Source organism: Polyodon spathula, chromosome 7 (assembly GCF_017654505.1).
Source record: "Polyodon spathula isolate WHYD16114869_AA chromosome 7, ASM1765450v1, whole genome shotgun sequence".
NCBI lineage: Eukaryota > Metazoa > Chordata > Actinopteri > Acipenseriformes > Polyodontidae > Polyodon > Polyodon spathula.
Window position 1 is genome coordinate 439,000 of NC_054540.1, and position 72,089 is coordinate 511,088.

General features: G+C 45.5%; 1 protein-coding gene and 2 long non-coding RNA genes across 3 annotated transcripts in view; 2 read left to right on the plus strand and 1 right to left on the minus strand.

Annotated features, from left to right (window-relative positions):
- LOC121317953 (pseudouridylate synthase 7 homolog) overlaps positions 1-11,140 on the minus strand; it is a 14,639-nt gene extending 3,499 nt beyond the window's left edge. Inside the window, 13 exon segments of the mRNA XM_041254046.1 lie at positions 212-273; positions 971-1,096; positions 3,100-3,228; positions 3,536-3,613; positions 4,377-4,488; positions 4,916-4,936; positions 5,082-5,088; positions 7,040-7,081; positions 7,084-7,179; positions 7,962-8,063; positions 8,475-8,559; positions 9,265-9,717; positions 11,059-11,140. Coding sequence (XP_041109980.1) covers positions 212-273; positions 971-1,096; positions 3,100-3,228; positions 3,536-3,613; positions 4,377-4,488; positions 4,916-4,936; positions 5,082-5,088; positions 7,040-7,081; positions 7,084-7,179; positions 7,962-8,063; positions 8,475-8,559; positions 9,265-9,578 — 1,174 coding nt within the window. The 5' untranslated portion in view covers positions 9,579-9,717; positions 11,059-11,140.
- Positions 11,141-31,742: 20,602 nt separating this feature from the next.
- LOC121317954 lies at positions 31,743-50,877 on the plus strand. Its single transcript, XR_005950558.1, has 3 exons — positions 31,743-31,849; positions 32,030-32,093; positions 48,608-50,877. It is a non-coding gene; the product is annotated as an uncharacterized LOC121317954 (long non-coding RNA).
- Positions 34,480-38,891, plus strand: LOC121317955. Its single transcript, XR_005950559.1, has 3 exons — positions 34,480-35,239; positions 35,878-36,225; positions 36,881-38,891. It is a non-coding gene; the product is annotated as an uncharacterized LOC121317955 (long non-coding RNA).
- Positions 50,878-72,089: the final 21,212 nt, after the last annotated feature.

Here is a 72,089-nt window from a genome sequence, read left to right on the forward strand (position 1 = left end):
GTTCAGTATGTATGAGGAGGGTACTGTGTATGTGTGTTCTGTACTCTTATCTGTTAGAAAGCACCCAGAAGATGCATGCACTCAATGAAGATGTAATATTATGAATGAGTCCATGTCAGAAAGCTGAGTCCAGGCAATGCTAAACCAGACTACACTGCTGAGCCGGGGGCAGTGGGGCCACTCGCAGAGCGGCATGATGACAGCACTTTACCTCCAGGTCGGGGCTTCAGGATTAAATCAATCACCTCCTTCCAATTGCCCTGCAGGATGGCCCTGATTGAGAGGAATGCAGAAACTCAGGATTACATTTAAAAGAAAAACAGCCAACCATTCTTTGATTTCACAATGAACTGCCTCACTGATCGTTTCAATATTTTAATGGAAACACAGCTTTCTTTATGAATTTCACAAATGAGCTTTTAGCTAATTTCCCTCCATGGTCATTCCAGCTCAAGTGCATTTCTAATGTCAACAGAAAAACAATACAAATGTTCCCTAGCATGCAACACACTACTACTTCCTGTATCTTTTTACTCCTACAGGGATCCTTAGTCATGGTTTATTAGTTTTTATTGCTCTTACTTGAAATCGTTCTCTGCTATCTATCATACTTATTACAAGCTCTTACTGGACTTTACTCGTGTAAGAATTTATTTTTCTGTAAAGTTAACTGCAGAGTCAAACTCTCCCCGACACACAATCATCTACTGTACTCTACCTCGTGCTTATTTGAATTTAATGTTATGTAACTTTATTGTACTTTACAGCTAACTTCACAGCTAGCTTTACTGTACTTTATAACTCTTATCTGCAAGGTGATATTTTGTAACAACTGTAAGTCGCCCTAGACAAGGGCATCTACTAAGAAATAAACAACAACAGCACTTGCTACAATAACACTGACATTAGCAAACCCATTTAATCCAGACTCAGTTTGAAGTCAGACACAGGGGCGATTATGGCAGCTCACCTCCCGACCTGGTAGGTTGGCACCGCAGTGGTCCCGAAGCGCTGCATGCCGTAGTAATTGATGAATCCCGTCTCCCGCAGTGAGACCATAGCTAGCTCCACCTGCTCATTCGACCCGGAGATATTCCTGACAACAAGACAGCCTTAACTTAAACAGCTGTTAGTGCAGTTCATTCCTCCCAGCCCCTCCGCTCTCACCACTACACCACACCGCCTCCCTCCCAGCCCCTCCGCTCTCACCACTACACCACACCGCCTCCCTCCCAGCCCCTCCGCTCTCACCACTACACCACACCGCCTCCCTCCCAGCCCCTCCGCTCTCACCACTACACCACACCGCCTCCCTCCCAGCCCCTCCGCTCTCACCACTACACCACACTGCCTCCCTCCCAGCCCCTCCGCTCTCACCACTACACCACACTGCCTCCCTCCCAGCCCCTCCGCTCTCACCACTACACCACACTGCCTCCCTCCCAGTCCCTCCGCTCTCACCACTACACCACACTGCCTCCCTCCCAGCCCCTCCGCTCTCACCACTACACCACACTGCCTCCCTCCCAGCCCCTCCGCTCTCTCCACTACACCACACCGCCTCCCTCCCAGCCCCTCCGCTCTCACCACTACACCACACCGCCTCCCTCCCAGCCCCTCCGCTCTCTCCACTACACCACACTGCCTCCCTCCCAGCCCCTCCGCTCTAGCCCCTCACCTCTATCCACTACACCGTGGTTTTGAACCTTTTCATCCAAGTACCAGTGCTTCCAAGAGGGAGTACCAGGTGTATCAGTAACAGTGCAATCTTAAACTGCTGTTGTAAAACCGAGACCAGGTCACACAACACAAACAGCTCTCACAATTACATGTTATGGTTTATCTTTCAGTAAAAACTAATTTAAATTGAGAGCTACATTGTGAATGGTGTTTTATTATTTATTTTATTTGTTCACTGCAATCAAGTGCGCGCAGTACTTCTCATTTGAATTCCCTTTATTTTAGTTTATTTTTTTCTCAGCAATATTTCTGGGTGTTCTGCTCTGATTTTCCTGAAATGTTCACTTTCAGAAATAAACGTTTTTCCCCTGCAACAGGTAACCCTGCTTTAGTACAAACCTCAGCTACATACTGTTACACGAAGGGAACGGTACTCTGAAATGACCGTTCTCTGGCTGAAGAGATATCAGCTCATCATCGAACTGGGGAAGCTGCTGCACAATTAAATCATCCTTAAACTCCTGATGGTAAACATTGTAACTACATCTATTATATCTGGGATGCAAGACGCAACAGACGAAAACAAATCCATTCGTGTTGCTTGAAAGCTGTACTGAGACACTCTACAATTTGACTGGTGAAAGCATGCTGGGCTACTCGAGTTCAGATCATTTTCCAGCTTGGCACCCTTTTCACTTCCTTTGTTGTTTAATTGTTCAGATTTTTGCTGCATTACATCCCTTCATTAAAATAATTATCTTCGTTTTCATGGCATTGTGTTAACGGCACAAACCCTAAGTGTTTTATTATTATTTTCATTTTTCGCTGTCCTCGTTCTACATTTCTTAAATTCAATTGTTCGTTCAAGGTTACATTTTTACAAACCAACTCACACACGCTTGGTCTCCATCACATCTGTTGCAAGAAACTGGGGTTCTTGTATTCTGCAGGTGTCACATCACCTCTCAGGACTTAAAAGCATTTGTATTTGATGAAATTGTTACCATCCTTCTCACACTTCAGTTTATTAAAACATGTAAGCTATGTTTTTTTTTATATACAGACCAATATCACTTTGCATTCCTAAACAGTGACACATGCTTTCAAAAGGGAGAGGCAGCATTTTTGTGCCTAACCCCGAAAAACAGCGAATCAAAACATTGTTGTCGCATTTCACCCACTTCAGTGACAGTCTGGTCTGCAGTCCTGCATCATGCTTTCTCATCTCTCTGTGATTCAGTGGTACAGACAGATTGATACGATGGTGTGACTGAGCCAGTGTGTACCAGGGGCAAGCCTGTCACATTCCAGCACTGGTACAGATACCACAGGCTGAAAACCAGTGCACTACACCACACTGCCTCCCTCCCAGCTCCAACATCTAGACCCGGGCAGTCCCACACAGAAGCCTGGTCTCACCTGATCACCACAGTGAAGTGGTTTCCCTGCAGCTCCCCCAGTTTCAAGGGGTGTTTCTGGTAGGAGAAGTTCCCTAGCTTGAAGTTCATCAGGCACGTGTTGAGGTGAGAAAGTCTCTGAGCAGTGATCCTGGAGGGGGGGGACGGGGGACAGGGAGAGACAGACGCAATGAGACTACATGTTTCCTAGATTAAAAATCCTGAAAAAAGTAGGACCATCAAATTGAGTTTATTTTAACTATTAAAATACCAAATATTATATACCAGGTTCCATAATTTTGAATTTTCAGCCACACCTATTGATTTGTACTGAATGCAAAAGCACTGGTCACAACTGAAAAGCAACCTGAAAGCTAGTCCCCTGCAGACTGATCTGCAACTGGAGAAAATGAAGAAATCCAAAGTGCAAGGAGAATGAACTGAAGGGATGCACTTACTTTTGCACAGCAATCCTCTGGACGGTGATCGCTCTTTTGTCTTTGGTTCCCATGTAGGAAATGAGGTTCGGCTTTATTCTGCAGGATGCAAAACGATTGTCATTAGAAGCGGATCTCTGCATCCACACAGACATTATGCTGCTGTGCATCTCCGCCCTCAACAAGGCAAGCATGGCTCCAACTTCTTACTCCCTTTGTAACCACACATTGACAGAATCCCTGATCACCAGCAGAGGTACTGCAGCTGTGCATCTCTGCCCTCAACAACACGGCTCCAACTTCTTACTCCCTTTGTCAAGGAATTAAATGCATTTATTTTCTCCCCAATTACTTCAGAAACAAAACATAAAAAAAGGCTTGTTTGAATGACTGGTATGTAATAATAAAGGGTGTGTGTTGTTGTGGGATGTCGACACGCCTTCTTGTCTTCTACTGCCCGAGAAGTGACGACATCCCACAACCACACATACTGGAGTTCCAAACTGCATCATGGCTAGGAGGTCAGCTCAAATTATAAACCACAACAATGGGAAGACTCCTTGCAAAGCAGTCTGATCCATCCTGGTTTTACTAGGAGTTTAATAAGACACACCTGTTATCTATACACACTGGGGCTGATCAAGCTCCTATGTCTTATTTCCATCCCTGAAATGAACCGTGGCAATGTCCTGAGATATCGCCATGGCTATGCCATTGAAATGCACAGGAGGGCAATCTTCATCATTGTGCAACAGGGGAATTACAACACTGACAAATCCCATACGAGACAAACTCAGTGGATTGCTCTCAGCAGGCCAGCGTGTCGACCTTGCAATACACGAATGAAGCCGGGCAGCCTTGCCTGAGGAACTTGGAGAGCACGTTGATGGCCTCCATGGTGTCCTTGTTCTCCTTGTAGAGGGTGCAGTGGCAGAAATTCCCTCTGCTCTTGGGCCACGAGTGCTTCCTGGGGGCTTTAGTCAGAGAGAGACACGAAGGGGCATTCTTTACTCATTCTGCACTCAAACTCAGCCCTAGAGACCTCCCTTACAGCCCTCTACTGCAAGCACTACACACTACCCAGAACCTGACCTCTGTGTGTGTGAGTGAGAGTCTGTACACCTCACATCAAGTGTCTCGCTTCAACCTGCTTGATAATTCAACTATTTAATTATAAATTAAATATGATCAGCAGCTAAAAATCAATCTGGTGTGTTTAGGGATACCTTCTCTCACAGGATACCCTTAGACACGCCTCAATGGGAACATGGTGTTTGGAGGTCTCTACTTCCCCTCCCAGCAGGGTACATGCCTCCCTGCCTCCACCCTCCCCACTCCCGTTCCCCAGCCCGGCCTGGTGCCATCTCATTACTCACAGAGCGGAGGGCAGGCGATTCTTACCTGGTGCAGTTCGGAGCTCTGTCCAACCAGAGAACAGCAAAAGGAGCACAAAACAGTGTTACTGAGGTTAATTATAATTCACTGAGAGTCAGTGTGCCACAAGGAAAGTGAAAACAATTATAAAAGGGAAGGTTCTGGTAGCATGCGATGAGGAGTCAGGAAATGTCGAGTGCCAACTTTTCTGTGCAGCAGAGAGGGAAGCTGCACTGGAATGCAAACGTTTTTATTTGAACAGCCACGCGAGTTGTGTAGCGTCTGGGATACTCCTGCTCATACAGTAGTTATGTGAGGGCAATTTCCCAAATTCACTAACTATAACCGCATTTAACATTCACTTATATTACTGCTGAAAGAGAATAAGCTGATGTGGTTGCTGACTGCTGCGATTGTGTGCAAGTGGAAGTTTCTCCTTCCCCAGGATATATCAGGGGCCGATCACATGAACGCCAGAGGAGAAAGTCTGAGTGCAGCATGTATCTGACTTCATCTACAGTGAAAGAGTCAGTCTGCTTGGGAGAGCTCAGCCAGAGGAATGTGCGTTACAGAAAGGTTAAGATCCACAGAAATGATTTTAGGGAGGCATTTGTGGATCTGCGGGTTGGGGATCTAGTCTGAATCTATCCCAAAAACAACGTGCAATGCATTTGAGACCGGCTTCCACATGCACGGGACATGCAGCGAACTCTCAGCTTCCCCGAAGCTCCCTCCCAGCCCATCGAGATGGGAGAGGAGACCACATGCAGGGAGTGGACACTGGGTACAACAGAATATACAGCATGCACCAAACAACGAGCATACTGACATCATGGCAATAAAATACATGAACTAGAATTACCTGGAAGCAAACCCAACCAATATATACAAGCAGATATTGAATATCTTTATCTGTCTGCCAAACACACATTTGATTCTGTTAAGAACCGCATTAGAGAACTGAATAAGAACAAAAGCCTCCACAGGCAAGCCTTGACAAACGCTTCATTTCACCTTCAAGTAGCCTTGCGTCGAGACAAGGTCAGAACAGAGAGAGCGTTAGAACAGAGACAGCACAGTGAACAGAACACACAGACACCGTACAGCACAGAATCAGAGGCAGAGAGCGCTAGAGAGATAGCACATTGAACAGAACACACAGACACCGTACAGCACAGAATCAGAGGCAGAGAGCGCTAGAGAGATAGCACATTGAACAGAACACACAGACACCGTACAGCACAGAATCAGAGAGCGCTAGAGAGATAGCACATTGAACAGAACACACAGACACCGTACAGCACAGAATCAGAGGCAGAGAGCGCTAGAGAGATAGCACATTGAACAGAACACACAGACACCGTACAGCACAGAATCAGAGAGCGCTAGAGAGATAGCACATTGAACAGAACACACAGACACCGTACAGCACAGAATCAGAGAGCGCTAGAGAGATAGCACATTGAACAGAACACACAGACACCGTACAGCACAGAATCAGAGGCAGAGCGCTAGAGAGATAGCACATTGAACAGAACACACAGACACCGTACAGCACAGAATCAGAGAGCGCTAGAGAGATAGCACATTGAACAGAACACACAGACACCGTACAGCACAGAATCAGAGAGCGCTAGAGAGATAGCACATTGAACAGAACACACAGACACCGTACAGCACAGAATCAGAGAGCGCTAGAGAGATAGCACATTGAACAGAACACACAGACACCGTACAGCACAGAATCAGACAGCGCTAGAGAGATAGCACATTGAACAGAACACACAGACACCGTACAGCACAGAATCAGAGAGCGCTAGAGAGATAGCACATTGAACAGAACACACAGACACCGTACAGCACAGAATCAGAGAGCGCTAGAGAGATAGCACATTGAACAGAACACACAGACACCGTACAGCACAGAATCAGAGGCAGAGAGCGCTAGAGAGATAGCACATTGAACAGAACACACAGACACCGTACAGCACAGAATCAGAGCCAGAGAGCGCTAGAGATATAGCACATTGAACAGAACACACAGTTTTGGTACAGCACAGAATGAGCGTAGAGAGATAGCACATTGAACAGACACAGAGTGAAAAGGTGTTTGGCTCACTACAAGTACCGCTAGTACCTAGCACAGTGAACTTTCTTCCCGGCAGCATGGTAGGCCACAATGAACCTGCGTCCCTAGAGAGCTCCACTGTCTTCAGAACACACAGCCCAGGGAACAGAGACTTCACTGCCTGATGCAGCAGAGTGCGCTTCTCTTTAGTGTCCTCCAAGACCTGAGGGGACAGGGACAGGGCTATAGACACACTACACAGCCTGGAGCAGTAGGGTGTGCTTCTCTTTACTGTCCTCCAAGACCTGAGGGGACAGGGACAGGGCTATAGACACACTACACAGCCTGGAGCAGTAGGGTGTGCTTCTCTTTACTGTCCTCCAAGACCTGAGGGGACAGGGACAGGGCTATAGACACACTACACAGCCTGGAGCAGTAGGGTGTGCTTCTCTTTACTGTCCTCCAAGACCTGAGGGGACAGGGACAGGGCTATAGACACACTACACAGCCTGGAGCAGTAGGGTGTGCTTCTCTTTACTGTCCTCCAAGACCTGAGGGGACAGGGACAGGGCTATAGACACACTACACAGCCTGGAGCAGTAGGGTGTGCTTCTCTTTACTGTCCTCCAAGACCTGAGGGGACAGGGACAGGGCTATAGACACACTACACAGCCTGGAGCAGTAGGGTGTGCTTCTCTTTACTGTCCTCCAAGACCTGAGGGGACAGGGACAGGGCTATAGACACACTACACAGCCTGGAGCAGTAGGGTGTGCTTCTCTTTACTGTCCTCCAAGACCTGAGGGGACAGGGACAGGGCTATAGACACACTACACAGCCTGGAGCAGTAGGGTGTGCTTCTCTTCCCAGAAGGGGATGTTTAAATTCCAAATAATAATGCTTACAAGACTTCACCCAGTAAAAGCAGTGCATCGGAGTGAAGGCCCCCCTGCTCTGTCACTGCCTGCTCCTCCTCCTCCTCTCCCCTGTAGGCTGAGACCCCTCACCTCCAGGGACACAGTGCCCTCCTTATTCTTGAACTGCTGCAGATCCTCCAGCTGCTTTTTCTGCTCCTCAGTCAGCACCTCTGACACATCCAGAGGAGGGTCCTGGGGAGACGACAGCAGTGTCACAGCATGCATGCTCTCTGCAAACACGCACAGTAGGGTAAAAGCATACACTGTGCACTCCAAAACTAAACCAGCTTCCTGGCCGCATTGAAACCCTTACATTATCCCAGGATATTACAGTGTATTATTAATCCCCTATTCATTTCACCAATAAGCTCTACTACTGCACCTACTGTTCTCCAACAGCACTGGCTTTCACTGCATAAACAGTCCTTCCCTTCGCCTTCACAAACCTGTCAGCTCTGTGTACTGCTTTACAAACAGATCCTCCTGTCGCAGGTGGGGAGATCAGGCCAGCACAGTGGCCATGCTTCCTTGATCTTATGCAACCCTTTCCATTCCAGTGCTGTCCCACATTACCCAGCCTGACATTAGCTAGCAAAGGCTCACCTCTGAATCCACAGGCACAGACAGGTCGTCCAGATGCAAAACTGTGCCTTCTTTACTGATCTCATGGACCACAAAGTCTGAGTACCTGAGAACACAAACGTGACAAACAGTTACAGACTGACAGGGCCCCCTGAGACAGCATTACCGATGCATTCCAGAGGATCACCACAGAGGGAGCTCACTTTGCATTCTAGAGGATCACCACAGAGGGAGCTCACTTTGCATTCTAGAGGATCACCACACTTTGCATTCTAGAGGAGCTCACTTTGCATTCTAGAGGATCACCACAGAGGAGAGCTCACTTTGCATTCTAGAGGATCACCACAGAGGGAGCTCACTTTGCATTCTAGAGGATCACCACAGAGGGAGCTCACTTTGCATTCTAGAGGATCACCACAGAGGAACCTCACTTGTCTGCATCATCATCAGAAGCAATGCACCTTTTGGCACTACAACAAACAGCCAAAACTGGTGAAGTGTGGTGATTTAGTCTAGAGCGGAAATCCTGACGGTTGAGAGCGTCTGTTGAAGCTGTTCATCAGCGCTCAGGAGAGCGTCTGTTGAAGCTGTTCATCAGCGCTCAGGAGAGCGTCTGTTGAAGCTGTTCATCAGCGCTCAGGAGAGCGTCTGTTGAAGCTGTTCATCAGCGCTCAGTATTCTTTTGTTTTTAAATTAACAAAACAAATTCCCAGGTTTGACAACCATAACATCTGAAAAGCCCAAATCAAATTAAGAGAATTAAAACCTCCACCAGCCAAGGAGAGCCCTTCCAGCTGTCGGACACACCCACCTCTCCTTCAGGATCCCAGAGAAGCCCTCATGTTTGCTGACGAACTTCAGTATCCCAACGTCCTTCTCTGTGAGTCCGTGCTTCATCATGTCAGCAAAGCTTTCTCCTCCCTGTCCTTGCCCTGCCAGCTCATCTTCCTCACTCTCCTCCTCCACAGGCATCTCCTCCTCCTCCTTTCTCTTCTCACTCCCCCCATTCTCAGACTCCTGCAGTTTGGGTTTTTTGGCGCTCCCTGGGCAGGGGTTCTCCTCCTCTGGACAGGGGCGCTTCTCCACTACCCTGGCCGGGGAGCCTTCAGGCTCCATCCCTTCCATTGTCTGGAGCAGCAAAGGGGGCTTTGTGAAGGAAATCACGGCACGACCCGCCAAAGAGAAGCAGTCAGTGCAGGTGGGTCTCCAACGGATCAGAGCAGCAGAGTGCAGCAAACTTCCAGCAGACACACCAATCACAACTCTGGAACACAACACAGGAAGAGGGAAAGGATCAGCCAGAGGACTGCCTGCAAGTACACTTGTAGAACCCAAGAGATGAACTACTCATTGCTGAATAGTTGAGATAAAAACAGTCAAACAGGACAACTAGTCGACACTTAAAATAAAATATTAATAAAAGGATTTGAATAAAAGTCTGGTGCGCTATTTGGGAAGTACTGTTTTGGAACACTCTGCTGTTTTTCTATTTATTTGAGATGCATCCCAATGAATCTGTACAAAATGGAAACTACTAGGAGCATGAAAAAGTCCCAGTAAACCCTATAAGCACTAGCACATGTAACAATGCAAGACTGCGCCACTGCCCTGCGAGCACATGTAACAATGCAAGACTGCCCCACTGCCCTGCGAGCACATGTAACAATGCAAGACTGCGCCACTGCCCTGCGAGCACATGTAACAATGCAAAACTGCGCCACTGCCCTGCGAGCACATGTAACAATGCAAGACTGCGCCACTGCCCTGCGAGCACATGTAACAATGCAAGACTGCGCCACTGCCCTGCGAGCACATGTAACAATGCAAGACTGCGCCACTGCCCTGCGAGCACATGTAACAATGCAAGACTGCGCCACTGCCCTGCGAGCACATGTAACAATGCAAGACTGCGCCACTGCCCTGCGAGCACATGTAACAATGCAAGACTGCGCCACTGCCCTGCGAGCACATGTAACAATGCAAGACTGCGCCACTGCCCTGCGAGCACATGTAACAATGCAAGACTGCGCCACTGCCCTGCGAGCACATGTAACAATGCAAAACTGCGCCACTGCCCTGCGAGCACATGTAACAAGACTGCGCCACTGCCCTGCGAGCACATGTAACAATGCAAGACTGCGCCACTGCCCTGCGAGCACATGTAACAATGCAAGACTGCGCCACTGCCCTGCGAGCACATGTAACAATGCAAGACTGCGCCACTGCCCTGCGAGCACATGTAACAATGCAAGACGGAATTAATAATACCATGGACGGCATTAACAATACCATGGAGGCAAATGTAGAAAATAGTGCAATGACGCAGTACAAATGCCACACTGTACTTAAACTCCTGAACCACTGTAATCATCACCTTCCGTGTTTCTACAGGCTACGTGTCCAACAACAAAGGCTCCAAATGCGATGTCATAATAATAATAACAACAACGATGTACTTCCGACAAGGCCTCCGTGACACACTGCAGCACTCCCTTTCCAAAGACACGGCGTTTCCAGAGCCACGTTCAAACACTGGCTCTTAACCCGCTCTGCTTGGGAAATAAACGACGTTATAAAAACGAGAAGCCGAAGTGCCTCTGCCTACCTCGAGCTCCCAGCCAGCACTCTGTGCACTGCACGCGCCGCCAGCTTCTTTCTGCAACAAGAGGAAGCACGTGCGCGCCTAACCCCGGACACACACCGCGAAACCTGCTCTCATTCGCCAGCGCCGCCGTCTGTCAGCGACTCGGACACGCCTTGTTAACCCTTAATACTCGCGGAACAAGAGTGGGACTTTCCTAGTACTGCAGCACCGCTGTCTAGTGCTCGAGGGTCCAGGTCGCTTCAGACTCAGGGACACATGGATAACAGCACTGCAACATCTGGAACTGAGCTGGAGTTCCTGTCTCTAGAATCACACGAGTTTGGTTTCTCCTCCCTTTAGTCAAAAAGCAGTCAGTGTCAAGCATTCTTCTTGCAGTTTTAATCGAATATCTTTCACATTGTTGGACAGTTCTTCACCCTGCACCCTTTAGTAATGCCACCAGTCTGTATGTTATGGAATTGAAAGTAAATACCTGGGTCTGTCTTATCTCCTCTTTTAAATATCGACTCATCATTGAAGAATTTCCAGCTTCAACCTGGTGTTTCCTAATTACAGTAAGGGAGCTACATTGTTTTCTCATACACCCTCCACTTGGTTTAATGCACACACTGTATCCTCCAATGAGTTTGATGCACACACTGTATTCTCCAATGAGTTTGATGCACACACTGTATCCTCCAATGGGTTTGATGCACACTCACTGTATCCTCCAATGGGGTTGATGCACACTCACTGTATCCTCCAATGGGTTTGATGCACTCACTGTATCCTCCAATGAGTTTGATGCACTCACTGTATCCTCCAATGAGTTTGATGCACTCACTGTATCCTCCAATGAGTTTGATGCACACATTGTATTCTCCAATGAGTTTGATGCACTCACTGTATCCTCCAATGGGTTTGAGGCACACTCACTGTATCCTCCAATGAGTTTGAGGCACACTCACTGTATCCTTCAATGGGTTTGATGCACTCACTGTATCCTCCAATGAGTTTGATGCACACTCACTGTATCCTCCAATGGGTTTGAGGCACACTCACTGTATCCTCCAATGGGTTTGATGCACACTCACTGTATCCTCCAATGGGTTTGATGCACTCACTGTATTCTCCAATGGGTTTGAGGCACACTCACTGTATCCTCCAATGGGGTTGATGCACACTCACTGTATCCTCCAATGGGTTTGAGGCACACTCACTGTATCCTCCAATGGGTTTGATGCACACACTGTATTCTCCAATGAGTTTGATGCACTCACTGTATCCTCCAATGAGTTTGATGCACACTCATTGTATCCTCCAATGGGTTTGAGGCACACTCATTGTATCCTCCAATGGGTTTGAGGCACACTCACTGTATCCTCCAATGAGTTTGATGCACTCTCACTGTATCCTCCAATGGGTTTGATGCACACTCTGTATTCTCCAATGAGTTTGATGCACACTCACTGTATCCTCCAATGGGTTTGATGCACACTCACTGTATCCTCCAATGGGGTTGATGCACACTCACTGTATCCTCCAATGGGTTTGATGCACTCACTGTATCCTCCAATGAGTTTGAGGCACACTCACTGTATCCTCCAATGAGTTTGATGCACTCACTGTATCCTCCAATGAGTTTGATGCACACATTGTATTCTCCAATGAGTTTGATGCACTCACTGTATCCTCCAATGAGTTTGATGCACACTCATTGTATCCTCCAATGGGTTTGAGGCACACTCACTGTATCCTCCAATGAGTTTGAGGCACACTCACTGTATCCTTCAATGGGTTTGATGCACTCACTGTATCCTCCAATGAGTTTGATGCACACTCACTGTATCCTCCAATGGGTTTGAGGCACACTCACTGTATCCTCCAATGGGTTTGATGCACACTCACTGTATCCTCCAATGGGTTTGATGCACTCACTGTATTCTCCAATGGGTTTGAGGCACACTCACTGTATCCTCCAATGGGGTTGATGCACACTCACTGTATCCTCCAATGGGTTTGAGGCACACTCACTGTATCCTCCAATGGGTTTGATGCACACACTGTATTCTCCAATGAGTTTGATGCACTCACTGTATCCTCCAATGAGTTTGATGCACACTCATTGTATCCTCCAATGGGTTTGAGGCACACTCATTGTATCCTCCAATGGGTTTGTGGCACACTCACTGTATCCTCCAATGAGTTTGATGCACTCACTGTATCCTCCAATGAGTTTGATGCACACACTGTATCCTCCAATGGGTTTGATGCACACTCACTGTATCCTCCAATGGGTTTGATGCACACTCACTGTATCCTCCAATGGGTTTGATGCACACTCATTGTATCCTCCAGTGGGTTTGAGGCACACTCACTGTATCCTCCAATGGGTTTGAGGCACACACTGTATTCTCCAGTGAGTTTGATGCATTCACTGTATCCTCCAATGAGTTTTATGCACACTCACTGTATCCTCCAATGGGTTTGATGCACACTCACTGTATCCTCCAATGGGTTTGATGCACACTCACTGTATCCTCCAGTGGGTTTGATGCACACTCACTGTATCCTCCAATGAGTTTGATGCACACTCACTGTATCCTCCAGTGGGTTTGATGCACACTCACTGTATCCTCCAATGAGTTTGATGCACTCACTGTATCCTCCAATGAGTTTGATGCACTCACTGTATCCTCCAATGAGTTTGATGCACACACTGTATCCTCGAATGAGTTTGATGCACTCACTGTATCCTCCAATGGGTTTGATGCACACTCACTGTATCCTCCAGTGGGTTTTATGCACACTCACTGTATCCTCCAATGGGTTTGAGGCACACTCACTGTATCCTCCAATGAGTTTGATGCACTCACTGTATCCTCCAATGAGTTTGATGCACTCACTGTATCCTCCAATGAGTTTGATGCACACTCACTGTATCCTCCAATGGGTTTGATGCACACTCACTGTATCCTCCAATGGGTTTGAGGCACACTCACTGTATCCTTCAATGGGTTTGATGCACTCATTGTATCCTCCAATGAGTTTGATGCACACTCATTGTATCCTCCAATGGGTTTTATGCACACTCACTGTATCCTCCAATGGGTTTGAGGCACTCACTGTATCCTCCAATGAGTTTGATGCACTCACTGTATCCTCCAATGAGTTTGATGCACTCACTGTATCCTCCAATGAGTTTGATGCACACACTGTATCCTCCAATGAGTTTGATGCACACTCACTGTATCCTCCAATGAGTTTGATGCACACTCACTGTATCCTCCAATGGGTTTGATGCACACTCATTGTATCCTCCAATGGGTTTGATGCACACACTGTATCCTCCAATGGGTTTGATGCACACTGGGTTGTGTTGTGTGGGGTGTGTGGGTTGTGTGGGTTGTGTGGGGTGTGTGGGGTGTGTGGGGTGTGGGGGGGTGTGTGGGTGTGTGTGGGTTGTGTGGGTGTGTGTGGGGTGTGTGGGTGTGTGGGTTGTGTGGGGTGTGTGGGTTGTGTGGGGTGTGGGGTTGTGTGGGTTGTGAGGGGTGTGTGGGGTGTGTGTGTTGTGTGAGTTGTGTGGGGTGTGTGGGTTGTGTGGGTTGTGTGGGGTGTGTGGGTTGTGTGGGTTGTGTGGGGTGTGTGGGTTGTGTGGGGTGTGTGGGGTGTGTGGGTTGTGTGAGTTGTGTGGGGTGTGTGGGTTGTGTGGGGTGTGTGGGTTGTGTGGGTTGTGTGGGGTGTGTGGGGTGTGTGGGTTGTGTGGGGTGTGGGGTTGTGTGGGTTGTGAGGGGTGTGTGGGGTGTGTGTGTTGTGTGAGTTGTGTGGGGTGTGTGGGTTGTGTGGGGTGTGTGGGGTGTGTGGGGGGTGTGTGGGGTGTGTGGGGTGTGTGGGTGTGTGTGGGTTGTGTGGGGTGTGTGGGGTGTGTGGGTTGTGTGGGGTGTGTGGGGTTGTGTGGGTTGTGAGGGGTGTGTGGGGTGTGTGTGTGTGTGTGGGTTGTGTGGGGTGTGTGGGTTGTGTGGGTTGTGTGGGGTGTGTGGGTTGTGTGGGTTGTGTGGGTTGTGTGGGTTGTGTGGGGTGTGTGGGGTGTGTGGGTTGTGTGGGTTGTGTGGGGGGTGTGTGTGGGTGTGTGGGGTGTGTGGGGTGTGTGGGGTGTGTGGTTGTGTGGGGTGTGTGGGGTTGTGTGGGGTGTGTGGGGTGTGTGGGGTGTGTGGGGTGTGTGGGTTGTGTGTGTTGTGTGTGGGGTGTGTGGGGTGTGTGGGGTGTGTGGGGTGTGTGGGGTGTGTGGGTTGTGTGGGGTGTGTGGGTGTGTGTGGGTTGTGTGGGTTGTGTGGGGTGTGTGGGGTGTGTGGGGTGTGTGGGGTGTGTGGGTTGTGTGGGTTGTGTGGGGTGTGTGGGTTGTGTGGGGTGTGTGGGGTGTGTGGGTTGTGTGAGTTGTGTGGGGTGTGTGGGTTGTGTGGGATGTGTTTGTGTCAGTGATTTTCCATTTACACTGACACGACAAGCAGCCCTGCCAGGACACTCTGACACGACAAGCAGCCCTGCCAGGACACTTTGACATGATAAGTAGCCCTGCCAGGACACTTTGACATGACAAGCAGCCCTGCCAGGACACTTTGACACGACAAGCAGCCCTGCCAGGACACTTTGACAGGATAAGTAGCCCTGCCAGGACACTTTGACACGACAAGCAGCCCTGCCAGGACACTTTGACACGACAAGCAGCCCTGCCAGGACACTTTGACACGACAAGCAGCCCTGCCAGGACACTTTGACACGACAAGCAGCCCTGCCAGGACACTCTGACACGACAAGCAGCCCTGCCAGGACACTTTGACATGATAAGTAGCCCTGCCAGGACACTTTGACACGACAAGCAGCCCTGCCAGGACACTTTGACACGACAAGCAGCCCTGCCAGGACACTTTGACACGACAAGCAGCCCTGCCAGGACACTCTGACACGACAAGCAGCCCTGCCAGGACACTCTGACACGACAAGCAGCCCTGCCAGGACACTCTGACACGACAAGCAGCCCTGCCAGGACACTTTGACACGATAAGTAGCCCTGCCAGGACACTTTGACATGACAAGCAGCCCTGCCAGGACACTTTGACACGACAAGCAGCCCTGCCAGGACACTTTGACATGATAAGTAGCCCTGCCAGGACACTTTGACATGACAAGCAGCCCTGCCAGGACACTTTGACACGACAAGCAGCCCTGCCAGGACACTTTGACATGATAAGTAGCCCTGCCAGGACACTTTGACATGATAAGTAGCCCTGCCAGGACACTTTGACATGACAAGCAGCCCTGCCAGGACACTTTGACACGACAAGCAGCCCTGCCAGGACACTTTGACATGATAAGTAGCCCTGCCAGGACACTTTGACATGACAAGCAGCCCTGCCAGGACACTTTGACACGATAAGTAGCCCTGCCAGGACACTTTGACACGACAAGCAGCCCTGCCAGGACACTTTGACATGACAAGCAGCCCTGCCAGGACACTCTGACATGACAAGCAGCCCTGCCAGGACACTTTGACATGACAAGCAGCCCTGCCAGGACACTTTGACATGACAAACAGCCCTGCCAGGACACTTTGACATGACAAGCAGCCCTAACAGGACACTCTGACATGACAAGCAGCCCTGCCAAGACACTTTGATTTGTACACTGACATAACAAGCAGTCCTGCCAGGACACTTTGACATGACAGCAGCCCTGCCAGGACACTTCCTGGTCACATGTATAAAAGCACCTGGCTCAGTCTGAGGTTCAGTCTGGGGACAGATCTCCTGCTAAAAGCACAGCAGCCTGTGGTCTAATGGTGTTTATTTCCTTGTCAAGAAAGACCTGCTAAAATGTGACTGTTTTGTATTTTGTTTATTTGATTTTCTTTGTTAATTATCAATATAAATGCTCAACCCTGCAGTGCAAATGAATTCTCCTGTCCCTGTGAATCTGCATACCTGCGTGACCTTCTGCTGGTATTTAAAGGTGCATCACATTCATGTTGGCATTACAGAATTGACAGTGCAGTATTCTACAGACTGAGGGACTGTGTGCAATCACACAGTGTTTACAACACAATGTATATTCTCAAAAAGGGTTTACAGTAATCCGCTCTCTGGGACTTCAGTGTGACTCTGAATCACAGCACAGGAGAGCAATAGGGCTGCAGCCTGCCTGGATTTATTAGAGGGTGCAAATCTCTAGTGTACACAGCATACCAGAATCTGAAATAAGAACAATGGCATTCCTCAAAAAATACAGGAAGACAGCCCTGCAGCTGAGCCCTCAGCACCTCCTCCAGCACCTTGGCAGAAATGAGTGGCTGGAAATGAAACAATGCTGCTTGAAGAAGGCTGGATGAACAGTTTGGCTTTCTGACTGATGGGAAGTTATAGTTTTGAATAGGAACAATGTTGTAGAGGATATCTGTGACAGCACCAGGAACTGCATGTTTGAAAGGGTAATGTGACTCCAGCTGTAATCTCTGTGTTTCCTGCATGTTTGAAAGGGTAATGTGACTCCAGCAATAATCGCTGTGTTTCCTGCATGTTTCAAAGGGTAATGTGACTCCAGCTGTAATCGCTGTGTTTCCTGCATGTTTCAAAGGGTAATGTGACTCCAGCTGTAATCGCTGTGTTTCCTGCATGTTTGAAAGGGTAATGTGACTCCAGCTGTAATCGCTGTGTTTCCTGCATGTTTGAAAGGGTAATGTGACTCCAGCTGTAATCGCTGTGTTTCCTGCATGTTTGAAAGGGTAATGTGACTCCAGCTGTAATCGCTGTGTTTCCTGCATGTTTGAAAGGGTAATGTGACTCCAGCTGTAATCGCTGTGTTTCCTGCATGTTTGAAAGGGTAATGTGACTCCAGCTGTAATCGCTGTGTTTCCTGCATGTTTGAAAGGGTAATGTGACTCCAGCTGTAATCGCTGTGTTTCCTGCATGTTTCAAAGGGTAATGTGACTCCAGCTGTAATCGCTGTGTTTCCTGCATGTTTGAAAGGGTAATGTGACTCCAGCTGTAATCGCTGTGTTTCCTGCATGTTTGAAAGGGTAATGTGACTCCAGCTGTAATCGCTGTGTTTCCTGCATGTTTCAAAGGGTAATGTGACTCCAGCTGTAATCGCTGTGTTTCCTGCATGTTTGAAAGGGTAATGTGACTCCAGCTGTAATCGCTGTGTTTCCTGCATGTTTGAAAGGGTAATGTGACTCCAGCTGTAATCGCTGTGTTTCCTGCATGTTTGAAAGGGTAATGTGACTCCAGCTGTAATCGCTGTGTTTCCTGCATGTTTGAAAGGGTAATGTGACTCCAGCTGTAATCGCTGTGTTTCCTGCATGTTTCAAAGGGTAATGTGACTCCAGCTGTAATCGCTGTGTTTCCTGCATGTTTCAAAGGGTAATGTGACTCCAGCTGTAATCGCTGTGTTTCCTGCATGTTTGAAAGGGTAATGTGACTCCAGCTGTAATCGCTGTGTTTCCTGCATGTTTCAAAGGGTAATGTGACTCCAGCTGTAATCGCTGTGTTTCCTGCATGTTTGAAAGGGTAATGTGACTCCAGCTGTAATCGCTGTGTTTCCTGCATGTTTCAAAGGGTAATGTGACTCCAGCTGTAATCGCTGTGTTTCCTGCATGTTTCAAAGGGTAATGTGACTCCAGCTGTAATCGCTGTGTTTCCTGCATGTTTGAAAGGGTAATGTGACTCCAGCTGTAATCGCTGTGTTTCCTGCATGTTTCAAAGGGTAATGTGACTCCAGCTGTAATCGCTGTGTTTCCTGCATGTTTGAAAGGGTAATGTGACTCCAGCTGTAATCGCTGTGTTTCCTGCATGTTTGAAAGGGTAATGTGACTCCAGCTGTAATCGCTGTGTTTCCTGCATGTTTGAAAGGGTAATGTGACTCCAGCTGTAATCGCTGTGTTTCCTGCATGTTTGAAAGGGTAATGTGACTCCAGCTGTAATCGCTGTGTTTCCTGCATGTTTGAAAGGGTAATGTGACTCCAGCTGTAATCGCTGTGTTTCCTGCATGTTTGAAAGGGTAATGTGACTCCAGCTGTAATCGCTGTGTTTCCTGCATGTTTGAAAGGGTAATGTGACTCCAGCTGTAATCGCTGTGTTTCCTGCATGTTTCAAAGGGTAATGTGACTCCAGCTGTAATCGCTGTGTTTCCTGCATGTTTGAAAGGGTAATGTGACTCCAGCTGCTGTGACTCCAGCAGTAATCGCTGTGTTTCCTGCATGTTTGAAAGGGTAATGTGACTCCAGCTGTAATCGCTGTGTTTCCTGCATGTTTGAAAGGGTAATGTGACTCCAGCTGTAATCACTGTGTTTCCTGCATGTTTGAAAGGGTAATGTGACTCCAGCTGTAATCGCTGTGTTTCCTGCATGTTTCAAAGGGTAATGTGACTCCAGCTGTAATCGCTGTGTTTCCTGCATGTTTCAAAGGGTAATGTGACTCCAGCTGTAATCGCTGTGTTTCCTGCATGTTTCAAAGGGTAATGTGACTCCAGCTGTAATCGCTGTGTTTCCTGCATGTTTCAAAGGGTAATATGACTCCAGCTGTAATCGCTGTGTTTCCTGCATGTTTCAAAGGGTAATGTGACTCCAGCTGTAATCGCTGTGTTTCCTGCATGTTTGAAAGGGTAATGTGACTCCAGCTGTAATCGCTGTGTTTCCTGCATGTTTGAAAGGGTAATGTGACTCCAGCTGTAATCGCTGTGTTTCCTGCATGTTTGAAAGGGTAATGTGACTCCAGCTGTAATCGCTGTGTTTCCTGCATGTTTGAAAGGGTAATGTGACTCCAGCTGTAATCGCTGTGTTTCCTGCATGTTTGAAAGGGTAATGTGACTCCAGCTGTAATCGCTGTGTTTCCTGCATGTTTCAAAGGGTAATGTGACTCCAGCTGTAATCGCTGTGTTTCCTGCATGTTTGAAAGGGTAATGTGACTCCAGCTGTAATCGCTGTGTTTCCTGCATGTTTGAAAGGGTAATGTGACTCCAGCAGTAATCGCTGTGTTTCCTGCATGTTTGAAAGGGTAATGTGACTCCAGCAGTAATCGCTGTGTTTCCTGCATGTTTGAAAGGGTAATGTGACTCCAGCTGTAATCGCTGTGTTTCCTGCATGTTTGAAAGGGTGATGTGACTCCAGCTGTAATTGTTGTGTTTCCTGCATGTTTGAAAGGGTAATGTGACTCCAGCTGTAATCACTGTGTTTCCTGCATGTTTCAAAGGGTAATGTGACTCCAGCTGTAATCACTGTGTTTCCTGCATGTTTGAAAGGGTAATGTGACTCCAGCAGTAATCGCTGTGTTTCTTGCATGTTTGAAAGGGTAATGTGACTCCAGCTGTAATCGCTGTGTTTCCTGCATGTTTGAAAGGGTAATGTGACTCCAGCTGTAATCGCTGTGTTTCCTGCATGTTTGAAAGGGTAATGTGACTCCAGCTGTAATCGCTGTGTTTCCTGCATGTTTGAAAGGGTAATGTGACTCCAGCTGTAATCGCTGTGTTTCCTGCATGTTTGAAAGGGTAATGTGACTCCAGCTGTAATCGCTGTGTTTCCTGCATGTTTGAAAGGGTAATGTGACTCCAGCTGTAATCGCTGTGTTTCCTGCATGTTTGAAAGGGTAATGTGACTCCAGCTGTAATCGCTGTGTTTCCTGCATGTTTGAAAGGGTAATGTGACTCCAGCTGTAATCGCTGTGTTTCCTGCATGTTTCAAAGGGTAATGTGACTCCAGCTGTAATCGCTGTGTTTCCTGCATGTTTGAAAGGGTAATGTGACTCCAGCTGTAATCGCTGTGTTTCCTGCATGTTTGAAAGGGTAATGTGACTCCAGCTGTAATCGCTGTGTTTCCTGCATGTTTCAAAGGGTAATGTGACTCCAGCTGTAATCGCTGTGTTTCCTGCATGTTTCAAAGGGTAATGTGACTCCAGCTGTAATCGCTGTGTTTCCTGCATGTTTCAAAGGGTAATGTGACTCCAGCTGTAATCGCTGTGTTTCCTGCATGTTTGAAAGGGTAATGTGACTCCAGCTGTAATCGCTGTGTTTCCTGCATGTTTGAAAGGGTAATGTGACTCCAGCTGTAATCGCTGTGTTTCCTGCATGTTTCAAAGGGTAATGTGACTCCAGCTGTAATCGCTGTGTTTCCTGCATGTTTGAAAGGGTAATGTGACTCCAGCTGTAATCGCTGTGTTTCCTGCATGTTTCAAAGGGTAATGTGACTCCAGCTGTAATCGCTGTGTTTCCTGCATGTTTGAAAGGGTAATGTGACTCCAGCTGTAATCGCTGTGTTTCCTGCATGTTTGAAAGGGTAATGTGACTCCAGCTGTAATCGCTGTGTTTCCTGCATGTTTGAAAGGGTAATGTGACTCCAGCTGTAATCGCTGTGTTTCCTGCATGTTTGAAAGGGTAATGTGACTCCAGCTGTAATCGCTGTGTTTCCTGCATGTTTGAAAGGGTAATGTGACTCCAGCTGTAATCGCTGTGTTTCCTGCATGTTTGAAAGGGTAATGTGACTCCAGCTGTAATCGCTGTGTTTCCTGCATGTTTGAAAGGGTAATGTGACTCCAGCAGTAATCGCTGTGTTTCCTGCATGTTTGAAAGGGTAATGTGACTCCAGCTGTAATCGCTGTGTTTCCTGCATGTTTGAAAGGGTAATGTGACTCCAGCTGTAATTGTTGTGTTTCCTGCATGTTTGAAAGGGTAATGTGACTCCAGCAGTAATCGCTGTGTTTCTTGCATGTTTGAAAGGGTAATGTGACTCCAGCTGTAATCACTGTGTTTCCTGCATGTTTCAAAGGGTAATGTGACTCCAGCTGTAATCACTGTGTTTCCTGCATGTTTCAAAGGGTAATGTGACTCCAGCTGTAATCGCTGTGTTTCCTGCATGTTTGAAAGGGTAATGTGACTCCAGCTGTAATTGTTGTGTTTCATGCATGTTTCAAAGGGTAATGTGACTCCAGCAGTAATCGCTGTGTTTCCTGCATGTTTGAAAGGGTAATGTGACTCCAGCTGTAATCGCTGTGTTTCCTGCATGTTTCAAAGGGTAATGTGACTCCAGCTGTAATCGCTGTGTTTCCTGCATGTTTCAAAGGGTAATGTGACTCCAGCTGTAATCGCTGTGTTTCCTGCATGTTTGAAAGGGTAATGTGACTCCAGCTGTAATCGCTGTGTTTCCTGCATGTTTCAAAGGGTAATGTGACTCCAGCTGTAATCGCTGTGTTTCCTGCATGTTTGAAAGGGTAATGTGACTCCAGCTGTAATCGCTGTGTTTCCTGCATGTTTGAAAGGGTAATGTGACTCCAGCTGTAATCGCTGTGTTTCCTGCATGTTTCAAAGGGTAATGTGACTCCAGCTGTAATCGCTGTGTTTCCTGCATGTTTGAAAGGGTAATGTGACTCCAGCTGTAATCGCTGTGTTTCCTGCATGTTTCAAAGGGTAATGTGACTCCAGCTGTAATCGCTGTGTTTCCTGCATGTTTGAAAGGGTAATGTGACTCCAGCTGTAATCGCTGTGTTTCCTGCATGTTTGAAAGGGTAATGTGACTCCAGCTGTAATCGCTGTGTTTCCTGCATGTTTCAAAGGGTAATGTGACTCCAGCTGTAATCGCTGTGTTTCCTGCATGTTTGAAAGGGTAATGTGACTCAATGTGACTCCAGCAGTAATCGCTGTGTTTCCTGCATGTTTGAAAGGGTAATGTGACTCCAGCAGTAATCGCTGTGTTTCCTGCATGTTTGAAAGGGTAATGTGACTCCAGCTGTAATCGCTGTGTTTCCTGCATGTTTGAAAGGGTAATGTGACTCCAGCTGTAATCGCTGTGTTTCCTGCATGTTTGAAAGGGTAATGTGACTCCAGCTGTAATCGCTGTGTTTCCTGCATGTTTCAAAGGGTAATATGACTCCAGCTGTAATCGCTGTGTTTCCTGCATGTTTCAAAGGGTAATATGACTCCAGCTGTAATCGCTGTGTTTCCTGCATGTTTCAAAGGGTAATATGACTCCAGCTGTAATCGCTGTGTTTCCTGCATGTTTCAAAGGGTAATGTGACTCCAGCTGTAATCGCTGTGTTTCCTGCATGTTTCAAAGGGTAATGTGACTCCAGCTGTAATCGCTGTGTTTCCTGCATGTTTGAAAGGGTAATATGTAATCAAAGGGTAATATGACTCCAGCTGTAATCGCTGTGTTTCCTGCATGTTTCAAAGGGTAATATGACTCCAGCTGTAATCGCTGTGTTTCCTGCATGTTTCAAAGGGTAAACTCCAGCTGTAATCGCTGTGTTTCCTGCATGTTTGAAAGGGTAATGTGACTCAATGTGACTCCAGCAGTAATCGCTGTGTTTCCTGCATGTTTGAAAGGGTAATGTGACTCCAGCAGTAATTGCTGTGTTTCCTGCATGTTTGAAAGGGTAATGTGACTCCAGCTGTAATCGCTGTGTTTCCTGCATGTTTGAAAGGGTAATGTGACTCAATGTGACTCCAGCAGTAATCGCTGTGTTTCCTGCATGTTTGAAAGGGAAAGACTCCAGCTGTAATCACTGTGTTTCCTGCATGTTTCAAAGGGTAATGTGACTCCAGCAGTAATCGCTGTGTTTCCTGCATGTTTGAAAGAGAAATCAGAAGCATTTAAACTAGAAAGGAAGGGGGGAGAAATCAACAAAAAAACAGAAGGGAGACCGCATCAAAACAAGAACAACAACTCAGGTAAGACAACCATTAAATATATTTATCTAAATGCTAGAAGTATCAGAAACAAAATTCTAGAACTTGAAGCTACTGCACTAACAAGTAACTATGATGTGATAGGTTTTACAGAAACTTGGTTGTCTGAGAGTGATGGGGACGAATATAATATTTGTGGGTATACACTGTATAGGAAAGACAGGCAGGACAGAAGAGGAGGAGGGGTAGCACTATACATAAGAAACAGTCTTGAAGCCCAGGTGTTAAACCTGGACAAAGAAAACAAAGCTGAATCAATATGGGTCAGAATAACGGACAAAAATTCAAAGGGCATAATAATAGGAGCATGCTATAGACCGCCAGATTCAGACGGTGAGCAAAATAATCTGTTATACAATGACATTAGAAATGTGTGTAGCAAAGGAGAAGCCATACTAATGGGGGATTTCAACTTCCCCCAAATAAAATGGGAAAACCCGGTGGGTAGCGCGAAGGATGAAATTGAAATGGTGGAAATGACAAATGACTGCTTCCTAACACAATTTGTGAAGGCACCGGCTAGAGGGGAGGCATGCCTTGATTTAGTCTTTTCAAATGGTGAAGACAGAATAACTAAAACAGAGGTCAGAAAACCCTGTAACAGGGAGAGATCTGTGCTGACTCTGCTGGCGTGTTGACGGGCTGCAGGAAGAGGGCGGCAGTCGCCCAACAGCCGCCTGTGAGTCATGGCAGTGACACGGGGAGGTGGGGAAGTGGGTGTGTGGACTTTCCCCCTCTCTGAATGGCTGAGAGGCGGGTCTTGGGTGATTGTTGGTCCTATAAAATAACGCTCTGTTGTTTCCTCAGGTCTGCTCACTTAGACACGCCAAGAGTGCGGAAGCTTTGATTCAGGACCGGGAATCAGCCGGGAGAAAAATAAAGATTCACAGCGAGACAGAGAGAGACAGAGAGAGAGAGCGGGGAACCCTTGGACAGACCCCGGCGTATTGTAAAAGAGCAGGCTAGTTAGCCAACAGAGTAGGACGGTGATCCGGGTCGTGCGGGTAGCGGCGACCGGGATAACGCTGCCGAGTGCAGCACCTTTTATTTGTAGTTTTGTTACTGTTTTATTTTCCCTTGTTCTTTTCGCCTTCTGTTTTCATTATTATTTCTTTGAGCACCTGCGAGTGCACTTGCTGTTTGTGTACCAGCTGTGGTATTTCCGTGGTGCTGTCTATCATCGTTGATAGGCAGCCCACGGTCAACAGTGCCCTCTGCCGGAGAGAAATAAGAACCGGTCCAAAATAAAACTGGGCACCTGTGTGGTGTTTCCAAATACACCTGTCTCTCTCCTGGTCAGTGAATTACCCACACCCCTTCCACAAACCCCAAAAGTAATGACTAAAGCTAAGGTTTACAATTTTAGAAAAGCAAATTATGAAGGTATGAAACAGAGACTAACAGAAGTAGATTGGAGTAAAATAGAGAAAACACCCACAGAAGAAGGATGGTTGTTCTTCAAAAATGTAGTACTAGAGGCGCAAAACAATTATATCCCTAAAGTAGACAAATCTAAATGTAAAACTAAATTGCCAAAATGGTTTAATAGATCAATTAAAAAAAATATTCAGCGAAAAAAGGCACTTTACAGAGCATTAAAAAAGGACCAAAAAGAAAGTACGCAGAAAGAGTACACAGAACTGCAAACACAAGTCAAAAGTCAAAAAGGAAGTTAGAAAGGCCAAGAGAGAAATAGAAATAAACATTGCTAAGGGAGCTAAAACCAATTCCAAAATGTTTTTCCAATATTACAACAGCAAGAGAACATTCAAAGAGGAGATTAAATGTTTAAGAGATACAAATGGCAAAATCGTAGAGGAAGAAAAAAAAATAGCAAATATATTAAATGATTACTTTTCACAAGTTTTTACAAAGGAAGATACTGACAACATGCCCCACATGTCATCCAGTTCCTGTCCAGTTTTAAATAACTTTAGCATAACTGAGGCAGAAGTGTTAAAGGGACTAGGAGCTCTTAAAATAAACAAATCCCCTGGGCCGGATGAGATCCTCCCAGTAGTACTCAAAGAAATGAAAGAAGTAATTTACAAACCGCTAACCAAGATCATGCAGCAGTCTCTTGACACAGGGGTGGTAACGACAGACTGGAAAATTGCAAACGTAATACCGATCCACAAAAAGGGAAACAAAACTGAACCAGGTAACTACAGACCAGTAAGCCTGACTTCTATTATATGCAAACTTATGGAAACTATAATAAGATCCAAAATGGAAAATTACCTATATGGTAACAGGGTACTGGGAGACAGTCAACATGGTTTTAGGAAAGGGAGATCGTGTCTAACTAACTTGCTTGATTTTTTTGAGGATGCAACATCCATAATGGATAATTGCAAAGCATATGACATGGTTTATTTAGATTTCCAGAAAGCTTTTGACAAAGTCCCGCACAAAAGATTAATTCTCAAACTGAACGCAGTTGGGATTCAAGGAAACACATGTACATGGATTAGGGAGTGGTTAACATGTAGAAAACAGAAAGTACTGATTAGAGGAAAAACCTCAGAATGGAGTGTGGTAACCAGCGGTGTACCACAGGGATCAGTATTAGGTCCTCTGCTATTCCTAATCTACATTAATGATTTAGATTCTGGTATAGTAAGCAAACTTGTTAAATTTGCAGACGACACAAAAGTAGGAGGAGTGGCAAACACTGTTGCAGCAGCAAAGGTCATTCAAAATGATCTAGACAAGATTCAGAACTGGGCAGACACATGGCAAATGACATTTAATAGAGAAAAGTGTAAGGTACTGCACGCAGGAAATAAAAATGTACATTATAAATATCATATGGGAGATATTGAAATTGGAGAAGGAATCTATGAAAAAGACCTAGGAGTTTTTGTTGACTCAGAAATGTCTTCATCTAGACAATGTGGGGAAGCTATAAAAAAGGCTAACAAGATGCTCGGATACATTGTGAAAAGTGTTGAATTTAAATCAAGGGAAGTAATGTTAAAACTGTACAATGCACTAGTAAGACCTCATCTTATATTGCTGCTCTAGAAAGAGTGCAAAGAAGAGCGACCAGAATTATTCCGGGCTTAAAAGGCATGTCATATGCAGACAGGCTAAAAGAATTGAATCTGTTCAGTCTTGAACAAAGAAGACTACGTGGCGACCTAATTCAAGCATTCAAAATTCTAAAAGGTATCGATAGTGTCAACCCAAGGGACTTTTTCAGCCTGAAAAAAGAAACAAGGACCAGGGGTCACAAATGGAGTTTAGACAAAGGGGCATTCAGAACAGAAAATAGGAGGCACTTTTTTACACAGAGAATTGTGAGGGTCTGGAATCAACTCCCCAGTAATGTTGTTGAAGCTGACACCCTGGGATCCTTCAAGAAGCTGCTTGATGAGATTCTGGGATCAATTTTTGCCATGTCTCATCTTATCACAAAATGGTATTGATGCAGTTTGCAATTTTATAAAAACAAAAAGCAGCTTTTCTAAATGATAGAATCCTGGATTTACTTTAATTTGATTTAAAAAAAAAATGACTTCAATTTAATAACGCCAAGTAACGTTTTAATAAAATAAACATGTTTTAAATACAAATACAGCAATACCTGGGAGAGATATTTACAACATTGCAATCTCAGCAGATATGATCAGCTCCGTGAAGCCCCTGAAATGCAGTATAAGAGCTCTGTCCTGGAGACAGAAGCAGCTCACTCCTACAACCCCTTTTCAGGAAGCAGAGACCAGGTAAGGTGCATTGAGAGCACAATGTATCGGACTCCTTCAGCACTGCTGGATTGTACTGGGATTAGGGATTATTGCACAACTAATGAAATGGTTTCACCATTGCACAGCAATGATAGCGGGGCACAGCCACGCAGGAAGCAGGGAGGGAGTCTGCATGGTTCAGGGCACTTATCTTCCTGCACTAGCAGGCTTCAGCTTTTAGAGTTCATAGATTCTCACATCTGATTAGTTTAACACGTTAAAAAGCATTATTGTTGAAGAATTATTCTTTAATAACACAATCATGTCACTGCATGTGTGGATATATTGATAGTTCTTCCTGAAATGTATATTTGTATATCTATAAAACTCTAATAAGATTATTGATATTACCAGTGTCCGGCTAGCCTTCTTTAATACTGCCATTCACTAAGGGTTTATAGATTTCCAATTGTTTTGCACTGAACACATTCAGAAAGGACGGAGCAGGCAAGGGGCATTTACTGTAGACTGTCAGACTGTGAGGACAGGAGTTGAGGCTGATCACTTGTATCAGTTTTGTGTTATTTTATTAGTTGGTTGTGTTTTTGAAATGTTTATAATTCATTTGGTTTTATATGTCTGCTATGTCTGTTCATCTGCCATTTCTCTCTGTATCATTAAATATCCCTTCTCTAATCCCTCATGTCCTTATATTCCCTCTCCCCCTCTCCACTCATCCTCTACTGACCGGCTTGTTCTGCGTTCTCTCCACCCTCCTTCCTCTCTCTCTGCGGTCCTTCCTCCCGTGCTGCTCCTTCTCTCCACCCTCCTTCCTCTCTCTCAGAAGGGCTACTTCCTCCTCTGTGAGGCTCCTTCTCTCCACTCTCCTTCCTCTCCACTCTCCTTCCTCCCCTGCTCCTCCTTCCCTCCACTGTCCTCCTCTCTCCACTCTCCTTCCTCCCCTGCTCGCTCCTTCTCTCCACTCTCCTCCCTCCCCCCCCCTCCTGGAAGGAAGGGGACGAAGGAGGAAGGGAGGTGTCCTTCCTTAAGGAGAGAGTCTCTTCTCTCCAGTTCTCCTTCTCCCGTGCTGCTCCTTCCTCCCTCTGCTCCTTCACTGTCCTTCCTCTCTCCACTCTCCTTCCTCCCGTGCTCCTCCTTCCCTCCACTGTCCTTCCTCTCTCCACTCTCCTTCCTCCCGTGCTCCTCCTTCTCTCCACTGTCCTTCCTCTCTCCACTCTCCTTCCTCCCGTGCTCCTCCTTCTCTCCACTATCCTTCCTCCTGTGCTGCTCCTTCTCTCCACTCTCCACCCTCCTTCCTCTCTCCACTCTCCTTCCTCCTGTGCTGCTCCTACTCTCCACTCTCCCTCTCCTTCCCTCCTTCTTCTCTCCTGCTGCTCCTTCATCTCCTTACGCTCCTTCTCTCCTGTGCTGCTCCTTCTCTCCACACTCCTTCCTCTCTCTCCACTCTCCTTCCTCTCTCCACTCTTCTTCCTCTCTCTCCACTCTTTCCTCCCATGCTGCTCCTTCTCTCCACTCTCCTTCCTCTCTTTCCTCCTGTGAGGCTCCTTCTCTCCACTCTCCTTCTGACGGTAACTTTAGGAAGAGTGCGCGTGTAACTTTAGGAAGAGTATGTCTGTGTGTGTGTGTGTGTGTGTATATAATATGAGAGACTGTTGTAAACTTTTGACTACATACCCCAATGGAAATTAATAATGTCTAGAAATGTATCGAATACAAAACATTTTAGGAAAAATATTTTGTAGTTTTTTTGGAAAAACTCCAAAAATGCTAATTCAAAAGTATTCATACCCTTTGATATGATACTATTGTCTACAAGGTGCTAGAAATTTCAATATGACAATGCAGAACCTAATTCTAGAGAAGTCTGGATTGTAGGTGAATATTCTTAGAGTATAAAGGGTTAGGCATAGGATGATTGCTGTCATTACCAATAAGTCAGTATGGGGAAAAAGTAAAGAGCTCTCTGAAGACCTTAGGCAAAAAAATGATTTATTGTCATAAAGCTGGAGAAGGATACAAGAAGATTTCCAAGCATTTAAGTATTGCAATTTCAACTATTGTTTCTATTACCAAGAAGTACAAGACTCATGGTACTGTGTGACTGAAAGACTGATTCTTGGTGGTAAAGCTCCCTCCCTAGAAAAGGGGCTGGGCTTCCTTACACTAACTCATTGACCCACAATCGTTTACCAAGGGGTCATGAGTGACGGTATAAATAGGGGTCGAAGCAACGTGATCTGTTCCTTCGTTTTGGTTTCTGAAAAACAACCTGGAAGGACCTGTGTTGTGTGTATCTGTACAGTGAGTGTTTGTTTGTCTATTTGTTTCTTTTTGTTAAAGACAGCTAACACGTTCTGGAGCTGTCGCCACAACCAGTACTGCACCTGAAACAGCACTGCACCTGGAACAGTACTGCACCTGAAACAGCACTGCACCTGGAACAGCACTGCACCTGGATCACAAATAAAACTGGATTTGCACCATGAGCACTAACAGACTTGTGTATGTGTTTCGTGTGGGTGTACAATAAACAGGATTTAATTCAGGACACACCCGGGGATTACAGCTTAAAAGACGTCGCTGTATTACTTAACATAATTTATTATTTACTGTTTGTTTTGCCATCAGGCACGGGACACAAAAATATCATTAAACAAACTTTGCACCTAGATTATACTGTAATTGTCTGTTCATTGATCACATGCACACCATCAACCATATTGCCACATACTGTCACAACACTCCCTCGGTCTGAAAGAAAGAAGGTTTTTTCACCAAGAACAAGTAAAGGAATTGTGAGGAAGGTTAATAACAATCTGAGATTGACTGCCAACGATAGTCAAAGTGAACTGGCTGCAAGAGGGACTGGGGTTTCCATTTCAACCATCGGTCATATGGCATGGTGAAGGACTCAATGGTCGCAAGCCAAGGAAAAAGCCGCTCTTAGGAAAACATCACAAGGACAATCGCTTAAAGCTTGCAAAACAGCATTTGAATGATGGATATGAGTTCTGGTCAAAGGTTTTGTAGCGTGATGAAACACAAATCGAGCTGTTCCTATAACAATATTGGCCTGCCACACTGCTGTTCCACTATTTACCAACTTCACCCAATCATTTCTAAGGTGGCAGGCATATAATACAGCTGTCAAAATAATGATGGGCATGACCTGTATCAGCAGCAGTACACAATATTATCGAATAAGAAATGACAATGAAGAGCTTGATTAACTGATAGATGGTGTTCACCCAGAGGCATGCACGGGAGCTGAAGGTATCCTGGGAAATGGCTGGGCTGAGAGACACTGCCTCATGCAGCCCACAATCTGACACTTGCAAACTTATGCTAAGTAATGTAATGAGAAATATCATAAGCAGCTTTCCACATGTCTGCAAACATGGAAGTCTGACATACAGATGCACACGTGTAGAGACAGACAGACACTTTCAATAAATGCTGATGTTAATAACACGTTCCAGCACAGTTTCACACAATTCAGCCAATTGTCTTGTCTACACGGTCTTTGTATCAGATAGTTTATCTTGCACTAGCAGACAGATAGATATGATGTCACGTTAGTATTGCGGAAAGTAGCCTCTAACACAAACCGTTAGAAAATGCTGATGAATGCATGACGTGGCTGTCTGATACCGCTTCCGGAGAATGGGGGCAGTCTACTATAACTATATCAAGGACTGAGAGTCACAGCATTTAAAAGAAAAATGAATTGTGTTTACGCGTGTCCTTTTTTTGTCACCCTCTAGTCTCTCACACTAGTGTCAGACTGAGTTCCTCTCTCAGGTACGGTTTAAATATAACGGTTCATTTGAAGGTTTTATGTTTTTACTGTAATAAGATAATAAATTACAGTATGTACAAATTCAGTTGAACAGAAAATAAATGTGCAAATGTTGAAGAGCACAAAGTACCCACATGGAGCAATGCATTAAATCGCGGTACACCTAGGTCTACTTATAATGTCTGGTATTTAATAATATCGATAGCATTACCACAGCATTCCCTGTTTACACACTACAACTCGCAGACATCTACTGTAATACAGGGCTACTATGAATTGCATTATACCAGTTTCAGTATATCTTTATATCTGACAGACAGTCTCAAGGGTATTTGTCTTCTGTGTTATAAAGCGTTATTCTAACTCGTCGGGGTGTGTTCAGTATCGCGATGCTGTGTGTCCGCCGTGCCTAACAGCACCTGTCTCAGGTGAGGCGCGGCCTCGCCGCCGTCTCTTGACAGTTGTGCGCGGCTCGGACGCGCGCTCTCGGTAGCGGGGGCGCGCACCGGAGAGACGAGGCTGGCGAGAGCGATTCCGGCCGCTGCTGAACAGGACGATACTAACATGAGCTCCAGGAAAGGTGACAAACGCTCCTTCTTACCCCGAAACATTCCCGCATGCCCTGGCTTTGACATGCCGGGGTCTTGAGACAGTTTTCTTGATGCGTCGTTCTTCTGTTTTGTTTCTCTCTCTCTCTCTGCCTGCCTGTCTCTGTGGGTTGCTACGCCGGGATAATCTCCATCGCAACGCGCACACACAGTGCTGGCCATTCAGGCCCGAAAGAGGAGGCCGAAAGGGAAGAAGGAGAAGGCGCATCATAAAAAGTGAGTACCGACTGAGCGGCCGGGTGAGGGTGAGGGTGGCGTGCTTGATACCGGGGCTGGCTGTGCTAAACTACGCTCAGTACCGGCGGCGTGGTGCCGGGCACGGTGCTGTTCGGCTGTGTCTGCATTGTTGTGATTCTGACAGATCCTGCCTCCAGTCGCACTGTAACCGTTGCTATTGGCAACGTTGTGGTAACCAAGGAAGGGTCCAGCCGCGGTTTAGATTTCTAAAGCACGCTGAATTGAACGTGTGCACACCGTGTTGTGCTAGCAGGCAAACCGGCTTTCTGTGTGGACCAGTCTGTGCTGCTGACTGCCTTGTGGGAGTGAGTCGGGTGCCTGACCGGTGGATTTGTAATGCACAGTAGCAGCAGCAACGGTTGTTTTAAGTATTTATTTCAGCTTGTTGGCCAGTTACCGGGGCCTGGGGTTGTCGCATTGTGTGTAGCTGTAATACACACAGCGGTGTATTTGATTTCACGCCTGCACTGCGTGTCACACGCCAGTGTTTTGTGCCTTGCATGTGATGACAATGAAAGGATGTGATGACGTGAGCAGTCTGTGCCAGCTCAGTACAGTATGAAGACAGCTCGTTCTAGTTTGAGCCTTGTTCTAGAAATGGGGTAAGAAAGTGCCACTGCTGTATTCTCTGCAGACATTCACTCCTTCACCTTTGAGAGGTGATTTGTATGTATGTGTTTTTATTTAAGAAAGCAGCAGAGATGTTGTACAGCATGGTGTCAGTCAGCGCTGGATGATAGTTCAGAGAGGGCAGAATCAGTGGCAGTCTGCTTGTCTTCATGCTGGGAAGCGAGGAAGCCGTGTTGACCTTGTCATTGCAGCTTTTCTGTGGTCTGTGGAAAGGCTGGGGCCGGGTCACACTTGGCAGGGGATGAAGGCAAGCTGAAAAGGCATCGGGTGCAGTGAATTCTCCTGGGGTGCTCTGAGGGGTGTTGGTTCTGGCAGGTGCAGTGATCAAGGTGCAGTCCAGCCGGTTGCATGGCTATCAGTTTGTCTTGTATATTGGTGCTCTGCAAACAGGCATGTACTGTTATAATGTGAAATGGGGATGGCGTTGTTTGAAGATATCATTCACAGTTAAACACGTGCATCATATATTTGAGTTTCTCTTGTATAATGTTTATGTTGCTCACTGATTAACAGAAACTGACTGAGGTTCAGAGGGTGGCGTTTGTTTTGATGATACACAGTGCACCTCTGTAGTGCAGTGAGGGCAAGATAAACTAGCCACATAACCCCTGATCATAGCAGCAGCAACACTGCAGAACAAGCACAGGCCGAGCTAGCAGAGCCCATGCATGTGGCCTGTGAAAGGTGGTGCACAATTCAACACACTGTAAAATGCACAGTAGTCCAAAGTAACAGCTGCGTGTGTTTGGATTGAAGCAGAAAGAGGAGATCAAAGAGAGAAAAGTGAAAGAATGGCTGGGATGAGTGAGGGGGATTTTTCTCTGGCGTACTCCATCGCTGAATTACTGTAGTTCACTGTGGCAAAGCGGTTTGTAGTGCTCCGGTGTATAGGTGATTTGAGGTGCTCCAACAAAGGACAAACACAAAGTTTACAGGTCAGGTTTCTTTTAATGCCCTTTAAACCGGGTTTCAAATAATAAAGCCGGCTCTACCCAGCAATGGGTATTGCCAGCGAAAACTGGACTCAAATAATAAAGCTGGCTCTACCCAGCAATGGGTATTACCAGCTACAAAACAAAGGGGTTGCAGTCCAGAAATAATAAACACAAAAACACGTCTCCAAACTGGGTGCTCTGGTGCAGGTGCGGTGCTCTGAGTGCTGGTGCTCGTGCGCGTTCAGGTCCGGGCTTCTCGCTGCAGCTCCAGCTTCGTATCAGCCGTCTGGCAAAACAAACACAACACTCCTCAATGAACCCACACTTCATTCAAGATTCCGCCCTTGTCTCCTCCCATTAACCACAACAAACGAGCCGATTACGGCGTCACGTCCCCCTAAAGTACCCTAAGCCCCGCCCCCTCCGATAGCTAGTTCAATCACGTCTCCTCCAATTCATGACTGAAACTTCGCTCACCGTACTAGGGCGATGAGTCCAGGTACCGTAACGCCTCCCTCTTCCTGAATGGCCGGCTCCCGACTGTCCCTGGGATGAACTGCCCAACCATTCAGTAGGAAGCCCGCAGCTCCTGTTGTCCAGTGCCCTCACCGGCCGAGAGGGAGATTGTTGATTCGGATTCATTCGCTCTCCGTCACATTCACATATTGTAGTTCACATTTAGAGGATGCCACAATGATAAATTATTTGCTTTATTGATGTATTCATTTAAGATTGAGTAATTTAATTTGGTATGTAGCCCAACTATTCACAAACCACCAATTCCAATATCCTTAAATTTACAGTTTGGAGGTACTGTAAAGATCCATATTTAAAAATAAAAAAAACAAATAAAAAAATCACCAACTGAATGAATGCACTGAGCAGAGATGGGAGGAATGAGGCAAGTGGACTGTACAGGACTGTGCTGCACAGCAGCAGTGCTGAGCAGAGATGGGAGGAATGAGGCAAGTGGACTGTACAGGACTGTGCTGCACAGCGGCAGTGCTGACTAGAGATGGGAGGAATGAGGCAAGTGGACTGTACAGGACTGTGCTGCACAGCGGCAGTGCTGACTAGAGATGGGAGGAATGAGGCAAGTGGACTGTACAGGACTGTGCTGCACAGCGGCAGTGCTGACTAGAGATGGGAGGAATGAGGCAAGTGGACTGTACAGGACTGTGCTGCACAGCAGCAGTGCTGAGCAGAGATGGGAGGAATGAGACAAGTGGACTGTACAGGACTGTGCTGCACAGCGGCAGTGCTGAGCAGAGATGGGAGGAATGAGGCAAGTGGACTGTACAGGACTGTGCTGCACAGCGGCAGTGCTGAGCAGAGATGGGAGGAATGAGGCAAGTGGACTGTACAGGACTGTGCTGCACAGCGGCAGTGCTGAGCAGAGATGGGAGGAATGAGGCAAGTGGACTGTACAGGACTGCTGCACAGCGGCAGTGCTGAGCAGAGATGGGAGGAATGAGGCAAGTGGACTGTACAGCTCATTACATTGGATCAGGTCTTAGAGGAGCCTGTTTGCACTGTAAAGAACTCATTACATTGGATCAGGTCTTAGAGGAGTCTGTTTGCACTGTAAAGAACTCATTACATTGGCTCAGGTCTTAGAGGAGTCTGTTTACACATTGGATCAGGTCTTGGGGGAGTCTGTTTACACATTGGATCAGGTCTTGGGGGAGTCTGTTTGCACATTGGATCAGGTCTTAGAGGAGTCTGTTTGCACTGTAAAGAACTCATTACATTGGATCAGGTCTTAGAGGAGTCTGTTTGCACATTTGATCAGGTCTTGGGGGAGTATGTTTGCACATTGGATCAGGTCTTGGGGGAGTCTGTTTGCACATTGGATCAGGTCTTAGAGGAGTCTGTTTGCACTGTAAAGAACTCATTACATTGGATCAGGTCTTAGAGGAGTCTGTTTGCACATTGGATCAGGTCTTGGGGGAGTCTGTTTGCACATTGGATCAGGTCTTGGAGGAGTCTGTTTGCACATTGGATCAGGTCTTTGAGGAGTCTGTCTTAGAGGAGTTTGCACTGTAAAGAACTCATTACATTGGATCAGGTCTTAGAGGAGTCTGTTTACACATTGGATCAGGTCTTGGGGGAGTCTGTTTGCACATTGGATCAGGTCTTGGAGGAGTCTGTTTGCACATTGGATCAGGTCTTTGAGGAGTCTCATTACATTGGATCAGGTCTTAGAGGAGTCTGTTTGCACATTGGATCAGGTCTTGGGGGAGTCTGTTTGCACATTGGATCAGGTCTTAGAGGAGTCTGTTTGCACTGTAAAGAACTCATTACATTGGATCAGGTCTTAGAGGAGTCTGTTTGCACATTGGATCAGGTCTTAGAGGAGTCTGTTTGCACTGTAAAGAACTCATTACATTGGATCAGGTCTTAGAGGAGTCTGTTTACACATTGGATCAGGTCTTGGGGGAGTCTGTTTACACATTGGATCAGGTCTTGGGGGAGTCTGTTTGCACATTGGATCAGGTCTTTGAGGAGTCTGTTTGCACTGTAAAGAACTCATTACATTGGATCAGGTCTTAGAGGAGTCTGTTTGCACATTGGATCAGGTCTTGGGGGAGTCTGTTTGCACATTGGATCAGGTCTTAGAGGAGTCTGTTTGCACTGTAAAGAACTCATTACATTGGATCAGGCCTTAGAGGAGTCTGTTTGCACATTTGATCAGGTCTTGGGGGAGTCTGTTTGCACTGTAAAGAACTCATTACATTGGATCAGGTCTTAGAGGAGTCTGTTTACACATTGGATCAGGTCTTGGGGGAGTCTGTTTGCACATGACAAACGTGTAACCGAGTCCAAACTCCTGACAAATTGTGACCTATCCAGGTCTTAGAGGACAGTCTGAGTTTCATTACAGTGTGACCTAGCCAGAACCGCCCTCATCAAACGTGTCCTAGTCCAGAATCTTTTCAGTAGACATTTCTTTAGTAATTTGGATCCGGAATCTCCTTAGAAACGTCTGTTTAAACAGTTTGAACAGTCTCAGGGAGTCGTGTTTGCACTGTAAAGAAACTCATTCATGGATCAGTCTCAGAGGATGAGGAGTCTCATGTTTACCCAGTTGGAACCCGTCATTGGGGAGTCTGGTTGTGCACTAGTCAGAATCTCCTTAGACAGTCGTTGACATTTCTTTTTTGCCATGGCACCTAGTACTCATTAGATATATTGGATCAGGTCTTAGAGGAGTCTGTTTACACATTGGATCAGGTCTTGGGGGAGTCTGTTTGCACATTGGATCAGGTCTTAGAGGAGTCTGTTTGCACTGTAAAGAACTCATTACATTGGATCAGGCCTTAGAGGAGTCTGTTTGCACATTTGATCAGGTCTTGGGGGAGTCTGTTTGCACTGTAAAGAACTCATTACATTGGATCAGGTCTTAGAGGAGTCTGTTTACACATTGGATCAGGTCTTGGGGGAGTCTGTTTACACATTGGATCAGGTCTTGGGGGAGTCTGTTTGCACATTGGATCAGGTCTTAGAGGAGTCTGTTTGCACTGTAAAGAACTCATTACATTGGATCAGGTCTTAGAGGAGTCTGTTTGCACATTGGATCAGGTCTTGGGGGAGTCTGTTTGCACATTGGATCAGGTCTTGGGGGAGTCTGGTTGTCCACTGTGGTTAAAGAGAAGCTGGACTTGCCTTTGGTTATTTTAGAGCAACATAAAATCTGGTTGTAAATAAGAAATAGTGTGTGTTCTGTTTTACTCAGTTAGATTGCATCGCATCACTAAATGTATACGAACAATTGAATTGACAATGCATTTATTGATGTGTTGTTTGTGAATGGTGCACAAGGCTTCTCTACTGTGGAGCTGCTTTCACACAAGCACTCGCACTCTCGAGCACCAGGAGCATTTAACACAAGCACACAGCATAGGGGAGGATCAATGGAAAGAAATACACAAGCCAGAAAGACTTGGATTGCAACCAGTCAAGTGGGAGCATGGTATGCAGGCTATTGTTTCTCTATAATGCTTCGCTGGATACAAAGTGCCCTGTGAGGGAAGCAGCTCGGCGCTTGCTGTATCTGCAAGGTCACTGCTAGTCATGTGAGGGCTGTGTTGTGTATGTGTGTTATAAGGAGCTGTCTGGAGGACAGCCGTGCAGCACAACAAGATTATTATTATTTCAAGTTCCCATTAATAGCTCTACTGCGTACTTCATATTTACTCCACATGCTCGTAAATCATGAAATCATTTGGCTACATTTCTTTTTTTTTATCGTTTTTATCTTTAGCTTCACCATGGTTAGCACACTATGAAACTCTTTGTGTTGTACGTGTAATGGGGCAGAGGCTGGGCGGAGGCTGGGTGCAAACCGGTGACCCAACTCTCAGCAAGCGAGTATCTTAACCAATTTAGTTCTTTATGCTGTCTGTCTGCTTCCTTAAGTCTAGGAGTTCTGTCTAACCTAGCCAGCATGCATCCACCGCACCGCTCCCAGCTCAGACTGAACTGTGCCACTCAGTCACTGGCTTGGACCAGCTGATAAAGCCTTCATTGCTAATCAGATCAACCCATAAAACTTATCTGCAGTGTGCAACAAAACATGGGGCGTGTCAGAGGTCTGCTTCCATAGCAGCTGCCAGCTTCCCCTAATGTCTGACAGGGTCAGAAGCCAGTCTCTGGGGTCCTTTACCATTCTGAGTGATGCTGTACCCATCCGGATTCAACCTGGTGCACACTGATCAGGGCATGGACCTTAACAAACCCATCCGGATTCAACCTGGTGCACACTGTTCAGGGCATGGACCTTAACACACCCATCCAGATTCAACCTGGTACACACTGATCAGGGCATGGACCTCGACACACCCATCCAGATTCAACCTGGTACACACTGATCAGGGCATGGACCTCGACACACCCCACCTGGATTCAACCTGGTGCACACTGATCAGGGCATGGACCTCAACACACCCCACCCGGATTCAACCTGGTGCACAGTGATCAGGGCACGGACCTTAACACACCCCATCCGGATTCAACCTGGTGCACACTGATCATTTCAAGAATAGTTACATGCTTACATGCTTAGGCTTTGTGAGTCGAGCCTTCATAACAATCGCTGTTCAGACACAGCATGGAATAAACAATGAACTGGTGAAGAAAGGAGCTGTGCAGACCAGCCGACATTAAACATTGTTCTTGTCCAGGGTTTCAGTTGTTCTTCTCCAGGGTTTCTGTTGTTCTTGTCCAGGGTTTCAGTTGTTCTTGTCCAGGGTTTCAGTTGTTCTTGTTCAGGGTTTCTGTTGTTCTTGTCCAGGGTTTCTGTTGTTCTTGTCCAGGGTTTCTGTTGTTCTTGTCCAGGGTTTCTGTTGTTCTTGTCCAGGGTTTCAGTTGTTCTTCTCCAGGGTTTCAGTTGTTCTTGTCCAGTTGTTTCTGTTGTTCTTGTCCAGGGTTTCTGTTGTTGTCCAGGGTTTCTGTTGTTCTTGTCTAGGGTTTCAGTTGTTCTTTTTCAGGGTTTCAGTTGTTCTTGACCAGGGTTTCAGTTGTTCTTCACCAGGGTTTCAGTTGTTCTTCACCAGGGTTTCAGTTGTTCTTGTCCAGGCTTTCTGCTGTTCTTCTCCAGTGATGTAGGATTTAGTTTCTTAACCCTGTCGTTGCTGACGGAAGGCTGTTTGGGATCAGTGAGGGTGATGTAAGTAAGCAGTAGGTAAATGCCACTGTTGTTGAAATGGTTAAAACAGTTGATCAGTGCTGGATGTTTTGATTTTTCCAAACCTTGTCCTTTGTTACTGAATGAAGCAGTGCTCCTATAGCTGGGCTGAGTAACTGGCCCCACGGGCAGTGGAATTCCTTGTGCACTCGCACAGAAACACTGCTCCTCTTCACAAGACTTCCAAACATACAAGCATGTCTCACAAAATCAGGGACACCCCTGCAAACTCTGTGACTGTTTCATCTTATGTAAATGCAGGGCTGGGATTTTAAAGAACTGAACGCGCTCCTTTAGGAAACACATGTAATAATTCAATGCCATCTAATGACACCCTGTCAGGCTTGAGCAGTGTCTGTCTTGTGAAAAGAGCTCCTGATTTTGACTTGATTGTAATGGTGCTGGTGTGTAAATCAAAATGCAGCCTAAGTACTGGAGGAGTCGGGATGCAGTGCTAGAGTTGGTGGCAGATGTTGGCGTGGTAGCGTCAGCAGCAGTATAAAGACTTGCATTCTCTAATTTACTGTTCCGTTGGAATTGCACAAAGGCAGTTTGTGCTACGAGTTGTAAGCCCATTGAAACAGACCCAGTTCAGCAACCCATTGAGATGACTTGTAGAGGAGCCCTGATCTCTAGTCTTCTGAAACGAAAAAGAGCTAAAGAAGTGTGCCAGGCTTCTGTTTGCCTAAAGATGACAAACGATGCCCGTGTGTTAAACTGAATTACAAGGCTGGCAGTACATCTTTAGAAGTATATCATCATCTAGATGAACTGATCAATACATTTTATCTTTTCTTGTATTCTTTTTTTTATTTGAATTGTTTACAAATCAATATTTTCTTTGCATCATTTTGAGCATCACAGGCCTTCAGAGCAAGCTTGCTTGCCTGCTGCTCACCCTAAACCCACACCTTTATTCTTTAAAGGGTCTGAATTTACACCAGATGAAACGGTGATGAGGGACCTCGTCATGGATTAGAGCTGCAAATAGGAAGGCTGAATGGCTCATTATGTTATAAGGATAAATGACTTTGCAGTGCTTCCATTCTCAGTTAAAACTGGTGCCTGCTCACTGTACTGCTCAGGAACAGTCCTTTAAGGGAGCCCATGCAGATCATTACTGTGAAACACACACAAAACCAAGCATTACTGTGAAACACACAAAACCAACCATTACTGTGAAACACACAAAACCAAGCATTACTGTGAAACACACAAAACCAAGCATTACTGTGAAACACACAAAACCAAGCATTACTGTGAAACACGCACAAAACCAACCATTACTGTGAAACACACAAAACCAACCATTACTGTGAAACACACAAAACCAACCATTACTGTGAAACACACAAAACCAACCATTACTGTGAAACACACAAAACCAACCATTACTGTGAAACACACAAAACCAACCATTACTGTGAAACACTGTGAAACACACAAAACCAACCATTACTGTGAAACACACAAAACCAAGCATTACTGTGAAACACACAAAACCAACCATTACTGTGAAACACACAAAACCAACCATTACTGTGAAACACGCAAAACCAAGCATTACTGTGAAACACGCACAAAACCAACCATTACTGTGAAACACACAAAACCAACCATTACTGTGAAACACACAAAACCAACCATTACTGTGAAACACACAAAACCAACCATTACTGTGAAACACACAAAACCAACCATTACTGTGAAACACGCACAAAACCAACCATTACTGTGAAACACACAAAACCAACCATTACTGTGAAACACACAAAACCAACCATTACTGTGAAACACACAAAACCAACCATTACTGTGAAACACACAAAACCAAGCATTACTGTGAAACACACAAAACCAAGCATTACTGTGAAACACACAAAACCAAGCATTACTGTGAAACACACAAAACCAAGCATTACTGTGAAACACACAAAACAAAGCATTACTGTGAGACACGCAAAACCAAGCATTACTGTGAAACACACAAAACCAAGCATTACTGTGAAACACACAAAACCAAGCATTACTGTGAAACACACAAAACCAACCATTACTGTGAAACACGCACAAAACCAACCATTACTGTGAAACACACAAAACCAAGCATTACTGTGAAACACACAAAACCAAGCATTACTGTGAAACACACAAAACCAAGCATTACTGTGAAACACACAAAACCAAGCATTACTGTGAAACACACAAAACCAAGCATTACTGTGAAACACACAAAACCAAGCATTACTGTGAAACACACAAAACCAAGCATTACTGTGAAACACACAAAACCAAGCATTACTGTGAAACACACAAAACCAAGCATTACTGTGAAACACACAAAACCAACCATTACTGTGAAACACACAAAACCAAGCATTACTGTGAAACACACAAAACCAAGCATTACTGTGAAACACACAAAACCAAGCATTACTGTGAAACACACACAAAACCAACCATTACTGTGAAACACACAAAACCAACCATTACTGTGAAACACACACAAAACCAAGCATTACTGTGAAACACACAAAACCAATTTGGTAAAATGCACTTTCCTGTTTTGGGATTACTGTGAAACACACAAAACCAAGCATTACTGTGAAACACGCACAAAACCAAGCATTACTGTGAAACACGCACAAAACCAAGCATCTAGATGAACTGATCAATACATTTTATCTTTTCTTGTATTCTTTTTTTTATTTGAATTGTTTACAAATCAATATTTTCTTTGCATCATTTTGAGCATCACAGGCCTTCAGAGCAAGCTTGCTTGCCTGCTGCTCACCCTAAACCCACACCTTTATTCTTTAAAGGGTCTGAATTTACACCAGATGAAACGGTGATGAGGGACCTCGTCATGGATTAGAGCTGCAAATAGGAAGGCTGAATGGCTCATTATGTTATAAGGATAAATGACTTTGCAGTGCTTCCATTCTCAGTTAAAACTGGTGCCTGCTCACTGTACTGCTCAGGAACAGTCCTTTAAGGGAGCCCATGCAGATCATTACTGTGAAACACACACAAAACCAAGCATTACTGTGAAACACACAAAACCAACCATTACTGTGAAACACACAAAACCAAGCATTACTGTGAAACACACACAAAACCAACCATTACTGTGAAACACGCACAAAACCAACCATTACTGTGAAACACACAAAACCAACCATTACTGTGAAACACGCAAAACCAAGCATTACTGTGAAACACACAAAACCAAGCATTACTGTGAAACACACAAAACCAACCATTACTGTGAAACACACAAAACCAACCATTACTGTGAAACACACAAAACCAACCATTACTGTGAAACACACACAAAACCAAGCATTACTGTGAAACACACAAAAAACCAACCATTACTGTGAAACACACAAAACCAAGCATTACTGTGAAACACACAAAACCAACCATTACTGTGAAACACGCACAAAACCAACCATTACTGTGAAACACACAAAACCAAGCATTACTGTGAAACACGCAAAACCAACCATTACTGTGAAACACGCACAAAACCAAGCATTACTGTGAAACACACAAAACCAAGCATTACTGTGAAACACACAAAACCAAGCATTACTGTGAAACACACAAAACCAAGCATTACTGTGAAACACACAAAACCAAGCATTACTGTGAAACACACAAAACCAACCATTACTGTGAAACACACAAAACCAACCATTACTGTGAAACACACAAAACCAAGCATTACTGTGAAACACACAAAACCAAGCATTACTGTGAAACACACAAAACCAACCATTACTGTGAAACACACAAAACCAACCATTACTGTGAAACACACAAAACCAACCATTACTGTGAAACACACAAAACCAACCATTACTGTGAACACGCACAAAACCAACCATTACTGTGAAACACACAAAACCAACCATTACTGTGAAACACACAAAACCAACCATTACTGTGAAACACGCACAAAACCAACCATTACTGTGAAACACACAAAACCAAGCATTACTGTGAAACACACAAAACCAAGCATTACTGTGAAACACACAAAACCAAGCATTACTGTGAAACACACAAAACCAAGCATTACTGTGAAACACACAAAACCAAGCATTACTGTGAAACACACAAAACCAAGCATTACTGTGAAACACACAAAACCAACCATTACTGTGAAACACACAAAACCAACCATTACTGTGAAACACACAAAACCAACCATTACTGTGAAACACGCACAAAACCAACCATTACTGTGAAACACACAAAACCAACCATTACTGTGAAACACACAAAACCAACCATTACTGTGAAACACACAAAACCAACCATTACTGTGAAACACACAAAACCAACCATTACTGTGAAACACACAAAACCAACCATTACTGTGAAACACACAAAACCAACCATTACTGTGAAACACACAAAACCAAACATTACTGTGAAACACACAAAACCAACCATTACTGTGAAACACACAAAACCAACCATTACTGTGAAACACACAAAACCAACCATTACTGTGAAACACACAAAACCAAGCATTACTGTGAAACACACAAAACCAAGCATTACTGTGAAACAAAACCAAGCATTACACACAAAACCAAGCATTACTGTGAAACACACAAAACCAAGCATTACTGTGAAACACACAAAACCAACCATTACTGTGAAACACACAAAACCAACCATTACTGTGAAACACACAAAACCAAGCATTACTGTGAAACACACAAAACCAAGCATTACTGTGAAACACACAAAACCAACCATTACTGTGAAACACACAAAACCAACCATTACTGTGAAACACACAAAACCAACCATTACTGTGAAACACACAAAACCAACCATTACTGTGAAACACACAAAACCAACCATTACTGTGAAACACACAAAACCAACCATTACTGTGAAACACGCACAAAACCAACCATTACTGTGAAACACACAAAACCAACCATTACTGTGAAACACACAAAACCAACCATTACTGTGAAACACACAAAACCAACCATTACTGTGAAACACACAAAACCAACCATTACTGTGAAACACACAAAACCAACCATTACTGTGAAACACACAAAACCAACCATTACTGTGAAACACACAAAACCAACCATTACTGTGAAACACACAAAACCAACCATTACTGTGAAACACACAAAACCAACCATTACTGTGAAACACACAAAACCAACCATTACTGTGAAACACACAAAACCAACCATTACTGTGAAACACACAAAACCAACCATTACTGTGAAACACACAAAACCAACCATTACTGTGAAACACACAAAACCAACCATTACTGTGAAACACACAAAACCAACCATTACTGTGAAACACACAAAACCAACCATTACTGTGAAACACACAAAACCAACCATTACTGTGAAACACACAAAACCAACCATTACTGTGAAACACACAAAACCAACCATTACTGTGAAACACACAAAACCAACCATTACTGTGAAACACACAAAACCAACCATTACTGTGAAACACACAAAACCAACCATTACTGTGAAACACACAAAACCAACCATTACTGTGAAACACACAAAACCAAGCATTACTGTGAAACACACAAAACCAACCATTACTGTGAAACACACAAAACCAAGCATTACTGTGAAACACGCACAAAACCAAGCATTACTGTGAAACACGCAAAACCAACCATTACTGTGAAACACACAAAACCAACCATTACTGTGAAACACACAAAACCAACCATTACTGTGAAACACGCAAAACCAACCATTACTGTGAAACACACAAAACCAACCATTACTGTGAAACACGCAAAACCAACCATTACTGTGAAACACACAAAACCAACCATTACTGTGAAACACACAAAACCAACCATTACTGTGAAACACACAAAACCAACCATTACTGTGAAACACACAAAACCAACCATTACTGTGAAACACACAAAACCAACCATTACTGTGAAACACACAAAACCAACCATTACTGTGAAACACACAAAACCAACCATTACTGTGAAACACACAAAACCAACCATTACTGTGAAACACACAAAACCAACCATTACTGTGAAACACACAAAACCAACCATTACTGTGAAACACACAAAACCAACCATTACTGTGAAACACACAAAACCAACCATTACTGTGAAACACACAAAACCAACCATTACTGTGAAACGCACAAAACCAACCATTACTGTGAAACACACAAAACCAACCATTACTGTGAAACACACAAAACCAACCATTACTGTGAAACACACAAAACCAACCATTACTGTGAAACACACAAAACCAACCATTACTGTGAAACACACAAAACCAACCATTACTGTGAAACACACAAAACCAACCATTACTGTGAAACACACAAAACCAACCATTACTGTGAAACACGCAAAAACAACCATTACTGTGAAACACACAAAACCAACCATTACTGTGAAACACACAAAACCAACCATTACTGTGAAACACACAAAACCAACCATTACTGTGAAACACACAAAACCAACCATTACTGTGAAACACACAAAACCAACCATTACTGTGAAACACACAAAACCAACCATTACTGTGAAACACACAAAACCAAGCATTACTGTGAAACACACAAAACCAAGCATTACTGTGAAACACACAAAACCAACCATTACTGTGAAACACACAAAACCAACCATTACTGTGAAACACACAAAACCAACCATTACTGTGAAACACACAAAACCAACCATTACTGTGAAACACACAAAACCAACCATTACTGTGAAACACACAAAACCAACCATTACTGTGAAACACACAAAACCAACCATTACTGTGAAACACACAAAACCAACCATTACTGTGAAACACACAAAACCAACCATTACTGTGAAACACGCACAAAACCAACCATTACTGTGAAACACACAAAACCAACCATTACTGTGAAACACACAAAACCAACCATTACTGTGAAACACACAAAACCAACCATTACTGTGAAACACGCACAAAACCAACCATTACTGTGAAACACACAAAACCAACCATTACTGTGAAACACACAAAACCAACCATTACTGTGAAACACACAAAACCAACCATTACTGTGAAACACACAAAACCAACCATTACTGTGAAACACACAAAACCAACCATTACTGTGAAACACACAAAACCAACCATTACTGTGAAACACGCACAAAACCAACCATTACTGTGAAACACACAAAACCAACCATTACTGTGAAACACACAAAACCAACCATTACTGTGAAACACACAAAACCAAGCATTACTGTGAAACACACAAAACCAACCATTACTGTGAAACACACAAAACCAACCATTACTGTGAAACACACAAAACCAACCATTACTGTGAAACACACAAAACCAACCATTACTGTGAAACACACAAAACCAACCATTACTGTGAAACACACAAAACCAACCATTACTGTGAAACACACAAAACCAACCATTACTGTGAAACACACAAAACCAACCATTACTGTGAAACACACAAAACCAACCATTACTGTGAAACACGCACAAAACCAACCATTACTGTGAAACACGCACAAAACCAACCATTACTGTGAAACACGCACAAAACCAACCATTACTGTGAAACACACAAAACCAACCATTACTGTGAAACACACAAAACCAACCATTACTGTGAAACACACAAAACCAACCATTACTGTGAAACACACAAAACCAACCATTACTGTGAAACACACAAAACCAACCATTACTGTGAAACACACAAAACCAACCATTACTGTGAAACACACAAAACCAACCATTACTGTGAAACACACAAAACCAACCATTACTGTGAAACACGCACAAAACCAACCATTACTGTGAAACACACAAAACCAACCATTACTGTGAAACACGCACAAAACCAACCATTACTGTGAAACACACAAAACCAACCATTACTGTGAAACACACAAAACCAACCATTACTGTGAAACACACAAAACCAACCATTACTGTGAAACACACAAAACCAACCATTACCGTGAAACACACAAAACCAACCATTACCGTGAAACGCACAAAACCAACCATTACCGTGAAACGCACAAAACCAACCATTACCGTGAAACACGCACAAAACCAACCATTACTGTGAAACACACAAAACCAACCATTACCGTGAAACGCACAAAACCAACCATTACCGTGAAACACACAAAACCAACCATTACTGTGAAACACACAAAACCAACCATTACTGTGAAACACACAAAACCAACCATTACTGTGAAACACACAAAACCAACCATTACTGTGAAACACACAAAACCAACCATTACTGTGAAACACACAAAACCAACCATTACCGTGAAACGCACAAAACCAACCATTACTGTGAAACACACAAAACCAACCATTACTGTGAAACACGCACAAAACCAACCATTACTGTGAAACACACAAAACCAACCATTACTGTGAAACACACAAAACCAACCATTACTGTGAAACACACAAAACCAACCATTACTGTGAAACACACAAAACCAACCATTACTGTGAAACACACAAAACCAACCATTACCGTGAAACACACAAAACCAACCATTACCGTGAAACACACAAAACCAACCATTACCGTGAAACGCACAAAACCAACCATTACCGTGAAACACGCACAAAACCAACCATTACTGTGAAACACACAAAACCAACCATTACTGTGAAACACACAAAACCAACCATTACTGTGAAACACACAAAACCAACCATTACCGTGAAACACACAAAACCAACCATTACCGTGAAACACACAAAACCAACCATTACCGTGAAACGGACAAAACCAACCATTACTGTGAAACACACAAAACCAACCATTACCGTGAAACACACAAAACCAACCATTACCGTGAAACACGCACAAAACCAACCATTACTGTGAAACACACAAAACCAACCATTACTGTGAAACACACAAAACCAACCATTACCGTGAAACGCACAAAACCAACCATTACCGTGAAACACACAAAACCAACCCACTGCAGACTTCCAGCGGGCAGCTCTGATTGCAAACCTTTGGGAAAAAAAAAAAAAACAATTGGTAGTCCTCAATTGTTCATCGTTTTTTCTCCAAATTTGGAATAGCCAATTGTATTTAGACTCAGCTCACCGCTACCACCCCCGTGCTGTCCTTCGAAACGTGTGCTGTCAGCTGACCGTTTCTTTTTCACACTGCAGGCTCACCATGCAGCCACCTGCAGAGCTACAGCATCGGAGGAGAACGCAGCTCCGGACAGCTTCCAGGCAAGCCCGCAGGCGCCCGGCCAGACTACAGGGTGAGCCAAGGACACCCTGGCTGACCTAAGCACCCCCCCCCCGGATCTCCCGTCCATGGTTGGCAGTAAAATAGCCTGGACTCGAACCGGTGATGTCCAGGCTATAGGGAGCATCCAGCATTCTACGCGGAGCACCTTTACAGGATGCACTATTCGGGATCCCCAGTGAAAAACTTTGACCATTGTAATTGCCTCAGGTCCAATCCTGGCCAGCCTTGCACAGCACAGCACGGGCTCTCTGATTTGAAGCTGCCAGTGCGGCTCTCAGAGGGAGGGACAGAGCCATTGCACTCTCTCATTTGCTACTTGTACAATTGTTTTTCACCTCAGTCATGTTGCTTTGTCCTTGGATCCACACCTTGCTTGAGGTTTGAATGCTTGCAGGCTGCACAGAGGAAGGTGGAGGTTCTGTGTCCTTTCACTGGTTCGTGGGCTCTTTTATTTGAAAAGTTAAACCCGAGCTCGGTACTATACAGGTTTATTTTGTTTGCTGTTGCTGGTTAATGAACTGCTTTAGCCCCGATGATTAACAATTCGAGGATTCTTTACAATATTATTTTTAGTAACAAGCCTATTTTAAAGTGCCGTGTTTGTTTGAGTCACAAGAGAAGGCCACAATTATTTTAATATGAAAAGGATAAAAGCAGGCACTCTTATTTACAAAATTGGGAATTGCCTTATGTTTGTTTCATGCTCCAAATTCTGAGACGAAAATAGCAATTCTGAATGTTATAAATAGCTTATAATTTGACCAGACATCGACCCCTGTTTGAGGTGCTGTTCTCAAGACAGCAGGAGGCATGGTTTATTCATTTCACTGAAACGTTGCTGGAATGCTCTTCCCGCTGCGCTTGTGTGACACCTTGTGGATGCTGCAGTATTGCACTTTGTATCAGAGCTTGGGGAATGTTCGAAGCCCTGTCTGCAGAGAAGCGTTTGTCTTGAATACCTCTGTGCTTTCACCTCTGAGACGGCATCCGTTACAATTACATGTACAGCTGTGCTTCAGCAATTGCAATTCAAATTACTATTGCTCCTAAAAAACCTGAGCAGCTGCACACATTGACATTCTCACTGTCTAATTCTGAATAAGCAGCAGCACACAAATACACACACACATGTAGAGGGCTTTCAAATAAATGGGGTCACTGAAAGTGGTTTTGAATGCAAGAATAATGATCGAGTCACAAATGAATGTGTAACTGAACTGTACTGGATCAGTTCTATAGTGTGATTACAATGCCACTTGCACAGGGCTGACAGGGTCAGCTACAATGACAGTGACATTGGAACTGCAATTCATTCTGAAGTGCGCAGTTCCAACTGTAACGGATCCCAGGGCTGGCTGTCAGTGTGACCCTACGAGTCTCGCTGGGATCTGAACCCAGTCCCGTGTCATGCCAGCTCTGCTGTGTGTGAGTCTCGCTGGGATCTGAACCCAGTCCCGTGTCATGCCAGCTCTGCTGTGTGTGAGTCTCGCTGGGATCTGAACCCAGTCCCGTGTCATGCCAGCTCTGCTGTGTGTGAGTCTCGCTGGGATCTGAACCCAGTCCCGTGTCATGCCAGCTCTGCTGTGTGTGAGTCTCGCTGGGATCTGAACCCAGTCCCGTGTCATGCCAGCTCTGCTGTGTGTGAGTCTCGCTGGGATCACTGCTCTCCGCTGTGTATTTGGACTCTACTGTAAAGCCGAGTGAGCTCACCATCTAAAAACAGACTTCATTCTAGGATTCATACATTATTTGAATGCTTTCCAAAAAGATGGTAATGGCAGTATAACATTATGCTTGCCAGATTGCTGCTGCGTACTGTACTGTAGAAGGCTGATTTGGTGCAACAGTCAGGTTTTAATTCTCAGCAACCCAACCCAGAAACGACCAGCTTCCCGTGCTGTAGCTGTGCAGAGCTGAAGCCCGCGTACTGTCACGTGGCTCCTGTTTACAAAGATTACGACACTGCAGTCTTTCACGCTGACTGCCACGGCAGCCGTGGTTTCCACTGGGGCCTCGTCAGCGTTTCTATCAGGCTGTGTCCCACGAACACAATCCCGTTCAGGACCATGAAAACTCCCAGCAAACAACAACATTGAATTCATTTGCAGGCAGAACCAGAAAACAAACCGTGAGCAGCTCCCTCCTATCAGTCGGCTTGTTTCATTATTTAGTTTCAAGGATGTGCAGCAAGCTGCTGTTTCAGAGAGGAATAGAGGGTCTGGTAAGCTGAGACCAGGGGAGTCAGAGAGGAGGTTTATAGAGGGTCTAGTAAACTGAGACTAGGGGAGTCAGAGAGGAGGTTTATAGAGGGTCTGGTAAACTGAGACCAGGGCAGTCAGAGAGGAGGTTTATAGAGGGTCTGGTAAACTGAGACCAGGGCAGTCAGAGAGGAGGTTTATAGAGGGTCTGGTAAACTGAGACCAGGGGAGTCAGAGAGGAGGTTTATAGAGGGTCTGGTAAACTGAGACCAGGGCAGTCAGAGAGGAGGTTTATAGAGGGTCTGGTAAACTGAGACCAGGGGAGTCAGAGAGGAGGTTTATAGAGGGTCTGGTAAACTGAGACCAGGGGAGTCAGAGAGGAGGTTTATAGAGGGTCTGGTAAACTGAGACCAGGGGAGTCAGAGAGGAGGTTTATAGAGGGTCTGGTAAACTGAGACCAGGGGAGTCAGAGAGGAGGTTTATAGAGGGTCTGGTAAACTGAGACCAGGGGAGTCAGAGAGGAGGTTTATAGAGGGTCTGGTAAACTGAGACCAGGGGAGTCAGAGAGGAGGTTTATAGAGGGTCTGGTAAACTGAGACCAGGGGAGTCAGAGAGGAGGTTTATAGAGGGTCTGGTAAACTGAGACCAGGGGAGTCAGAGAGGAGGTTTATAGAGGGTCTGGTAAACTGAGACCAGGGGAGTCAGAGAGGAGGTTTATAGAGGGTCTGGTAAACTGAGACCAGGGGAGTCAGAGAGGAGGTTTATAGAGGGTCTGGTAAACTGAGACCAGGGGAGTCAGAGAGGAGGTTTATAGAGGGTCTGGTAAACTGAGACCAGGGGAGTCAGAGAGGAGGTTTATAGAGGGTCTGGTAAACTGAGACCAGGGGAGTCAGAGAGGAGGTTTATAGAGGGTCTGGTAAACTGAGACCAGGGGAGTCAGAGAGGAGGTTTATAGAGGGTCTGGTAAACTGAGACCAGGGGAGTCAGAGAGGAGGTTTATAGAGGGTCTGGTAAACTGAGACCAGGGGAGTCAGAGAGGAGGTTTATAGAGGGTCTGGTAAACTGAGACCAGGGGAGTCAGAGAGGAGGTTTATAGAGGGTCTGGTAAACTGAGACCAGGGGAGTCAGAGAGGAGGAGAGGGTCTGGTAAACTGAGACCAGGGGAGTCAGAGAGGAGGTTTATAGAGGGTCTGGTAAACTGAGACCAGGGGAGTCAGAGAGGAGGTTTATAGAGGGTCTGGTAAACTGAGACCAGGGGAGTCAGAGAGGAGGTTTATAGAGGGTCTGGTAAACTGAGACCAGGGGAGTCAGAGAGGAGGTTTATAGAGGGTCTGGTAAACTGAGGGAGTCAGAGAGGAGGTTTATAGAGGGTCTGGTAAACTGAGACCAGGGGAGTCAGAGAGGAGGTTTATAGAGGGTCTGGTAAACTGAGACCAGGGGAGTCAGAGAGGAGGTTTATAGAGGGTCTGGTAAACTGAGACCAGGGGAGTCAGAGAGGAGGTTTATAGAGGGTCTGGTAAACTGAGACCAGGGGAGTCAGAGAGGAGGTTTATAGAGGGTCTGGTAAACTGAGACCAGGGGAGTCAGAGAGGAGGTTTATAGAGGGTCTGGTAAACTGAGACCAGGGGAGTCAGAGAGGAGGTTTATAGAGGGTCTGGTAAACTGAGACCAGGGGAGTCAGAGAGGAGGTTTATAGAGGGTCTGGTAAACTGAGACAGGGGAGTCAGAGAGGAGGTTTATAGAGGGTCTGGTAAACTGAGACCAGGGCAGTCAGAGAGGAGGTTTATAGAGGGTCTGGTAAACTGAGACCAGGGGAGTCAGAGAGGAGGTTTATAGAGGGTCTGGTAAACTGAGACCAGGGGAGTCAGAGAGGAGGTTTATAGAGGGTCTGGTAAACTGAGACCAGGGGAGTCAGAGAGGAGGTTTATAGAGGGTCTGGTAAACTGAGACCAGGGGAGTCAGAGAGGAGGTTTATAGAGGGTCTGGTAAACTGAGACCAGGGCAGTCGGAGAGGAGGTTTATAGAGGGTCTGGTAAACTGAGACCAGGGCAGTCAGAGAGGAGGTTTATCGAGGGTCTGGTAAACTGAGACCAGGGGAGTCAGAGAGGAGGTTTATAGAGGGTCTGGTAAACTGAGACCAGGGCAGTCAGAGAGGAGGTTTATAGAGGGTCTGGTAAACTGAGACCAGGGGAGTCAGAGAGGAGGTTTATAGAGGGTCTGGTAAACTGAGACCAGGGGAGTCAGAGAGGAGGTTTATAGAGGGTCTGGTAAACTGAGACCAGGGGAGTCAGAGAGGAGGTTTATAGAGGGTCTGGTAAACTGAGACCAGGGGAGTCAGAGAGGAGGTTTATAGAGGGTCTGGTAAACTGAGACCAGGGGAGTCAGAGAGGAGGTTTATAGAGGGTCTGGTAAACTGAGACCAGGGGAGTCAGAGAGGAGGTTTATAGAGGGTCTGGTAAACTGAGACCAGGGGAGTCAGAGAGGAGGTTTATAGAGGGTCTGGTAAACTGAGACCAGGGGAGTCAGAGAGGAGGTTTATAGAGGGTCTGGTAAACTGAGACCAGGGGAGTCAGAGAGGTTTATGAGAGGGTCTGGTAAACTGAGACCAGGGCAGTCAGAGAGGAGGTTTATAGAGGGTCTGGTAAACTGAGACCAGGGGAGTCAGAGAGGAGGTTTATAGAGGGTCTGGTAAACTGAGACCAGGGGAGTCAGAGAGGAGGTTTATAGAGGGTCTGGTAAACTGAGACCAGGGCAGTCAGAGAGGAGGTTTATAGAGGGTCTGGTAAACTGAGACCAGGGGAGTCAGAGAGGAGGTTTATAGAGGGTCTGGTAAACTGAGACCAGGGCAGTCAGAGAGGAGGTTTATAGAGGGTCTGGTAAACTGAGACCAGGGGAGTCAGAGAGGAGGGAGGGTCTGGTAAACTGAGACCAGGGCAGTCAGAGAGGAGGTTTATAGAGGGTCTGGTAAACTGAGACCAGGGCAGTCAGAGAGGAGGTTTATAGAGGGTCTGGTAAACTGAGACCAGGGCAGTCAGAGAGGAGGTTTATAGAGGGTCTGGTAAACTGAGACCAGGGGAGTCAGAGAGGAGGTTTATAGAGGGTCTGGTAAACTGAGACCAGGGGAGTCAGAGAGGAGGTTTATAGAGGGTCTGGTAAACTGAGACCAGGGTCAGAGAGGAGGTTTATAGAGTGAGACCAGGGGAGTCAGAGAGGAGGTTTATAGAGGGTCTGGTAAACTGAGACCAGGGGAGTCAGAGAGGAGGTTTATAGAGGGTCTGGTAAACTGAGACCAGGGGAGTCAGAGAGGAGGTTTATAGAGGGTCTGGTAAACTGAGACCAGGGGAGTCAGGAGAGGAGGTTTATAGAGGGTCTGGTAAACTGAGACTAGGGGAGTCAGAGAGGAGGTTTATAGAGGGTCTGGTAAACTGAGATCAGGGGAGTCAGAGAGGAGGTTTATAGAGGGTCTGTTATTGTTCCACTTGTATTAATTAGGCTGGTTTTTAGTATTTCATTCTATTCTCTTCATCTGCATGTGTGATGAGTGGCTGCCTGTGTAATCCCCCAAGGATACCATTGCAAACTATGGGCTCTGTTTTTCTGTTAAATGCTCTGCCTGCCATGCTTTTGTAAGTGTTGATCTGTATCGGCAGAGGATCAAATTCAATGATTTATCTGTTTAAAATGAATTCAGTGCACAGTCTGGCTCAGTCTAATAGCCCAGCTGAGAATAATGTGAAACAGCAATCACAATAAAGAGGCTTGCTGGCTTTAGTAATGCGTCTACAGGAAGAATGGAAAGGTTTTTCTGTGCTTCAAGCAATTGCAATCAATATAAACACAGATATAATGCAGAGTGAAGGGGCTATTGAAACAGCACAAGAAAAGAGCAATGCTACCTGCAGGTTTGAAAATACATTGTTAAAACAGGCCTGTATTTGAACACACAGAGATTGCTTGTGTGTTCTCTTGCACAGTAAGGTGCATTTACCCAAAGCATTGCTGGTAAGCTGCTGTGAAGAGGCGTGCTGGTACTGTAGCTTCTCATCGCTCTTCATATTGTATTCTCATTTTCTGTCTGAAGGGGGCGCTTGATTCCATAGAGAAGATAAGAGACCTGTTTGTGATGCACTGCCCAGATTGCATTGCCAGCTACCTCTCATGGGCTTTTGTATAAGAAATCTTTCAGGTGCGCAGGCCCGTCACAGCTGGAGCGTTTAAGAGCCTCAGTACAGTCACGAAAACCAAAACGAAAAGCTAACATTGTTATATTAACACAGAGGACATGAGGTGGCATTGCAGTCTAGAATCCAGTGGTGACATCACCCTACCTGGCAGTGCTTCACGTTTCCATGGTTGGGTTTGGGTGTGGCTGCTGGACACCCAGGTCACTGCTCCAGGTGGATGGGATGTGGTTTTATCTCTTGGAAATGTAGGAGTGTGGTAATGAGTGCAGATCTCCTGTGTTGTATCGTGGTGCAGGGAGGTGTAGCCGGAGAGGCTCCCAGGGCAGCAGGGCACAGGCTGGGACAGGGCATAATCTTCAAGACTTTCCTCCCTGTCCCAGGACAAGACCATAGCAATCCCCTGAGCACCACTGCGTCACAAGGGTTCAGAGGGGTGGAAGGGAGTCTGCTGACCCTCGTCAATCAAGTCGCACTATTGCATGTGTTGTCGGCAGCGTCTTGTTTCCAGGGAGGTCCCGGTGGCAGCCACAGCAGGAATGAAACATGTTAGCGAGGCCAGGCATGCTGATTCATGAGAGCGGAACGGGGAGTGAGGGTTACTCTGAAAAGCAGAGCAGCTGATCTATGAGAGGGAACGAGTCTCCTGCTCCTCCCTGTGAGAGCGGAACAGTGAGGGGGGGTTACTCTGAAAAGCAGGGCAGCTGATCTATGAGAGGGAACGAGTCTCCTGCTCCTCCCTGTGAGAGTGGAACAGGGAGGGGGGGTTACTCTGAAAAGCAGGGCAGCTGATCTATGAGAGGGAACGAGTCTCCTGCTCCTCCCTGTGAGAGCGGAACAGGGAGGGGGGGTTACTCTGAAAAGCAGGGCAGCTGATCTATGAGAGGGGAACGAGTCTCCTGCTCCTCCCTGTGAGAACGGAACAGGGAGGAGGGGTTACTCTGAAAAGCAGGGCAGCTCCTGCCAGTCGAGTCCTTGGTCTGGAGTTTTAGGGAGACTGGAGGTGCTTACATCCTGTCACAAACACGCACACGCAAGCGCGCACACGCACACACACACACACACACACACACACAGACCTCTTTACCCTGATCCACATGCATTGCATTCCTCACTGCTTCCCAGGAGTGACCCCCTTCACAGCCTTGGTACCCCCCCCCCCCCCCCCCCCCCCCCCTCCACCCCCCCCCGCCCCCCCCCCCCCCCCCCCCCCCCCCCCCCCCCCCCCTCCCCCCCCCCCCCCCCCCCTCCCCCCCACATGCATTGCATTCCAGGCTTGGTACCCCCCCCCCCCCCCTCTTTTTACCCTGGTCCCTGTTCACATTGCATTCACACTGCTTCCCAGCCTTGGTAATCCCCCCCCCCCCCCCCCCCCCCGATTATTGACATAACGTCATTTTGACTTGAACGTTTAAGGCTCCCCCCCCCCCCCCCCCCCACCCCATCCCCCCCCCCTTTACCCTAGAGTAAGTCAAATGAACTTGTTTACTAGCTGAATCTTTCTCAGAACCTTTGTGATATTATACTGTATTTTTTAGATTATTTTAGAATCTCTTTCTTTTTTTTTTTTTTTTTTTTCAGAATTGAGATTTGTTTAAGTACGGAAATATGCTTTCAAGACTACTCATCTGAGAGCTTCATGTATATTTGATATGCCTGCAAGGGCTTCGGTCTGACACCAGGGGGAGCACATTTTCATTCTGCTCCAGCCAATCAGGAGACCTGCTTTTCAGAGTCTTGCCAAGTGGAAGCCTGTTGGGACTGGGGTTGCCAGACAACATGTGGCTGAGCTCTTTTTGTGGGGTGGGGAGTTGTTTAAAGTTCAGCCTTGTTCTGGAATCTGCTGCTGACAAGTAGGTTCTGGTGTTTATTCAGCTCGGACTAGCTCCAGATTCACAGCAGGGCTCCTTTAGAATGAGCAAACTCACATCCTGTCCTACCGGTCATTGAAAATGGCACAGAAACCAGAGTGAACACACACTGGCACAGAAACCAGAGTGAACACACACCGGCACAGAAACCAGAGTTAACCCTGACCAGCACAGAAACCAGAGTGAACGCACACCGGCACAGAAACCAGAGTGAACACACACCGGCACAGAAACCAGAGTGAACGCACACAGGCACAGAAACCAGAGTGAACACACACGGCACAGAAACCAGAGTGAACACACACCGGCACAGAAACCAGAGTGAACACACACCGGCACAGAAACCAGCGTGAACACACACCGGCACAGAAACCAGAGTGAACACACACCGGCACAGAAACCAGAGTGAACACACACCGGCACAGAAACCAGAGTGAACACACACCGGCACAGAAACCAGAGTGAACACACACCGGCACAGAAACCAGAGTGAACACACACCGGCACAGAAACCAGAGTGAACACACACAGGCACAGAAACCAGAGTGAACACACACAGGCACAGAAACCAGAGTGAACACACACAGGCACAGAAACCAGAGTGAACACACACAGGCACAGAAACCAGAGTGAACACACACAGGCACAGAAACCAGAGTGAACACACACAGGCACAGAAACCAGAGTGAACACACACCGGCACAGAAACCAGAGTGAACACACACTGGCACAGAAACCAGAGTGAACACACACTGGCACAGAAACCAGAGTGAACACACACCGGCACAGAAACCAGAGTGAACACACACCGGCACAGAAACCAGAGTGAACACACACCGGCACAGAAACCAGAGTGAACACACACCGGCACAGAAACCAGAGTGAACACACACCGGCACAGAAACCAGAGTGAACACACACCGGCACAGAAACCAGAGTGAACACACACCGGCACAGAAACCAGAGTGAACACACACCGGCACAGAAACCAGAGTGAACACACACCGGCACAGAAACCAGAGTGAACACACACCGGCACAGAAACCAGAGTGAACACACACTGGCACAGAAACCAGAGTTAACCCTGACCAGCACAGAAACCAGAGTTAACCCTGACCAGCACAGAAACCAGAGTGAACACACACCGGCACAGAAACCAGAGTGAACACACACCGGCACAGAAACCAGAGTGAACACACACCGGCACAGAAACCAGAGTGAACACACACCGGCACAGAAACCAGAGTTAACACACACCGGCACAGAAACCAGAGTGAACACACACCGGCACAGAAACCAGAGTGAACACACACCGGCACAGAAACCAGAGTGAACACACACTGGCACAGAAACCAGAGTGAACACACACTGGCACAGAAACCAGAGTGAACACACACCGGCACAGAAACCAGAGTGAACACACACCGGCACAGAAACCAGAGTGAACACACACTGGCACAGAAACCAGAGTTAACCCTGACCAGCACAGAAACCAGAGTGAACACACACCGGCACAGAAACCAGAGTGAACACACATCGGCACAGAAACCAGAGTGAACACACACCGGCACAGAAACCAGAGTTAACCCACACCGGCACAGAAACCAGAGTGAACGCACACCGGCACAGAAACCAGAGTGAACACACACTGGCACAGAAACCAGAGTGAACACACACCGGCACAGAAACCAGAGTGAACACACACTGGCACAGAAACCAGAGTGAACACACACCGGCACAGAAACCAGAGTGAACACACACTGGCACGGAAACCAGAGTGAACACACACTGGCACAGAAACCAGAGTTAACCCTGACCAGCACAGAAACCAGAGTTAAGAACATAAGAAAGTTTACAAACGAGAGGAGGCCATTCGGCCCATCTTGCTCGTTTGGTTGTTAGTAGCTTATTGATCCCAAAATCTCATCAAGCAGCTTCTTGAAGGATCCCAGGGTGTCAGCTTCAACAAAATTACTGGGGAGTTGATTCCAGACCCTCATGATTCTCTGTGTAGAAAAGTGCCTCCTATTTTCTGTTCTGAATGCCCCTTTGTCTAAACTCCATTTGTGACCCCTGGTCCTTGTTTCTTTTTTCAGGCTGAAAAAGTCCCTTGGGTCGACACTGTCAATACCTTTTAGAATTTTGAATGCTTGAATTAGGTCGCCACGTAGTCTTCTTTGTTCAAGACTGAACAGATTCAATTATTTTAGCCTGTCTGCATATGACATGCCTTTTAAGCCCAGAATAATTCTGGTCGCTCTTTTTTGCAGTCTTTCTAGAGCAGCAATATCCTTTTTTATAGCGAGGTGACCAGAACTGAACACAGTATTCAAGATGAGGTCTTACTAGTGCATTGTACAGTTTTAACATTACTTCCCTTGATTTAAATTCAACACTTTTCACAATGTATCCGAGCATCTTGTTAGCCTTTTTTATAGCTTCCCCACATTGTCTAGATGAATGAAGTCAACAAAAACTCCTAGGTCTTTTTCATAGATTCCTTCTCCAATTTCAGTATCTCCCATATGATATTTATAATTTACATTTTTCTTCATCTATGATTTTGCCATTTGTATCTCTTAAACATTTAATCTCCTCTTTGAATGTTCTCTTGCTGTTGTAATATTGGAATAACATTTTGGAATTGGTTTTAGCTCCCTTAGCAATGTTCATTTCTATTTCTCTCTTGGCCTTTCTAACTTCCTTTTTGACTTGCGTTTGCAGTTCTGTGTACTCTTTCTGCGTACTTTCTTTTTGGTCCCCTTTTAGTGCTCTATAAAGTGCCTTTTTTCGCTGAATAATTTTTTTAATTGATCTATTAAACCATTTTGGCCATTTAGTTTTACATTTAGATTTGTCTACTTTAGGGATATAATTGTTTTGCGCCTCTAGTACTACATTTTTGAAGAACAACCATCCTTCTTCTGTGGGTGTTTTCTCTATTTTACTCCAATCTACTTCTGTTAGTCTCTGTTTCATACCTTCATAGTTTGCTTTTCTAAAATTGTAAACCTTAGCTTTAGTCATTACTTTGGGGGTTTTAAAAAACACTTCAAATGAGACCATGTTGTGGTCTGAGTTTGCCAGTGGTTCTCTGACCTCTGTTTTAGTTATTCTGTCTTCGTTATTTGAAAAGACTAAATCAAGGCATGCCTCCCCTCTAGTCGGTGCCTTGACAGATTGTGTTAGGAAGCAGTCATTTGTCATTTCCACCATTTCAATTTCATCCTTCATGCTCCCCATCGGGTTTTCCCATTTTATATGGGGGAAGTTGAAATCCCCCATTAGTATGGCTTCTCCTTTACTACACGCATTTCTAATGTCATCGTATAACAGATTATTGTGCTCACCGTCTGAATCTGGCGGTCTATAGCATGCTCCTATTATTATGCCCTTTGAATTTTTGTCCGTTATTCTGACCCATATTGATTCAGCTTTATTTTCTTTGTCCAGGTTTAACACCTGGGCTTCAAGACTGTTTCTTATGTATAGCGCTACCCCTCCTTAACAGTTAACCCTGACCAGCACAGAAACTAGGACCAGAGGACAGTGTTTTTTTTTATAATATCGTTCTGCAAAATGTACAACTTGGTGGAAAAGATATTTGTCATAGAAATAAATAAGTGATGTCATTAAATGAGAGGTTCACACACTCTCTCTTACACACAGCTTCAACTAAACTACTGAAACCCACACCAAATAAAACTCAAACACAAAGCAATGCAGCACAAGTCCATTATTCACAGAGGGAGCTGGTCCAGGCTATCCCTGCCTTGGATTGAGAGGGCTTCTTTGAGTTTGGATTGAGAGGGCTTCTTTGAGTTTGGAGTATTGCGAGTCCCACCCTACCTGCCCACAGACCTCCACTCCGCTTGTTCAGGATTGCACAGAGGGCTTTGCCAGCACTCGCTACAGCGCTTTAACAAACCTGCCTCATGGGATCATTTCATTGTCGGAGCAGAATAATAACTGCTGATTACTCGGAGTGCAATGTGTAGCTCCCTGCGCAGCTGTTAGGTGCACTGTGTGCTTTAAACAGGAGGAGGGAACGGTTTGGAGCTGTAATGTAATTTGTTGATTTTTGTTGAATGCTTTATTTTTGCCAGCTTGCAATAAAAGCTGACAGGCAGGGGACTAGATGTGGCATCTCACTGGCTTCTACATAGACAGGGGCTGCTGCTGCTGTGGAGAAGCGGCTCCTCCGAGAACTCCAGGAGGCTGGTGTTTAACAAACCCCTCCAGGCTTGTATGTACAGACGTGTATGAAACAGAGTCATCATTATTATTAATGCATGATTAATACAGAACACATCCATTGATGGCATACATACAATGCACAGCCCTTTTTAAATGTGAACACTGTTGGTCCACACACCCTGCATGTTGCCGGGGTTACTGCCGCTCCCTGCATTTCTGTGGGATTATTCTTGGATTTAGAAGCACAGATCCTCACGACTGCCAAGGATTTTTGTGGCCAAGACTCCATGGTGTTTCCAACATGTTGCTTCCTATTTGATGTGCCAGTTTATTTTAACACTGTTCCTGTTCCTGTAAACGCTGGGGCTCGGATGTTGACCTCATCACTTGTAATTCCTTTTGAGGGAGGTGCTTTGCTTCATGTGCTCTCGCGGGTTTGCTTTGACACAAGCCAGTCAAAGATGACTAGGCCAATGAAACATAAAACCCTTTTACTGGGGTTGGTACAGGACTTGTCCTCATCATCGTGGAAATAGTTACATTTAATAGAGAGCGAAACTGCTTTCCTTTTTCCTAATGGTTGTGTACTTGTATGTCGCATTGTTTTTATATTACATACAGCTTGGTAGTTCAAGTCTGTCTCATTTTACTGCAGGAAGTTGGCTGCCACCGCAGAGACTTGCAGGTTGCAGATCTCAGTTTAATCAGTTAAATGAGTTTGCAGAGCAGTCAGTGATACAGTACTCTCTGCACACCTGGAGGGCAGGCCGTTGTGAGGACCCAGTACACTGCACTGACACTACAGTACTGAGAGGAACTTGGAACAGTCCATGCAGGGCCCGGTACACTTCACTGACACAACAGAACTGAGAGGAACTTGGAACGGTCCATGCAGGGCCCGGTACACTTCACTGACACAACAGAACTGAGAGGAACTCGGAACGGTCCATGCAGGGCCCGGTACACTGCACTGACACAACAGAACTGAGAGGAACTCGGAACGGTCCATGCAGGGCCCGGTACACTGCACTGACGCAACAGAACTGAGAGGAACTCGGAACAGTCCATGCAGGGCCCAGTACACTGCACTGACGCAACAGAACTGAGAGGAACTGGGAACAGTCCATGCAGGGCCCGGTACACTGCACTGACACAACAGAACTGAGAGGAACTCGGAGAAGTCCATGCAGGGCCCGGTTCATGCTGGGGGTTTGGAGCACTTTGCTTCTCTATACTACGTTCTCTTGCACATGGAAGTGGCTTCTTCAACACTGCAGAGCCAGCCCTCCGTGTTCTGTAATGAAAGGGCTGTTGCAGTAGAAGCACGAGGCCTAGCTCGTGGGAAATGTTTTGCTGTGGTGGTTTGGTTCTGGACCAGCAACAGTGAGAAATATGGCTGGAGGCTGAGTATAAGAAACATGTGTTATCAATGCTGAAACATATTCAGCTAATACTGACTGTGAGGAAAATGATACCAAACGAATCCTTGGAGAAGTAGATGCAGCAGCTCATTATCCAGGATGAATCCGCTGGCCTCTAACACTGTGTTCTCCAGGAGGATTCAATTGAGTTAGGGAATTTAAAACCAGGCTGCAGTTTGATTTGTATTGGAATTTGACTGCACTTACACTGACTCAGTACCAGACCTGGGGTCAGTTGTTATTACAATTACAGCAGCGTGGTGTCCTGAAATTGCAATTACAGTGCTGTTCTGTTCAGTTACAATTGTTACAGTAATTACAATTCTAATTACAATTACTCTAAAGAGTAGTGTAAACACTTCCTGTCACAAAGATGGCTGCAGTGGGTGATATCAGACCAGAAACAGGAACCAACACAGAATAAACAGAGAAAATAAAAGGTTGCAAGACAAAAAAACACAGGACACGGCACTTTAGCCAAAATAAAGAGACAAACAAAACAGACTAGAGAGAGAAACACGGTGAGCTGATTTTAATTATTTACGTTGCTTTTACTTTCTCCTCTCCACACCTGTTCTCCACTCACCGAACACACAACCCCGAGTGAGTGAAAACATGCTGCTTTTATGCAGCTGTACTGAGACTCGATTGCCAATCAATCATTCAATTGGAGTCCTGGTACAACTGCACGTGAATTAATAAAGTGCAATTCCCCGTGCTCACATATTATTACTTTTTCCCTGCACGTGAAGTGCTGTGCAATCCTCGTGCCTAAATACAAATATACATTTTAAACACTCGTGTTAGACAGACCTGTTTATATCCTGTGTACCAATGACTATACAGCAACATTAACACGCAACATACAACACTGAAATACACACAGGGGTGGGGCAACATTGCCACACTTCCCCACATTAACCTCTCTGTTTTCTCTGTTTATTCTGAATAACCAAGCAATAATCACGTGTGCAAATACAGAAACGTACTCTAGACCTTCAATTGTTCAAACCAGCGGAGGGGGAAGGTCACTGAAGATACAGAACTCGCTCAGTGTGAAACAGCGTGGAACTGGAATGATTCAGCTTTGGAAAGGGGTGGAACTGAACTGTAATCAATCAGTGATATGGTAGCATTCCAATGAGAGCTCCACAGGTTTGGATTGGAATTGAGCCTGGGGGTGCTCGGTGCCTCACTTCATTCATGCCTCTGATTCATGCCCCCTGTCTTGATGTCAGTGTTGCTTGTCAGTTAGTCTCCAGACACTGATACACGCACCTCGCTCCTTTCCGCACAGCCACACTGTCTGTTTCTGATTGATTTCTGTGTCCATGACTGCTTCAGCACTGTCTGCTGTTACACACAATAGCAGTGTCACTGTATGTGAATGAGAAGTGGATGTTTTGAGAAGAGATACTCCCACAGATGAAGCCCTAATTGTTTACTTCAATAAAAAAAAAAAAAAAAAAACTAATAATAGCAAATGTCCAATGTGCAGGAAAGATGCTGGAAAAGTGTAGTTGTCTTATTGCACACTGGCCTTGTCTCTAGAGACTGGGTTACTTCTGGATGGCTGAAGGAGGCTGGTAGATATTCCACTCCCTCCCTATCCTAGCTCTCTGACTCCCTCTCCTACTCTCTCTCTCTGTGTCTCTCTCTCTGGGTTTTGAATCTCGGCAGCAGCAGTAGTGCTGTGTTTTCTCTCTCGCTCTCTCTCTCTCTGTTTCCCTGAATATAAACAAAGCGCCCTGCCTGTGTTTTGTGTTCTGTGCTGCGCTGTGCTATATTGATGGAGCTTGCCGCAGCCTGTGTTTGCAGTGTATAAGCCTCTCTGTTCTGTGTTTTGGCTGGAGAGGGAGGTGTACAAGGCTACTTTCTAGGACGCCACACACTCCACACTGCTTCCCTGCCAGGCTGTCGGCGGGCAGCGACAGTGGTCAGCAGCGCTGGCACACACATGGCATTCAGCCGGCTCTGCAGACTGGCCACCCAACTCCTGACTCCGTTCGTCTTCCACTCAGCCAGGTGAGTCCAGGGAGGCAGGCTGTTCTTTTGTGTTCTGGTTATGCAATGCGTGTGGGTCTGTGCTGTACTGGACTGGACTGTGCCTCTGCAGTCAGGAGGCAGGCTGTTCTTGTGTGTTCTGGTTATGCAGTGCTTGTGGGTCTGTGCTGTACTGGACTGGACTGTGCCTCTGCAGTCAGGAGGCAGGCTGTTCTTGTGTGTTCTGGTTATGCAATGCGTGTGGGTCAGTGCTGTACTGGACTGGACTGTGCCACTGCAGTCAGGAGGCAGGCTGTTCTTGTGTGTTCTGGTTATGCAGTGCTTGTGGGTCTGTGCTGTACTGGACTGGACTGTGCCTCTGCAGTCAGGAGGCAGGCTGTTCTTGTGTGTTCTGGTTATGCAGTGCTTGTGGGTCTGTGCTGTACTGGACTGGACTGTGCCTCTGCAGTCAGGAGGCAGGCTGTTCTTGTGTGTTCTGGTTATGCAATGCGTGTGGGTCAGTGCTGTACTGGACTGGACTGTGCCTCTGCAGTCAGGAGGCAGGCTGTTCTTGTGTGTTCTGGTTATGCAATGCGTGTGGGTCTGTGCTGTGTGAGTCTGGGTCTGCACTCCCTGTAAGCAATTATGTGAAGTACCGTGGTGCCAAAGGCTGGTTCGGAGGTGGGGTGCTTGCTGTTTGCAGTGTCCTGGGACGCTTTCCGTCTCTGAATAATACCTCTGAGTCTTGCTGTTTTAATATCCAGTTTGCTGTGCTGGCAGCAGTAGAAGACGAGGCGTCTGTGTGCAAGTCATCTGATTGTTGTTTATTTAGTTCAGCAGGACACTCCTGGAACACAGCGGTTCATTTCTGAGGGGTGCTCCTCGTTTTTCTTTGCCAAGTTGTGATGATCTCTTTTAAATTGTTCTTTGTGTCAAGCATATTCTAAATCAAGTGCTTGATTATTTATTATCGTTAATATATGAATTATTTTATCATTGGTAGTCCACAAAAAAGAAATAAAGGTTTGGGGTATTGTAGCTGCAGACCCTTCCAAGTCTGTCCTCTCATTGAAACCATGGCTTGCAGAAGCGACCTCCTCCCAGAACGTTGCAGCAGCCGTATCCCTGCAGCTTAGAACACACACTACAACTCGAGGGCATTGTGAGATTGATTATGGCTGCATGAGTCGATTATGCACAGCGAGTGAAACCTGCTTACAACAGGGGACATTGTCTGGCCCTTGAGTTTGTTTTGGAAGTTACATCACAGGTTCCTGAGCTGGGACAGGGAGTGGGCAGGCTGCTGGGGGTTAGAGGTGATGGGCATCCAAACAGTCAGCAACTTGAATTATCCAGTTGAAATCCTGGGATGTTTCGTTGCACAAGACTGGCACAGCGCTGCTGTAGCTGCTTCTCCTGTTGAATTATCCAGGGAGGTTTCATTCGTTCTCTATACTGTACTGTATTGAATGTGCTGGCTCTCAGATCCACAGTGCTGAGTTCTCTATACTGTACTGTATTGAGTACTGAGTTCTCTATACTGTACTGTATTGAATGAGCTGGCTTTCAGATCCACAGTGCTGAGTTCTCTATACTGTACTGTATTGAATGAGCTGGCTCTTAGATCCACAGTGCTGAGTTCTCTATACTGTACTGTATTGAAGGAGCTGGCTCTCAGATCCACAGTACTGAGTTCTCTATACTGTACTGTATTGAAGGAGCTGGCTCTCAGATCCACAGTACTGAGTTCTCTATACTGTACTGTATTGAAGGAGCTGGCTCTCAGATCCACAGTACTGAGTTCTCTATACTGTACTGTATTGAATGTGCTGCTCTCAGATCCACAGTACTGAGTTCTCTACTGTACTGTATTGAATGTGCTGCTCTCAGATCCACAGTACTGAGTTCTCTATACTGTACTGTATTGAATGAGCTGGCTCTCAGATCCACAGTACTGAGTTATCTATACTGTACTGTATTGAATGAGCTGGCTCTCAGATCCACAGTACTGAGTTCTCTATACTGTACTGTATTGAATGAGCTGGCTCTCAGATCCACAGTACTGAGTTCTCTATACTGTACTGTATTGAAGGAGCTGACTCTCAGATCCACAGTACTGAGTTCTGTATACTAGACTGTATTGAAGGAGCTGACTCTCAGATCCACAGTACTGAGTTTTGTATACTAGACTGTATTGAAGGAGCTGACTCTCAGATCCACAGTACTGGGTTCTGTATACTAGACTGTATTGAAGGAGCTGGCTCTCAGATCCACAGTACTGAGTTCTATACTAGACTGTATTGAAGGAAGTGGCTCTCAGATCCACAGTACTGAGTTTTCTATACTGTACTGTACTGAATGCACAGCCCCTTTCTTTACCTCTCACAATCTGAAATACTGAAATGCATGGCACACTTCAGAGATGTTTGTTCTCCATGACGATGGGGCACAGCCCCTGAAAACCTACAGATATCGGATTAAAACACATTTTCCATCAAAGCTGAGCTCAGAGCAGTCTCAACATGCAGCACAGTTTATATGAAAAGAATTGCATTACACAAGCCATAACATTGCAGATCTGCACATGCAGTTACAAAGAGACTCCTTCAACATGAGTCTTTAAAAGCCAGGGAAAATTCCAGTGAAACTAGGACAAGCTTTACTTGGGAGTGAAATTGTCTGCTGAACCTCCCCCGAAGTCTTTATTAAACACATTCGCCTTCTCCCTCATCCCAACTCCTGTGGATTGGGCTCCATGCTGTGGTGCTGCATTAAACAGTAAGATCCCTCGACAGACTGATGAGGAGCACGAGGTACAGGCTTGTACAAGCAGTAAAGCACTGAGGTACATGTAAGCATGGTAATACAATAAAAGTTCTGGTTTTATGTAATAACTATTTAAGTACTCCCTCTGTCATCCCAGAGGTGTGCCCCTACAGGTAAACAGCCTGCACTGCTTCAATTCACACGCAGCTGCTGCTGTGCCTAGCTCAGGAATGACTTCTCCAGGAAATTATTCCACCACTTACGTGTTCAATTGGAGGTGCTGCTGGCACCCCAGATCCCAAGTGAAGCAGAGTCTGCTGTGTCACTGCGGCGTGTCTTCATGTTAGCAGGGTGTGAATTATCTTCCAGCCAGCCTGGTCACTGGAGCTCATCCAGAACAGTGTTCAGAGTCCCAAGCTGCTCCGATTGCTCTGCCGTTTCCTCCACTGCCTTGTGGTTTCGTGGCTCTGCAGTGAGAGCTGTTATACGAATGGCCAGCTAGTGCAGTGCTCCTCCTGTGAGGAACTCCCCTTCTGACCGCCGGGTCACTGGCCCGAGCCTGCTAAGCACACACAGTGTGGCACTGGTTTGGATCCAGTTGCTCGTTCCTGCAGACAGACTGGCTGTTCTGCTTTTTTATTGCACAGTGCTTTTCTGTTATAGACGGATAGAACAGTAAATAATCAAACTGCTGCAGGAAGATGTGGCTTGTCTTTCTACGGGCCGTGTAGACAGGAATACCACAGAGCCCATCCTAAATAGTGGCTGGTTTGGTGTAACCTGTCCTCTCCTCATTTATCCAGACTTCATGTTTTCCATATACCTGCGTCTGCATTGTGGGCTGAGACCTCTCCGGTTCATTGCACATGTGAGGGAATACTGCAAGCCAGGGAGAGACTGCACAGCTTGCTCTGCGGCCTCCTATTGGGAATAAAGAGCCATTGGAAAGCTTCCTTGTGCTGCCCTTGCTTTGCAGTGCAGTGCATGTGGCTGCACAGGGCAGGGCGTGGGGTCAGGCAGGGATGTTAAAGGCAGCTGCTTCTAAAGGTTCAGTTCCTCCCAGAGGACACTGTGGCCACAGCACCAGCTATTACTGAAACCCCTGAATCTGACTGGAAACAGACTGAGGAGGAAGCAGCGAGGATGCCAACAGAGGTGCAGCTCTGTCAAAACAAAACTAAACATATTCAGGAAATTATTAAACAGAACTAAACATATTCAGGAAAGAGGGGCTAATTTAGGTGATATTCTAGTTCACAGCAAACATAAAAGAATAATTGACAGAATAGGTTCTACAAATACTTGCACTAGTACATGTAAAGTTTGTAAATACATAGACAAAAGTAGAAATATAATTAAACACAAGAACACCACATATCCACTAAAACTAATACCTACTGTAAAAATAGCAATGTTGTTTATGGAATAGCCTGTGAAAAATGTAATGAAATAAAATATGTTGGAGAGACTGGTGATTTTACTCAAAAGCCTGTGATGAGTTTATTGCAATCTCCCAGCCGTTCTCTTCATTATTAGGCACTGTAGTGTACAAGCGCATCTCTTCTGAAATAATTGATTATATTGAGTGTGTGATTATATACAGCCGTGTGTTATAGCACTGAGGACTGCTGCCACCAAACCTTTGAGCCTGAAGAGGAAACGGCTCTGTGTGGATCTCCACCAGCACAGTGCTATGTCTGAGGGAAGCAGAGTGGGGTGGGGGCTCAGAAGCCAGGACACAGGGATACCATACTTGGGACACACAGGGACCATGGGAATAAGAAGCCAGTCACCGGGGCCCTTCAGCATTCAGAGTGACTGCCAGTCATGCAAAGCACTAATAACACCGTGTAACAAATTATTATTATTTTTTTGTTCCTGGGTAGTAAGTGTTATTTCCTAATTGCTTATGCCTCAAAAGTATAGAAAATGGTTATTATTCCCCACAGACTTTGCTTTTGTGACCAGGACAGTGATATTTCAAAATATCACTATTTCCAATGGGAACACGGGCAAATGTGTGTCTCTTCGTTCACATAAAGTCAGAAAAAAACAACATATGAATCCAAATTAACATGTATTTATACTAAAGTAATACAAAAATGACTACAAAAGACTTAGAAGTGAGTAGTTTTTGGAGATTTACGATTATACTGTATTTATTTTTGTAGTCATTTTTGTATTCTTTTTTTTTTTTTTTTTTTTGTTGCTGTCAGTTACATACTGCGATATGTTTCAAAGCCAAAGAGCACGTTTTCTATGAACGTGACGTCATCTTAATGCAACGTGTTTTACTGGTGCTTTGAAGCACACTGCACACACAGACACACATTCCTCTGACTCAACTGAATGGGGACTCTGGAGGGTTTTGTTTTTCCCCATCGACTTAACATAATGTCTTTGTAGGAGAGGCTCTCAGCAGGGTCCTGTCCTGTCAGTGATGGGGTGCAGGGGAGGTTGCTTCCCTGATAGACTGTATTGAAGGACAGGGGGGGGAATGCATTAAGGCTCTAGAGCTCTCATCTGGACAGATAATAAGATTAATGCTAACCTGTTTACTGTGACACTGTGCGCTCCCTGGGACGCAGCAGCTGTTTTGTTTTATATAATGAAGGGGACGGGCTCTCTCCCTCTAGTCTGCATGTGTCCTGCCCTGCCCTGCTGAACCTGTGCTGTGTGCAGACAGCATGCTGAAGGGCACAGCTGTGGCTGACCAGTCATGTCAATCCCAGTTTCATTGGATGTGCAATTCAAATGCAGTTGTGTATGCAAAATTAACAAATTCCATGAAATCAGCGTATTGAAATAACATTACATAACATGTATTCATGCTTCATTGCTGATTAAGAGACACTTCTAATATAGCATGGGTTCAGAATCTCAACATTTGCAACACTTTTAGAAATGCTTACTGATAAGAACATAAGAAAGTTTACAGACGAGAGGAGGCCATTCGGCCCATCTTGCTCGTTTGGTTGTTAGTAGCTTATTGATCCCAGAATCTCATCAAGCAACTTCTTGGTGTCAGCTTCAACAACATTACTGGGGAGTTGATTCCAGACCCTCACAATTCTCTGTGTAAAAAAGTGTCTCCTATTTTCTGTTCTGAATGCCCCTTTGTCTAAACTCCATTTGTGACCCCTGGTCCTTGTTTCTTTTTTCAGGCTGAAAAAGTCCCTTGGGTTGACACTATCAATACCTTTTAGAATTTTGAATGTTTGAATTAGGTCGCCACGTAGTCTTCTTTGTTCAAGACTGAACAGATTCAATTCTTTTAGCCTGTCTGCATATGACATGCCTTTTAAGCGCGGAATAATTCTGGTTGCTCTTCTTTGCACTCTTTCTAGAGCTTCAATATCTTTTTTATAGCGAGGTGACCAGAACTGCACACAATATTCAAGATGAGGTCTTACTAGTGCATTGTACAGTTTTAACATTACTTCCCTTGATTTAAATTCAACTCTTTTCACAATGTATCCAATCATCTTGTTAGCCTTTTTTATAGCTTCCCCACATTGCCTAGATGAAGACATTTCTGAGTCAACAAAAACTCCTAGGTCTTTTTCATAGATTCCTTCTCCAATTTCAGTATCTCCCATATGATATTTATAATGTACATTTTTATTTCCTGCGTGCAGTACCTTACACTTTTCTCTATTAAATGTCATTTGCCATGTGTCTGCCCAGTTCTGAATCTTGTCTAGATTATTTTGAATAACCTTTGCTGCTGCAACAGTGTTTGCCACTCCTCCTATTTTTGTGTCGTCTGCAAATTTAACAAGTTTGCTTACTATACCAGAATCTAAATCATTAATGTAGATTAGGAATAGCAGAGGACCTAATACTGATCCCTGTGGTACACCGCTGGTTACCACACTCCATTCTGAGGTTTTTCCTCTAATCAGTACTTTCTGTTTTCTACATGTTAACCACTCCCTAATCCATGTACATGTGTTTCCTTGAATCCCTACTGCGTTCAGTTTGAGAATTAATCTTTTGTGCGGGACTTTGTCAAAAGCTTTTTGGAAATCCAAATAAACCATGTCATATGCTTTGCAATTATCCATTATCGATGTTGCATTCTCATTTCTATTTCTCTCTTGGCCTTTCTAACTTCCTTTTTGACTTGCGTTTGCAGTTCCATGTACTCTTTCTGCGTACTTTCTTTTTGGTCCTTTTGTAATGCTCTATAAAGTGCCTTTTTTTCGCTGAATATTTTTTTTAATTGATCTATTAAACCATTTTGGCAATTTAGTTTTACATTTAGATTTGTCTACTTTAGGGATGTAATTGTTTTGTGCCTCTAGTACTACATTTTTGAAGAACAACCATCCTTCTTCTGTGGGTGTTTTCTCTATTTTACTCCAATCTACTTCTGTTAGTCTCTGTTTCATACCTTCATAGTTTGCTTTTCTAAAATTGTAAACCTTAGCTTTAGTCATTACTTTGGGGGTTTTAAAAAACACTTCAAATGAGACCATGTTGTGGTCTGAGTTTGCCAGTGGTTCTCTGACCTCTGTTTTAGTTATTCTGTCTTCGTTATTTGAAAAGACTAAATCAAGGCATGCCTCCCCTCTAGTCGGTGCCTTGACAAATTGTGTTAGGAAGCAGTCATTTGTCATTTCCACCATTTCAATTTCATCCTTCGTGCTCCCCACCGGGTTTTCCCATTTTATATGGGGGAAGTTGAAATCCCCCATTAGTATGGCTTCTCCTTTGCTACATGCATTTCTAATGTCATTGTATAACAGATTATTTTGCTCACCATCTGAATCTG